General features: G+C 38.0%; 1 protein-coding gene and 1 pseudogene across 3 annotated transcripts; both read right to left on the bottom strand.

The window, feature by feature from the left end:
* Window positions 1-17,190: 17,190 nt before the first annotated feature.
* Window positions 17,191-71,735, bottom strand: IQCB1 (IQ motif containing B1; the record flags this gene model as incomplete). 2 transcript variants are annotated; one of them, XM_079704220.1, is made up of 13 exons in its annotated part: window positions 17,191-18,435; window positions 19,271-19,427; window positions 20,909-21,040; window positions 28,533-28,681; window positions 30,496-30,638; window positions 34,305-34,414; window positions 35,026-35,135; window positions 37,107-37,285; window positions 40,258-40,357; window positions 44,741-44,834; window positions 69,243-69,372; window positions 71,242-71,404; window positions 71,636-71,735. In XM_079704220.1, the coding sequence occupies 13 exons, from the start codon at window positions 71,733-71,735 to the stop codon at window positions 18,206-18,208; spliced, it is 1,797 nt and encodes a 598-aa protein (XP_079560346.1). In that variant the 3' UTR covers window positions 17,191-18,205. The 2 variants fall into 2 exon arrangements, with proteins under 2 accessions (XP_079560346.1, XP_079560347.1); XM_079704221.1 differs by lacking the exons at window positions 34,305-34,414; window positions 35,026-35,135; window positions 37,107-37,285.
* Window positions 24,414-26,348, bottom strand: LOC307053300 (pirin-like; annotated as a pseudogene). The gene is made up of 2 exons: window positions 25,594-26,348; window positions 24,414-24,526 (listed from the first exon to the last, which is right to left on the bottom strand). The product of its transcript is annotated as a pirin-like (transcript).
* Window positions 71,736-72,089: the final 354 nt, after the last annotated feature.

Below are 72,089 nucleotides of genomic sequence, written 5' to 3'. Positions count from 1 at the left end.
GGCTTGGGTCCTGGAATGGGAGTCAGTGAGGCGCTCCAATAATAGTCACAGAAAACATGCTTGCTCTCCTTAAGCCCCTAAGGAAAGGAAGAAGGTAGCCAGTTCCTGTGATTTAAGGCACTCTCTTAACGATGAGTATTATTTGAATTTATTGAGTCTTACTGTGTACCAGGCACTCAGCCCACTATATGCATCCTCACCCTAGTGCTTACATAACCCTTTGAGGTTCAAACATCTGTAAGGCCTTTGCTGGCTACCCATCTAAAATTGTAGTCCCCTGTAATCACTGTGTACTGTTCTTAAACCTGGAGCTATAGCTGAGATCAAGAAACAAAAGTTCCTGCCCTTTTGAAAATAATAATTTAGTGAGGAGAGAGAAAATAAACAGTTGGCCCTTGAACAACACAAGTGTGAATTGCACGGGTCCACTTATACACTGATTTTTTTTCAGTAATAAATACTACACTATCTGGCCTGGTTGAACCCATGAACAGAACCACCTGTAAGGAAGAAACATGTATAGGGAGAACCAACTCCCTAATTTATTCTGGGGTTTATGACTACAGAGGGTCAGTGCTCCTAATTCCCACATTGTTCAAGGGTCAACTGTAATATGGTAGATGGCAAAATGCTTAGGAAAAATGCAAGCAGAGATTGGGTATAGTGGGTGCAGGGGACTGCAGTTTTAGAAAAACTGAGACCAGGCATACTGGCTTTTGCTTCATTCTCTTGTTACTTCTTAAAACTTGGAATGTAAAGGGCAGCCCTTCCAGGACCCAACATGAGCCAGGGCTTGCAGGGCTTATTCTGCAGGCTCTCCAAGAGATTTTATTTGAGGTCAGTGAGCAAGGGAATGTTGCTGTATATCAACTGCAGCTGTTTAGGGTTGAGGCACCCAGCTGACTGCATCAACAGCTGAAATTGCTCCCTGATGATGTGCAGACCTTTCATGTAGCTGGTCTTTGTGAGTTATATTTAAATACAGTCATTAAATAAAATCCTCACTAATCAGAATTCCCTAGTGGTAAAGAAGTCTAAATTATGGGATCTGGATTTTGTATGAAAGTATCTGTGTCTACTTGCCCACAGAGGTCTGGGTCTTTATCTATATTCCCCTAGGTCAGCAAAAATCCCAGAAAGATCCAGAGTGTACCAAATACCCAATACTCAAAGCCTAAGAAAAGACTGTTCTGAAATCCCTAGCCCTCATAAGTAGTAAGTCATGGGTGTCTCCTCTGGAAGTGCAGAGATGCCTGTGCATACTTTGGTGCCCATTTCTTGACTAGGGCCTGCCTACAGAATGCAGCCACAGTAGATGGGAACTGGTGTCCCACCTACGTTGAGGACAGAGGGACTGCCGCTGTGTGAATTGTTTGGGCTTTGTTCTGGTGTCCCAAGGAGGCCAATATGACATGGGGTAGATTTCAGGCCATTTGTCTCCATGTCGCAGTCGGTAGTCATCCTTCATACCAATTAACTCCTAGAAACAGATGCCAGAGGAAGCTCTCTACAGGAATTGGGACTTTTGTTCTTCTGACTTTCCTCCTGGGAATGTCGGCACTCCTGATTAAGCACTAGACCCATGGGAGAGACTAAGCTGACTTTAGGAAAACTGAGACCAGGCCTGATGACTTCCAGCTTCCTGTACTCCTTAAAACTTGAAATTTACAGAAACCCTTGATGTGATTTTTTCCAGCCCAGCTCCAGTTTTTGCTCTCCATGGGTCCCTGTAGATAGTCTATCTTTGACGATGGAAGAGATTAGGATTTGGGGGCTCTTCTGTCTGTGGAGCTGCAGGTGTCTCCTTGCCTCCTGCTGGATGAACTTTGGGATGGGGACCAAGGATGGCAGGTTGTTTCTTGAGAAGGCTATAAGTGTGGAATGAGTAGATGTCCTGATTCAGGCTTCTCAGAGGCATCAGAGATGCCTGAGGGATACAGAAACTTGCTGATTTATGCTCTTATCTTGATATTAAGGCTCTGGTACCTGTCTTTCAGCTCTTGCTCAGCATCCTCAAGCAGCAACGGTTTTGCCCAAATGTGGGCAGGGCCAAGCAGGAACCCTGGCACATGGGAGAACAGGAGAGCTGAAGAGGCCAGGCATTGTTGCCTGGAAGATGGCAAGAGTTGTCTCCCAGCTCTTGCTAGGATCTGCTCCTCTGACAGCTGAAGAAGAAACCACTGTTAAAACTCCCCCTGTGTCTTCAGGGGCTAGAGATGCTATAACTGTTTGACTCAAAGGCCTGGAATAATCCAGGCTCCAGGAGAATTGATTGAGGCCTCTTCTAACTTCAAGAGTCTTCCCCCACGGAATCAGCAGGCTCTGGATACTTCATGGAACATGTGGAGCCAGGCAGAAATTCTTGGAAGCCCTGGTAGGCAAAGGGTGGGAATGGCTGAAACAAGTGGGATTATTCTCTATAGGGGATGAAGCCACGGTAGTTTGTAGAGGAGAAGCAACATTTATGCCACAAGAACTCAGTTACTATTTCTATATGAATTGTTACTGAGCATTTACAATATATGAGGAATTCATATGGGGAGCAGTGGTGACTTTCTCATCCTGAGGCACCTAGAGCCAAGGGCATGAGGAACCTGAAATCAAAGAGAAGAACATTCCTAGGAGCTGTAACCATACAGCTCTTATTCAGCTTGATTCAACAAATACTTACTAAGCACAGACCATGTGTCAGGCACTTTCTGTGGCTTATTTTTTATCTGGGATCTAAGAATAAATCTCGGGCCTTTAAGCAGGCTTTGTGATGTAGACTTCTCTAGCCCATCAATTTGAAGAATGTTCTTATCATGTATTTTAGGGGATATGGTAGGCCCCTTTTTTGGAGAACTCCCAAGTACTAAAAAAGTCCCTCAGGATACAACTATATTTAATGATTAATATACTAGCACAAAGAGGTCACTAGAACTCAAGTTACATATAAAATTGGCATCTCTGATATGCTTCATAGGTACTTTCAAGGACTGTGTCACTAAAGCCTACCTTCATCAATATTCCTAGTCTAGAATATCACCAAGATTAACAAAGTTACCCCACTACTGCTGATATAACTAATAAATTTGCATGTAGAGCAGATATTGTGAGAAAGTCTGTAGACCTCCTAAACATCTCTAAATTGTCCTAGGTGTGTCCTGCTCAATGAACTCTCCTTGATCTTTATTAGAAGATTTCTTTAACAATTAAGAGATTTTCTGCATTTATTACTTTAGAGTTCTACACATGCTGTTTAGGAAGGTGTATTCAACCTAGAGTCAAAACTAAGATATTAATAGGTTTTGTATAACCAGCAGTTAACAGTCTCTCTTCTGATCTCTGAAAGAAGTGCAGCTCTAGCCTTTCTCTCCTGCTTCATTCCTCTCAGCCCTCAAGATTACCGACCTTCTAATTTCCTTGCCTTACACACATTTTAATTAGGCTGACAGGCACAAGAAATACAGGCTGATTAATATGAGTGAAAGATTTGGCTGCATAATTTAGACCCAGTAATAAGACACCTTTTAGGACTCCTGCAGGGACACAGGTGTTGAGTCTCTGCTCCCTTGGAGACTCCTTTCCATTAAGATACATGACTTCTTTATGCCTGTGTAGTGCTGAGGGTTGCACATTCTAGAGACAGCCATCTAGGACCTTGCCTCAACTCGCTCTCTCTCTCTTTTTTAATATTTATTTATTTATTTATTTGGCTACACCAGGTCTTAGTTGCAGCACGCGGGATCTTCGTTGTGGTGTGCGAGATCTTTAGTTGCAGCATGCTGGATCTTTTAGTTGTGGAATGCGGGATCTAGTTCCCTGACCATGAATTGAGCCCGGGCCTCCTGCATTGGGAGGATGGTGTCTTAACCGCTGGATCACCAAGAAAGTCCCTCAACTCTCTTGTCTTCTCTATGTCATATGGGCATCCTATGAAGCCAGTTTATTCATTCCATATTTATTACTTTAACTAGATTTATTTTTTTAATCTTTCTATTCTGCCTGTTAGATATTTTTTTGAGTGTATTACATGAGAATTCAAAGCACTTAAAATTGCTTGGGTCTCTTAATGGGAGGGCAAGACCACTTTTCCATGTGTGCTGGCCAAATCTGCACTCAACAAATAGTTACCAAGTGCCTTCTTCATAATATATTGGTTGAATAGATATACTATTTTTCATTCCCTCTTCATGGAACACTCCCCTTCTACTCCTTGAGCTGCTCAATTCATTCTTTTTTTTTAAATCATAAAATTCTTTATTTTTTTCTATCCACTTTATATTTTATTTTCTATATTTAAAATTTTTTAAATTTTATATTGGAGTATAGCCAATTAACAATATTGTGATAGTTTCAGGTACACAGTGAAGCAACTCAGCCGTACATATACATGTATACATTCTCCCCCAAACTCCCCTCCCATCCAGGCTGCCACATAACATTGAGCAGAGTTCCCTGTGCTATACAGTAGGTCCTTGTTGGTTATCCATTTTAAATATAGCAGTGAGTACATGTTGATCCCAAACTCCCTAACTATCCCTTCCCCCCACCCTTCCCCCCAGTAACCGTAAGTTGTTCTGTAGGTCGGTGAGTCTGTTTCTATTTTCCAAATAAGTTCACTTGTATCATATCTTTTTAGGTTCCACATATAAGGGATATCATATGATACTTCTCTTTCTCTATCTGACTTACTTCACTCAGTATGACAATCTCTAGGCCCATCCATGTTGATGCAGATGGCGTTATTTCATTCTTTTTAATGGCTGAGTAATATTCCATTGTATATATGTACCACATCCTCTTCATGCATTCCTCTGTCAGTGGACATTTAGGTTGCTTCCATGTCTTGGCTATTGTAAACAGTGCTGCAATGAACATTGGGGTCCATGTATCCTTTCGGACCATGTTTTTCTCTGGATATATGCCCAGGAGTGGGATTGCAGGGTCATATGGTAGCTCTGTTTTTAGTTTTTAAATGAACTGTTCTCCATACTGTTCTCCAAAGTGGCTGTACCAATTTACGTTGCCACCAACAGTGTAGGAGGGGTCCCTTCTCTCCAAACCCTCTCCAGCATTTACTGTTTGTGGATTTTTTGATGATAGCCATTTTGACTGGTGTGAGGTGATATCTCATAGTTATTGCATTTCTCTAATAATTACTGATGTTGAACATCTTTTCATGTGCCTCTTGGCCAACTGTATGTCTTCTTTGGAGAAATGACTATTTAGGTCTTCTGCCCATTTTTTGATTGGGTTGTTTGTTTTGAGGATATTAAGCCTCATGAACTGTTTGTAAATTTTGGAGTCTAATCCCTTGGCAGTCACATCATTTGCAAGTATTTTCTCCCACTCTGTGGGTTGTCTGGTCATTTTGTTTATGGTTTCCTTTGCTGTGCAAAAGCTTTTGAGTTTAATTATGTCCCATTTGTTTATTTTTGTTTTTATTTCCATTATTCTGGGGGACAAATTGAAAAAAATATTGCTGCGATTTATATCAGAGAGTGTTCTGCCTATGTTTTCCTCTAGGAGTTTTATAGTGCCTGGTCTCACATTTAGGTCTTTAATCCATTTTGAGCTATTTTTGTGCATAGTGTTAAAGAATTATCTAATTTCATTTTTTTTAGTGTAGCTGTCCAGTTTTCCCAGCTCCATTTGTTGAAGAGACAGTCTTTCCACCATTGTGTAGTCTTGCCTCCATTGTCATAGATTAATTGACCATAGTGTGTGGGTTTATTTCTGGGCTTTCTATCCTGTTCCATTGATCGATATTTCTATTTTTGTGCCAGTACCATACTGTTTTGACGACTATAGCTTTGTAGTATAGTCTGAGGTCTGGTTCCTTCAGCTCCGTTTTTCTTTCTCAATGTTGCTTTGGCTATTCGGGGTCTTTTGTGTCTCCATACAATTCTTATGATTTTTTGTTCTACTTCTGTGAAAAATGCCATTGGTAATTTGACAGGAATTGCATTGAATCTGTAGATTGCCTTGGGTAGTATACTCATTTTGACAATATTGATTCTTCCAATCCAAGAACGTGGTATATTTTTCCATCTGTTTGTGTCTTCTTTTATTTCTTTCATCAGTGTCTTATAGTTTTCAGAGTACAGGTCTTTTGTCTCCTTAGGTAGGTTCATTCCTACGTATTTTACTCTTTTTGATGTGATGCTAAATGGGATTGTTTCTTGAATTTCTCTTTCTGATCTTTCATTGTTAGTGTATAGAAATGCAACAGATTTCTGTTTATTAATTTTGTAACCTGCAACTTTACCAAATTCATTGATGAGCTAGCTCTAGTAGTTTCCTGGTAGCATCTTTAGGATTTTCTATTTATAGTATCATGTCATCTGCAAACAGTGACAGTTTAATGTCTCCTTTTCCATTTTGGATTCCTTTTATTTCTTTTTCTTCTCTGATTGCCATAGCTAGGACTTCCAAAACTATGTTGAATAAAAGCGGCAAGAGTGGACATTCTGGTCTTCTTCCTGATCTTAGAGGAAATGCTTTCAGCTTTTCACCATTGAGTATGATGTTAGCTGTAGGTTTGTTGTATATGGCCTTTATTATGTTTAGGTATATTCCCTCTATGCCCACATTCTGGAGAGTTTTTATCATAAATCAGTGCTGTATTTTGTCAAAAGCTTTTCTGCATCTGTTCAGATGATCATATGGTTTTTATTCTTCAATTTGTTGATGTGGGGTACCACACTGATTGATTTGTGGATATTGAAAAATCCTTAGATTCTGGGATAAATCCCACTTGATCATGGTGTGTGATACTTTAAATGTATTGTTGGATTCGGTTTGCTAGTACTTTGTTGAGAATTTTTGCATCTGTGTTCATCAGTGATATTGGCCTGTAATTTTCTTTTTTTGTGGTATCTTTGTCTGATTTTGGTTTCAGGGTGATGGTGGCCTCATAGAATGAGTTTGGGAGTGTTCCTCCCTCTGCTATATTTTGGAGGAGTGTGAGAAGGATAGGTGTTATCTCTTCTCTAAATGTTTGATAGAATTTGCCTCTGAAGCCATCAGGTCCTGGACTTTTGTTTGTTGGGAGTTTTTTAATCACAGTTTCAATTTCAGTGCTTGTGATTAGTCTGTTCATATTTTCTGTTTCTTCCAGCTTCAGTCTTGGGAGACTGTACCTTTCTAAGAATTTGTCCATTTCTTCCAGGTTGTCATTTTATTGGCATATAGTTGCTTGTAGTAGTCTTTTATGATCCTTTGTATTTCTGTGGTGTCAGTTGTAACTTCTTTTTTATTTCTAATTTTATTGATTTGAGTCCTTGCCCTTTTTTTCTTGATGATTCTGGCTACATGTTTATCAATTTTGCTTGTCTTTTCAAAGAACCAGCTTTTAGTTCCGTTGATCTTTGCTATTGTTTTCTTTGTCTCTATTTCATTTATTTCTGCTCTGATCTTTATGATTTCTTTCCCTCTACTAACTTTGGGGTTTGTTCTTCTTTCCCTAGTTTCTTTAGGTGTAAGCTTAGGTTGTTTATTTGAGATTTTTCTTGTTTCCTGAGGTAAGATTTTATTGCTATTAACATCCCTCTTAGAACTGCTTTGGCTGCATCCCATAAGTTTTGGATCATTGTGCTTTCATTTTCATTTGTCTCTAGGTATTTTTAAATTTCTTCAGTGATCCATTGGTTGTTTAGTAACATATTGTTTAGCCTCCACGTGTTTGTGTTTTTTATAGTTTTTTTTTCTTGTAGTTTATTTCTAATCTCATAGTGTTGTGATCGGAAGAAATGCTTGATATGATTTCAGTTTTCTTAAATTTAAGGTTCATCTTGTGGCCCAGCATATGGTCAATCCTGGAGAATGTTCCATGTGCACTTAAGAAGAATATGTATTCTGCTGCTTTCGGATGGAATCTTCTATCAATTAAGTCCATCTGGTCTAATGTGTCACCTAAGGCTTGTGTTTTCTTATTGTTTTTCTGTCTGGATGATCTTTCCATTGATGAAAATGGCTTCTTAAAGTGCCCCACTATTATTGTGTTACTGTCTATTTCTCCCTTTATGGCTGTTAGTATCTGCCTTATATAGGTGCTCCTATGTTGAGTGCATATATATTTATAATTGTTATGTCTTCCTCTTGGATTGATCCCTTGATCATTATGTAGTGTCCTTCTTTGTTTTTTATAACAGTCTTTATTTTAAAGTCTATTTTGTCTTATATGAGTATTGCTACTCCAGCTTTCTTTTGATTTCTATTTGTGTGGAATACCTTCTTCCATCCCCTCACTTTCAGCCTGTATGTGTCCCTAGGTCTGAGGTGGGTCTGTTTTAGACAGCATATATACAGGTCTTGTTTTTGTATCCACTCAGCCAGTCTATGTTTTTTGGTTGGTGCATTTAATCCATTTACATTTAAGGTAATTATCAATATATATATTCCTATGGCCATTTTCTTAATTGTTTTGTGTTTGTTTTTGTAGGTCTTTTTTCTTCCCTTCCTCTTTTGTTCTCTTCTCTTGTAGTCTGATGAACATCTGTAGTGTTGTGTTTGGGTTGCTTTTTCTTTTTCATGTGTGTATCTATTGTAGTTTTTGGGTTTGCTGTTCCCACGAGGTTTTGCTATAACAGTGTATATATGTACAAGGGTTTTTTTTAGTTGCTAGTCTCTTTCCCACCTAGAGGAGTTCCTTTAGCATTTGTTGCAAAGCTGGTCTGGTGGTGCTGAATTCTCTTAGCTTTTGCTTGTCTGTAAAGCTTTTGATTTCTCCATCAAGTCTGAATGAGAGACTTGCTGGGTAGAGTATTCTTGGTTGTAGGTTCTTCCGTTTCATCACTTTAAATATTTCCTTGCCACTCCCTTCTGGCTTGCAGAGTTTCTGCTGAGAAATCAGCTGATAATCTTATGGGGATTCCCTTGTATGTTATTTGTCATATTTCCCTTGTTGCTTTTAATATTTTTTTCTTTGTCTTCAATTTTTGTCAATTTTTTTACTATGTGTCTCAGTGTGTTCCTCCTTGGGTTTATCCTGCCTGGGACTCTCTGCCATTCCTGAACTTGGTTGACTGTTTCCTTTCCCATGTTAGGGAAGTTTTCAGCTATTATCTCTTCAAATATTTTCTCAGGTCCTTTCTCTCTCTCTTCTCCTTCTGGGACCCCTATAATGTGAATGTTGGTTCATTTAATGTTGTCCCAGAGGTCTCTTAGGCTGTCTTCATTTCTTTTCATTCTTTTTTCTTTATTCTATTCCATGGCAGTGATTTCCACTATTCTGTCTTCCAGGTCACTTATCCATTCTTCTGCCTTATTTATTCTGCTATTGATTCCTTATAGTGTATTTTTTATTTCAGTTATTGTATTGTTAATCTCTGTTCTTTAGTTCTTCTAGATCTTTGTTAAACATTTCTTGCATCTTCTCAATCTTTGCCTCCATTCTTTTTCTGAGACCCTGGATCATCTTCACTATCATTATTCTGAATTCTTTTTCTGGACGGTTGCCTGTCTCCACTTCATTTAGTTGTTTTTCTGGGGTTTTATCTTGTTCCTTCATCTGGGACATAATCCTCTGCCATTTCATTTCATCTAACTTTCTGTAATTCACTCAGTTCATTTTTTAGTTCATTTCTTTGAGGGGCTTCTTCTGGTCATCTCCCAGACTAAGTTAGTGACTCTCATATACACATCATTTCCTGCAAATAATAGTCATCACAGTTTAAATCATTTACTTGTTTAATGTTTATCTCTTCTATTGGAACATAAGCTCCATTAGCAGAGACGGTATGTGCCTTCTGCATCTAGCACAGCATCTTTTACATCATAGATGCTTATAGGTATTCATTGAATGAATAGTATCTTAGAGTTTAAAATCTCTGACGTAATAGACACTTTGTCAAATACTGAGAACTCAGTCTTCAACAATTATTAATTGAACACCTCAAAGTGCATAAATAATAGTTGAGGGACTAAAAAATTATAGGGCACCATCCCAGCCCTCAAGAGATGTTCCATAAAGCAGATGGGCCATTTTCACGCAACCAATTAAATACCTACGTAAATCTCAAGTACAAAAAGAGTGAGTGAATGAATAGATGATTAATTGAAATGAATAAGTGGTTCATTTTAGAGTTGTATAGACCTGGATTTAAACTTGGGCAAGTTAGTCAATGTCTCACAGCTTCATTTTTCACATCTATAGAATGAAAATTATAAATGTTCCTATCTTGTAGGGTTCTTATAAGAAATAAATGAAATAATGATCATAAAATACTTAGCAGAGTCAGGCACATATCACACAATAAATGTCAACTATTTATTGCAATAGTTGCAATTAAATGCAACAGCTGCAGTTGTAGGAGAAGGAGTAGGAGTAGGATTAGGGGTAGGAGGGGTATAGTCAGGTTCCTGAAAAGAGGCAAGGTGGGATGATTTGATGAAGGGTCTATGAACAGCATATCCTTACATTCTCAGATAGACTAGGTAAGGGACAAACTGTTAAAGACTAATGCTGCAAGATTATCTTAGATCAGGAGTTCTTAAACTTTTGTGTTTCAGGACCACCTAATATACTTAAATTAATGATGACTCTATATTAGCATTCTCTGGAAAAAACAGAACGAATACATCTTTTTTATAGATATATAGTTATATATAAGAAGAGATTTAGTATAGAAATTAGCTCACTGGTTAAGGAGGATAAATCCCACAATCTGCCTTCTGCAAACTGGAGAGCCAGGAAAGCCAGTGGTATAGTTTAGTCCCAGTCCAAAGGCCTGAATACTAGGGAATTCAGTAGTGTAACTCCCAGGCTCAGGCCAAAGGCTTGAGAACTGGGGGACTGCTGGTGTAAGTCCCAGAGTCTGAAGGGCCTGAAAACCAGAAGCTACTATATCTGACATCCTAGCTCAGAAAGAGACAATAAGAATTCACTCTTCCTTCTTTCACCTCTTTTGTTCTATTTGGGCCCTCAACAGATTGGATGATGCATGCCCACATTGGTGAGGGCAGATTTTCTTTACTCAGTCTATTGATTCAAATGCTAATCTCTTCCAGAAACACAGACACACCCAGAAATAATGTTTTACCATCTGTCTTGGCATCCCTTAGCCTAGTCAAGTTGACACATAAAATTAACCATCACAGATCCCACTGAACTTTTGTTTAGGTAGATTATATCCAGTGATGTGCTGGTAAATGTTTAACAACTGGGGTAAATGTTTCTTCAGGGGTAAAATTTTAGACATGTACCATTTACTGATTTCTGTGGTATAGGCACACCCACCATGTCTGACTTCAATCTACTAATATATCATCACCGAATGTGCAGAAATGTTGGGACACACACACACACACACACGCGGTATTTCCCATATAGGGATACAGTAGATATAATACTTTCAAATATGATTTATTGAACTGTCAGTTTATGTAATTTTATTTTTAATAATATCTTTTAACTAAGTAATATTGGTATGTATTCGAATGTGAGTTCATATTAATATGTAAAGTTGAAATTTAATAAAATTAATTTTTACTCCTTTATCAAGAACATTCTTAAGTGAAGGTCATTTTTTGTTTTCAATACTGTGAATGCCTGGCTATGAAGAATGCAATGGTTACTGCTAACAGTTGGGTGCCTCTGCCTTGATTTGTGCCAGCAGTTTCACCACCATTGCTTTTGTACTATCATTGCAAATATTGACACAGTGTAAAGGGCAAATAACATCTTAGTATTATGATGAAAATAGTTTTGACTCTTCGGTAAGTGAAGGGGTCTCAGGACCACCCCCTACAGGGATCCATAAGCACACATTGAAAATCATTGTTTTATACTGTAGACTTCTTAAGGGAAAAGGTTGACTTTAATTTAAAAAAAATATATGTTGCTGGATAATTTGAAACTCATTAACCCAACTACAACATGCAGATGTACAACTCTCCAAACATTTTTTAGTCTTACAGACATTAGGTATGTATCAGGTAACATTTACCTACAGAACACAAGCTCTTCAGTTCTTCTATTTGCTGACCAAGAAACTGTAGAACATCTCTTCAAAAAAACCCATTGAAGAAGTAAAGTAGAATGTTTAAAATTTTATTAAGAAATAGGAAATATGTTTTTTGGAAGTATAACTTTTAAGCCCTTTAATTCGTATGGGTGTGTTAGTGGCTATGTAGATATAATTTTGTTACCATGAATGTTCTTGACACTTTGGCAAAGAAGAAGTAGGCCTTTGAGAACATCATGTTTTCCTCATTTCTTTGAGACATTTACAAACTCAAGTAAATACATTCAGAAGTCAGAAATACACATTTTGTTTGTTTGTTTTGTTTTTATTTTGTGGTACGTGGGCCTCTCACTGTTGTGGCCTCTCCCGTTGCGGAGCACAGGCTCCGGACGCACAGGCTCAGCAGCCATGGCTCACAGGCCCAGCCGCTCCGTGGCATGTGGGATCTTCCCAGACCGGGGCACGAACCCGTGTCCCCTGCATCGGCAGGCGGACTCTCAACCACTGCGCCACCAGGGAAGCCCCAGAAATACACATTTAAAAACAAACTGGCCTAATATTTCCATATGGCTGCTTTTATTTTAAATGTAAATGTGACCTATGAAAGTGAGTCCTATAAATGTTTTTTTCCCAGATCTTATTTTAAATGTATAGCTTTTCTGTCATCCTTTGAGACTTTACATATCCCCATTACATATATGAATTATTTCACAACCGTCCTAAATAGGAAATGATTAAGAGTCTATGGAAAAACCACAGCCATGAATCCATGGTATGTTCACTGAATCATCCAAATGGTAGGGTTTCTATTTTCTCAGATGCTGTTGTCTTCAATCAGATGCCTGCCATCACCCAGATTCCTTTATCGAGATATTTATTTCTTCATACCAGCTTTGACTGTCTAATGTCCTTTCATTGCACCCTGAAGGACTCTTAAACATTTCTTGCCAGGCAGGTGTAGTGATAATCAACTTCCTCAGCTTTTGTTAATCCGTGAATGTCTTAATTTCTCTCACACTCTTGAAGTACAGTTTTGTTGGATATGGGATTCTTGTTTGACAGGTTTTTTCTCTTAGCACATTGAATATATTGGCCCACTGCTTTCTGGCCTCCAACGTTTCTGATAACAAATCTGCTGATATTTTATTGAGGATCCCTTGTATGTGACAAGTCACTTCTTTTTTGCTGCTTTTGAGATTCTCTATCTTTGACAGTAAATTAACTTCTAAACTGATTAAAAATAAGAAAAAAATCTTTTATATTTACTTAATTTCTACAATTTCCCTCACTTTTTTTCTTTGTGTAGATCTAATTTCTATCTTGTATCCTGTTCCTTCTTCAAAAAATCTTTAGTTTTTCCTTTATGATCAGCTTTGTTTTTCTGGAAAAAATCTTTATTTTGCCTTAATTTCTTGAAAGATATTATTGCTGTATATGGAATTCTGGGTTGATAGTTTTTTCTATTAGCATTCTAAAGATGTCATTTCCATTGTCTTCAGGCTTGTATAGTTTCTGATGAGAAGTGTATTGAAACTCTTATATTTGTTCCTTGGTATAAAATTTTCCTTTTTCTCTGCTCTCATGATTTTCTATTTATCTTTGATTTGAAGCAATGTGACTATGATGTATTTAGGTGTGTTTTTACATTTGTAACAGTTATTTATCCTGCTTGAGGTTCTCTGGGATTCTTGAATCTGTGTTTCATTAATTTTTCAAAAATCCTTGGCCATTTTTACTTCATCTATTTCTACCTCATTTCTCTTTCTTCTACTTCTGGGACTTCAATTACTTGCATGTCATATTGTTTGATATTGTCTCCTAGCTCTTGGAGGCTCTATTCTCCGTACTTCCCCACCCCCCATTTTTTTCTTTTCTCTTGGTGTTTCTGTTTGGAAAATTTCTATTGATGTATTGGCAAATTTACCTATTCTTTATTCAATTCTAGCCTGCTAATGAACATTGTCAAAGAACTGCTAATGAACTTAACCTCTGATACTGTGACTTTGCTAGCATTTCCACTAATCTATTTTATTTTATTTATTTTTTTATTTTTTATTTTTTTTGTGGTACGCGGGCCCCTCACTGCTGTGGCCTCTCCCGCTGCGGAGCACAGGCTCCGGACGCGCAGGCTCAGCGGCTATGGCTCACTGGCCATGGCTCACCGGCCCAGCCACTCCGCGGCATGCGGGATCCTCCCGGACCGGGGCACGAACCCGCGTCCCCTGCATCGGCAGGCGGACTCTCAGCCACTGCGCCACCAGGGAAGCCCCCACTAATCTATTTTAAAAGCTTCCATCTCTATGAAATTCCCCATTTGTTTTTGCACGTTGTTTACTTTTACATTTTGTCTTTTATTAATCACAGTTATTAAGGTATTTTTTGTGAGTTCCAATATCTGAGTCATCTCTGAATCTGGGTTTGTTATCTCTCGACAAAAGTTTTTTTTCCCAGCTTTTTTGTGTGTCTCAAATTTTGACTAGATGTCATACATGTATAGAACAGAAAAGACTAAGGTAGATACTGCTTATGCCCAGATATGGGTACATCTCTTTTTATATCAGTTAATGTGGGGTTGTTGTATAGTAAATAATTTGTTCTTTGCCGTGAGTTCCTGGGATGGGGCTTCTAGACCCTTGGAATTTCCTGATAGGAGTGTCTTTATTCTTTGTGGTGGGCTCAAAGGGATTAGAGTTTTGAGGCTTCGAGCCACATGATATCAGCCTGACCTTCTGACCACTGGAGAGGTGTCAGGGGCTGGAGATTGATTTCTGTCACATGGTCAGTGGTACAATTAATCATGCCTATGTAATGAAACTCCAGTAAAAACTCTGAACATTAAAGGTCATCTGAACTTCCTGGTTGGTGAGCACATCAGTGTGCCAAGACGGTGATGCATCCTGATTCCATGGGGAGAAGGCATGGAAACTCTATGTTTGGGATCCTCCAAGACCTTGCCCTAAGTGTTCTTTACTTGGCTAAACCTTATTTGTATCATTACAGCAAAACTAGTCATAAGTATAATGTTTCCTGAGTTCTCTGGTTTATCCTAGAGAATTATCAAACCTGATAGGTTTGTGGGAACCCCCAAATTTGTGGTAAGTTGGTCAGAAGTGTGGGCAGTCTGGGTATATCTGAATTTATGAGGGAATTTTGTTGGGGACTATGACCTCAACTTTGGAGTTTGCATTAACTCCAGTGGATAATATTATATCACACATGGCCAAAAAGTACATGAAAAGGTGCTCAGCATCACTAATCATCAGGGAAATGCAAATCAAAACCACAATGAGATATCACCTCACACCTGTTAAGATGTCTTTTATTAAAAAAAAAAAAACAAGAGATAACAAGTGTTGGCAAGAATTGGAGAAAAGGAAACCCTTGTACACTGTTGGTTGGAGTGTAAATTGGTACAGCCATGATGGAAGTGTATAGAGGTTCCTAAAAAAAAAAACCCAAAATAGAACTACCATGTAATCCAGCAAGCCCCTTCAGGGTATATACCTGCAGGAAATGAAATCAGTATCTCAGATACATCATTGCAGCATTATTCACAGTCTTCAACATATGAAAACAATCTAAGTGTTAACAGATGGATAGATACAGAAGATGTCAGAAAATATAAACATATAATATTATTTGGTTATGAGAAGAAAGGAAATCCTGCATTTGTGACAAGGATGAGCCTGGAGGATATTGTGCTAAGTGAAATAAGCCAGACAGAGAAAAACTATATGATCTCACTTGTTATGTGGAATCTTAAAAAAAAAAAAAAAAAAGGTCAAACTCAGAAACATAAGGTAGAATGGTAGTTCCCAGGGGCTAGGTGGGAGAAATGGGGAGATGCTGGTTAAAGGGTACAAACTTTGTTATAAGATGAATAAAGTCTTCAATATTTAATCATTAAAGTTCAGGAGCAAGCATTAGCATTAGCAGACATCTGCTTTGTATTGGTGTAGGATTTCTGGGCCCAAAATCATTTCCTGCCTCCCTCCCAGGAGGGTTTTTATTTCTATCCCACCCACAGCAACACTGGATCTCTACTTGTATCTGGGGCTAGACTGTTCGCTACCCCACACGCCCCCCCCCCACACACACACACAGACAGCTAGGTTTTGTTTCTGTTCCTTCCTTAAGCACAATGGAATTTTCTCTGAGCCTTGGAGGTAAGAGGGCTTGCTGCCCCTGCTCTAGCAGCTTAAGACTTTTAAGAGAAGGGTTTGGGAAAGCAAGTGAGTCTTTGGGCATGTCACCCAATAGCAGCCTATCACTTCATGTTTGCCTGTGCCACTAAAGGCATCTCTTCAGGTCTCCTGCCCTGCTCCCAAACTTTCTTGTTTGTGTTTGGTAGAGGTCTAACTTCTCCTTCGGAAGTTCCTAGATATTCTAAACTGACATGCTACCCACACTTGGCCTTTAAGAATTTTTGTTTTGCTTTTAAAACATGTATTTATTTATTTGGTTGCAACAGGTCTTAGTTGCGGCAGGCGGGCTCCTTAGTTGTGGCTAGCCAGCTCCTTAGTTGCAGCACATGGGCTCCTTAGTTGTGGCACGCAAGCTCTTAGTTGCGGCATGCATGTGGGATAAAGTTCCCTGACCAGGGATCGAACCCGGGCCCCCTGCACTGGAAGCACAGCCTTATCCACTGCACTACCTAGGACTCCTAAGAACTTGTTAACATTTTAGTTGATCTTCCTATCCAGCCACCTTTGTCTCTTGTGCTCTACTAAAGATGAAATGGGGGACTTCCCTGGTGGTGCAGTGGTTAAGAATCCTCCTGCCAATGAAGGGGACATGGGTTCGAGCCCTGGTCCTGGAAGATCCCACATACGGTGGAGCAACAAAGCCTGTGCGCCACAGCTGCTGAGCCCGCATGCCACAACTACTGAAGCCTGCGCTCCTAGATCCCATGCTCCACAACAAGAGAAGCCACCGAAATGAGAAGCCCATGCACCGCAACGAACAGTAGCCCCCGCTCACCGCAACTAGAGAAAGCCCACATGAAGAAATGAAGACCCAATGCAGCCAAAAAAAAAAAAAAAAAAAGATGAAATGGTTTATTTCACAGATACTGAGTCCCATCAATTTACTTGGTTATCTTGAGGCCTCAACTATCTGATAGGCTCAAGAAAAATGATTTTTATAGATTACCTGGCATTTTTTTTTGTTAAGATGCAAGAAACACTCTCATGGAGCTTTTTACATTCTAAGTGAAATCAGAACTCTCATCTGCTTATTCTTACAAATGAATTTTATTCATTTTCAATTATGAATAAAAATTACATTAGAATCTTGAGTAGAATTTTACTAAACTAACTTTGGTGGGATGAACAACATTATAGTATTTGGTCTTCCCATCCAGAAATACTGGTTTTCCTACTCATTTATAGAAAAAGCACACTCCAGGTTCCTTATGATATGCAGTCAATGATTTAATTGATTTTAACTTAAATTCCATATTATCACAAACACAAATAGAGGTGGCTTCTGGTATTAAAACACAGTTAAAGATAAACAGGAAAATCAGAAATTATTAGATTGGAACCAAATAATCATGTAGGTATTGAGAATCATAACAGAAAGTAAGCATTGTTTTAGCTCTGAGATTCCTAAGAGACAAATCAAAATGCAAATACTGGGTTATATAGTTCTCTTAGTTTAATAGAAAGAATGCAATTTTATCAGGAGAAATTTTTCTTGCACTGAATCCTAGGAGGACTTTTTAATGTAGTTCCTTTTAGAAATAACAAGACAGAAATTGAGTTCAAACACTGTTTGGTAGAAAATAGTCAAATGTCTTTCAAATGACCACTTCTTTTCCTCACCGTAATAAATGCCAAGAGCACATTTCCTATATTAATAGAAAAATCAATAAATGTGAAAAGCTGAAGTAACCCTGACAAGTTTTTCAGAACAATTGTTGAAAATATTTATTTAGAAAACACCTTTAGTTGGAAAACAGCAGAAACAAAAATAGAAATATCACATTTCATATATGCAATAGAATACAATGCTGAGTTTAGTTCCATAATAAAAGCCATACCAATTTTTATGTGTGGCCAAGGATGGAAGTATGGATAAAGAAAAAGAACTGAAATCAAGGTAGAAGATAACTCTGCTTACTGCCTTCAAGTCTTGTTTGGAGAGGAACCTCTGGAAAACCATGAGTTAGGATAACGCTAGTCTACTAGCATGTCAGAGGCAGAACCAATAATCTCTAGAAATATAATTTGTCATTCCTCCAGGTAACTCCCTTAAGGGGGTTTGGTTCCACCAATGGATAAAGTTCCTAATTCTATACTAAGTTCATCCTTTGGGACATCAATCTCATCTCTTGCATCTTCCCCAAGCTTCTTCCACCAGGGTGCTTGTATATGCTTCAGGGTGGTAAGATGGGCCTGCTTGGCCTTGGCTGCCACAGGCCTGGATCTGCTTAGGAAGAGCTCAGGTTCCTTTCCTTCTGCCTCCTTCAGACTTGGTGCTTCTGTAGTAAACAGAAAATAAAAAAGTGAGTGGAAGAGTTCTGTACCAAACAAACAGGAACTTGAAAACTACAGAGCTGGAACTCTGCAATAGCAGGCAAAAACAAGGTTCCAACTCTGAGTCTATTATTATTGTCAGCTGTAGATGGCATGTGACTATTCACAAGTTGTAGCCCACGCTTCCGTGTTTAAAGGGAAAGAATAAAAGAAAGAGGTAGATTTTTTAGATGGTTTATTTAAAAGAGCAGGAACTTTTAATATAATAGCAGAATCCTTACAGATGAGAGGCTCAGTTCCAGCCACCTATCCATTCAAGAACACAAAATTTGCAAGTAATGGCACTAAAGAGAGGACCTTGGCCCTTTTTGCTCCACAAATACTAAAAGTGTTTCAGAGGCCATCTGAAACACTGGCTTCATGGATGGGATCTCTCATTAAATGCACCAGTGATTGTGAGAAGCAGAAGAATTAATTTTTGTGAAAACACATCATTAAAGTGCCACCATAACCACTCTCATCATCTACTTTTAAAATATGTTCAAAAAGCTTTTCATACTATATAACAGAATCTGGCTAGTAGGGCTCAGCATTTTATAATTAATAACTTTTCTGAGTTGACACATATCAATGATCACAAGGCTGAGGGAAGCAGTCAAGAAGGTTATGGGGTCTGCATCATTTGAAATCATTGTGTGGTGATATGATCTAGAAGAAGAAATTTCTGAGGATAGATGGGCCAACAGACCACTAAATGGTGTTTTCCTTCTGAAATCTAGATGTCACAAAATCTTACATAGGCTGTTCCTTTTAGGAAGCAAAAATGGAATGAGCACATACTCATCAACTGTTCAATGTTGGTGCTGATCCGAGCCATCAGTGCCTCCCTGTGCTGTTGGGCTCTCTCTTCTAGAGCCCTGCCCATGAAGTAGTGTTGCAGTCGTTCTTGTGCTTGGGAATGGAGCTCCCTGCTGATCACATCTGATACCTCAGAGCCCTGGGAACAAAGGACAAAAAAACTGTCACATGAAGGACACATTTATCAAAGTATGTTTCACTTAACCACTTAGTAGAGGTTCTAGAATGCTTAGCTGTCTGTCATCAATTGAATGTTATGGTTGATATCTACCTTGTACTCTTGAGCAAGCATTAAATAGCCTCTTAAAAGCAGCTTTAAATGAAAATGCAGGTAGGCCAGATTATTTTTGGTATGCTCCTATACCTCACTTCCTCACATAGTATGGTATTCTGGGAGAAGAGATAAGATTGAGAAATCATAGTGAAAATTACAAATAGTTTGGTAAAGATACTGGCCTGGAAGAGGAGTAACAAGACCAATCCTTTTGTTCTAGCCCCACCTGGTAAGACTACCTAACTTCTTGTCCTATCCCCACTCCCAAACTTATCTAAGCCATAATGTTATAACAGCTTCTAATTTCACAGAACAAGGGACAAAATCATTCAAAGGACCATATTCTTTTGGCTAGTCAGCTACTTTAAAAGGAACTTACCTAATTAGTTTGGACAAGGATGAAATAATCTCAACATTGAAGCTGATAGAGCTTCTGATACCCCAGCTTTCTCAAATATTCCAGTTCATGGATCTTGGATACAGCCCTGTTCCAGCTAACACCTTACTTTTCAGCCACAGAGTAACAGCTGTACTAGAGTATGGCTACAGCAGCACTTCTTTTTTAAACAGGAAAATGCATCACAATCACACACAGTGCATTAAAAAAAAAGAGATCAAAGACCTAAACATAAGGACTAAAACTATAAAACCCTTGGAAGAAAAGATAGAGGAAAAGCTTCATGATATTAGATTTGGCAATGATTTCTTATATATGACACTGAAGGCACAGACAACAAAAGAAAAACCAGACAAACTGTACTTCATCAAAATGAAAAAGTTTTGTGTATCAAAGGACACTATCAACAGTAAAAAGGTAGCCCACAGAATGGAAGAAAATGTTTGTAAATCATACATCTGATAAGGGATTAATATCCAGAATATACAGAGAACTCCTAAAACTCAACAACACAAAAACAAACGACCTGATTAAAAAATGGGCAAAGGACTTGAATTGAAATTTCTCCAAAAAAGATATACAAATAGCCAATAAACATATGAAAAGATGTTCAAAATCACTAATTATTAGAGAATGCAAATCCAAATCACAATACCACTTCACATTCATTAGGATGTGAAAATAATAAATGTTGGTGAGGATGTGAAGAAGTCTTGCTGATGCAGTATGGAAAACCACTAATTTGAAGTGAAGTCTCCTTTACTATTGACTTTACCTCTATGGTCCACATAATTATAAGAAGACGCCAAATCCATTGACTACGGTAAAGCAACTGCATTACCTTATGCCAACAATAAATGTACATATACAGCTGAGACACTTATTTGTTGGTGAATATCACCCACTGCAATAATGTAACACTGGTACCATGGCACAAAAGCCTACATACTGGATGTCTTCTGATATAGTCATCCACTTGTTGCTTCAGTTCAACTCTGCGTGCATCAGTGAGTACTCTGAGTCCTTGCCAAGGAGCAAATAGTTTCTTTTTCTTACGGCACTTTGCTAGGAATTTAAGAGTCTGGGACAAAAAAAAAAAGATTTGTGATTTTTCCTTCCCTAACAGAACTATTTCCTTCCTACAAAAACATATGATAGTGACAACAGTTGTTAACTCTTTTGTGTATGGGGAGAAAGATAGGATTGTGACTGGGGTGACAGAGGACAATAACTTAATCGTTATATTCTTCTGTAGTGTTTTAATATTTTACAAGGATATATTCATATATTATTTGTACAGAAGGCAATAAAGAGAAAAAAATAGGAAATCAGCTTTGGGTTCTAGTCTTAATTCTAGTCCCTTATAAAACTGTTTGATTTTGGGCAAGTCATTCAATCTCTATAGGATAGGTTCTATGTCTACAGAAAACAGGGATCCCAATTGTACTTAGCCAAAGGATTGTAAAGATCAAGGAGAGAAGGTATACAAGAAAAAGCTTGGTAAATGAATGTGCTTTCTCCCGTCCTTCAGAATGAATTCCTGATAAGAAATTTTGTAACAGGCAAGATGTGGAGACACATTTGAAATTATTCTGCCCAATTTTTTTTCACTCTTCTCCCTTCTTTGTAGTTTTTATTTTCATCAAAGTTGTATGTTTACATTGCTTAAGGCAAGGGTTGGCAAATTATGGCCCACAGGTCAATGCAGCCTGCTGCCTGTTTTTGAACAGCTGAAAAATTGTTTACATTTTATATGATTACAAAGTTCAAAAGGAAAAGAATTCATGACATGTGAAAATTATGTGAAATTCAAAATTCAGTGTCTACAAAGGTTTATTGAAACAAGAGTCATGCTCATTAGTTTACATACTGTCCACAGCTTCCTTTGGGCTACAACTGTAGAGTCCAATAGTTACAAGAAACTGTATGACCTGCAAAACCTAAAATATTTTACTATTTGGTGCTTTCCAAAAAGTTTGTTGATATAACTATTGTTTAAAGTGTCAGTTTTAGAAGAATTGTTAAAAACCTCTCCCCCAAAGACAGCAACTTTAGTTCTTTCAGGTTTTTCTTCTGATGTTTATCTCCATCTACATTTTTGTGATTTTTTTCAGTGATAGGTATTATCTATTGACTTTCTCGTATGAAAGATAAGGACTTAGCTCTCTTTCACACATACTTTCCATATCTCCAAATATCCAATATTATTAAATCATAATTTTAGTTAATGTTAATGTTCAGTGTTTACATTATTATGACTACATAAAGGCTATTCATTTTTCAACCATGTAGTGATGATTACTTTTTCTTCCTTGCATACTTTTATTTTCACTGGAATTAATAACTCTATTATTTTCCTGTGCTTATTTTTCTATATATTTATCACTGATTATCACAATTTCTGCCCTAACTGTTCATACATTAAAACACATCAGGCAATCTATCAAATTAATTTTCTTAGATACACATATTCTGGAGCTTTCTGACTTGTTCCAATCTGGATAGATTATTCCCTATGCTTGGTGCATAGCTGTCATCCAGAGATCTCCCATTCCCCATCATCTTGGTGACTCCTTTCATCTTCCCTTTGTGTTTCCTGGATTCCATGTTGTCCTTTCTTGGGTTATTCCTTTGTTTCAGAGACTTTGTGATGCATAAAAATGTCTTTAGTGTATCTTTACCTTTAATTGATGGTTTGGTTGGATGTAGAATTCTAGTTGGAAATCATTTTCCATCAAACATTTGACAGCCTTACTCCAATATCTTTTAGCTTCCAATGATGCTGTTGAGGAGTACTTTTCGCCCCAGTGTATTTCACAATAATGTGAAATAGATGTGAGTGTATTTTTGTCATTGTATTGGACATTCAGTCTTTTTAATCTAAACCACATGATATTCAATTCTGAGAAATCTTAAATTACTTGATTTCTTCTCCTCCAGTTTTTTTTTGTTTGTTTGTTTCAAATGTTTGACCTCCTAGACTGGTTCTGTTTTCTTTTTGCCCTGCTCTCTAGATTTCCCAAACCTTTTTTTCTAGCCCTTTTATTATGTCTTTTTTTTTTCTGCCAAATTTTATTCCATTTGTTCCCTGTTATCCAGTATCTTGGTTTTTGTTTCATGTATTATTTTCTTTTAGATCTCGGAGAAAATAATACATTTTAAAAGTTTTCTTATCCCTGCAATATCTCTATTTCCACCAAGTAGTTTTTTTTTTTTTTTTTTTTTGCGGTACGCAGGCCTCTCACTGTTGTGGCCTCTCCCGTTGCGGAGCACAGGCTCCAGACACGCAGGCTCAGCGGCCATGGCTCACGGGCCTAGCCGCTCTGTGGCATGTGGGATCTTTCCGGACTGGGGCACGAACCCGTATCCCCTGCGTCGGCAGGCGGACTCTCAACCACTGTGCCACCAGGGAAGCCCCACCAAATAGTTTTATTCTATTTGTTTCGGCCTTAGCTTCCCGCAGACGTCCAGTGATACTTTCAACTGATATTTAAGAGTGGGCACTAAAAAGCTGTTTAGAAATGCTGAGCAGATGGGTAGGGTTTATCTATTCTGTACTTCTTTATAGGGCTACTGAACTGGGCTGTTTCATTGGAGTACCTCATTGTGAGTATACGTATAACTATTCCCTTGGGCTGTTCAGGTTTCCTAAAGAAAATGTTTTCAACCTACTGTTTACAGGATACAAGCCTGGCTGACAGCACTGAGAGCTGAGAAGAAAAAAGGCCTTGGAGGTTTTTACATTCAGTATAAAGATTTCCTTAATACCCCTGTTTTTACTGTAGTACTTGAGCCTTCAACTGCGCTTACATTCTCGTATCGAGAGATTTTTCTTCTTTTCTTCTATTCTTCCCTTTTCTTGATTTTTCTTCCTTGCTTCTCCTTCTATCTTTCCTCTACTTCCTGCTTTTAGTATGAAGCCAGGCTTATGATGCTACTCTGGGAACTCAGAGTAAAGTTTCCAGAACAGATGAATTTTTGCCCTTAGATCAGAAAAGTCCACCTTGACATCTGTGTCTCTTTTCCTCATTCTTTTTCATTTTAGGACTCTCTGAAATTGTATTTATCTCCCAATGTTTATTTTTTGAACTGGTTTGTTTCAGTAAGTGCTTTTGTGGTTGGTCTTTAATAGATATGTATATTTGATACTGTTCTGCTATAATCAAGTAGCAAGAATTAGCTATCATTCTGGCTCTAGAGAGCAGATGCCAGCAAACATCACCTTCCTTCTGAGCTGCTGCTTTTTATTTTTTTAAAGAAGGAACAATTAGGTTTATTTGCTTGTGCCAGGAAATATCTCACATACATTGCTATAAAAACCATGTTTATCACTTTAGTGTGGAATCCTTTAGAAGCATTGGCAAAGTCAGCTTTGGAAACTGGATGCACTGAACTGGTGGATGCCACAGATGGAAAATTCTAGAAGGCAGCTAGACCTGCCCTTGTGCTTGTCACTAGTTTCCAGTCTTTGATTTCCAGGTTTTGGCTCTTTCAAAGCCATTTTTCACATTTCTGAAATCAAGAATGGCCTGAGAAATCTCGTCATTTGTGTGCATCAAAAATGAACCTAGAGTAAAAGGAGACATTCAGAAAGTTCTGGGTGATGAGAATATTTTCTTCTACCACTAAAATGGTGCATATTTCTGTAGTTCTTAATTTGAAACAAACTCAGGCATATCTGAATAGCAAACGGTTATTTTCCCAGCATCAGATCCTCGAGGACTTTAAAACAGGTTTTTAGGATTGTATGATTATAAAGACCAAACTTCAGATAAACATATGCAATTAGATCTCACTCATCCATTGCAGGCTGTCATCAGCAATGGCAATCTCTTTATTAAAAACATGCTTAGGTTTGGTTCTATCATGACCAGTTTTGTAGTTTTAGTTCTTTTTACCTTCTTTATTTTTTTTAATTGAGGTATAATTGACATACAATATATTAGTTTCAGGTGTCCAACATAATGATTTGATATTTGTATATGTGGGGAAATGATTGTCACAAAAAGTCTAGTTAACATCTGTCACCATACATAGTTAGAGAATTTTTTTTTCTTGTGATGAGAACTTTAAAGATTTACTGTAGTTGTCCGTTAAATAGCATTGGCTGATGTCAAGAACTGATCTGATAAAAAAAAATTGGCAAATCTTGTCATAGTTTTGGTGTCTCTGCAGTATATGAGGCTGTGTCCTTACATGAGGGGTCTAAGTCATTTTTGAAAACTAGTAGCACCTCGTTGACAATAACAGAAGATTACAAAAATTTCAAGTCAAGAAAGAATCACATTTTGGATTCTTTAGGGGTCAGCACTTTCCCATGTTGAACAACTGTTTCTCTCTCTCTTTTAAAATTTATTTATTTAATTAATTTATTTTTGGCTGCGCTGGGTCTTCTTCATTGCTGTGCACAGGCTCTCTCTAGTTGCGATGCACAGGCTTCTCACTGCGGTGGCTTCTCTTGTTGCAAAGCACAGGTTCTAGACACGCAGGCTTCAGTAGTTGTGGCTCACGGGCTCTACAGCGCAGGCTCAGTAGTTGTGGCGCAAGGGCTTTGTTGCTGCACGGCATGTGGGATCTTCCCGGACCAGGGATCGAACCCATGTGCCCTGCCTTGGCAGGCGGATTCTTAACCACTCGCTACCAGGGGAGTCCCAACAACTGGTTCTCTTAATGGCTCCCCAGGAATTAGGACAAAGTGGCTTCTCTCAGGATCCTTGTTCTCCACCTGGACACTGTCACCTTCCCCCAGCACAGCTGTGTGATGAGGTTCTATCTTTTGTTGTGTGTTATCAGGTCCAATATGCATGTTTCCAGATATGGTACAAATGAAGCTTGGTCACCCTTTAGGAATAGGCTGGGAATGCTTTGCTCCTTGGTCCAATCTGAAGTCCAAATATAGAGTTGGTGTATAAGTGTAAATCTTAGACTTGATTCCCAGGGCTTCTCCAGAAATGACAGTAACAGTAACACCATCCTTACGGGTTTAGGGATTTTGCTGCTTTTCACTTCCTGGTACCAAGGCTCCACCATCTTCCATGAGCTCCTCAAATTAATCCACAGCTGTAGGCCATGGACTGACTCCTCCGAGCAAGGCATCTCCACACAATGCCCCAGCCCATGGTCATCCACTGCAGGTCTCCTGTGTTCAACTGACCAGCATGTCCACAGAAGTCTTCGCTGGCCGTGCTAACCCCCTTCCAGGAGGTAATACACTGTTTCAAAACCTCAGTGTGGGTGTTCAGGAAATCCACCTGGTCTACCGCCTTTAAATTCATCAAACAGTAAAAATGGATCCAGATTTTTAAACTAAGGTCAGCCAATGCTTCTGCTCCAACCCCTTCTGACTGCTCCCAGCTAAGCACTAAGAGGGTAACCTTGCAGGATGCCATATAAAGGCTAAAATGAGAGCGTGCTGAGGCTTAGCAGATTGCAGTGCTCTGTAGAAAGAAAAGTCATTTGCCACTTGCACCAAATTGCAGAGGACCATTTAAGCATCTCTGGCCATCTCCCTCAGAGACTCCCCTGGGAGTCTAAAGCTGGCCGGGGAGGGTGGGGTCCTGCTAGCTGATTGATGGCACCAGCCCCGCCTGGCCCCATGGGTACCCAGTACTCCAGCGTGCTTGGGGGCCCCTTCTGAGCTTAAGAGATGAAAAAGCAAGAAAAGAAAATCCTGGAACATTAAAAAGGAAAAGACAGCTAATTCTTCAAATTTAATTCTAATACTATACCACTACAGAGAACTCCAACTTGTTTACATAAGGATGTGTAATTTTATTTTTTATATATATATATATATATATATATATATATTTTTTTTTTTTTTTTTTTTTTTTTTTTTGCGGTACGCGGGCCTCTCACTGTCGTGCCCTCTCCCGTCGCGGAGCACAGGCTCCGGACGCATAGGCTCAGCGGCCATGGCTCACAGGCCCAGCCGCTCCACAGCATGTGGGATCTTCCCGGACCGGGGCACGAACCCATGTCCCCTGCATCGGCAGGCGGACTCTCAACCACTGCGCCACCAGGGAAGCCCCAGGATGTGTAATTTTAAATTAGCAGGTTTACATAAGGTTTTCTTGATTTTTATCTATCTGAGAAACAATGCCTCTCTTTTACCAAAGTGAGGGACAGAAGGTAAACAACAGTTCTGGCCTTTGTCTGCCAAGGGCACTAATAACCAGTTCCTCCTGAGGGATAAGTTCAATGAAATGTTATTCCAACTTCCTTCTGTGAAATTGATAATTATTTCCTTTTCTTTGTTACCAAGGTCACCTGCAGTGCTAATAGAAATATAAAGTGAGTCAAATATGTAATTTTAAATTTTCTGGGAGGCAGAATAAAAAGGTAAAAACAGGTGAAATTAATATTTTGCATGTACTGAGTTACATAAGCATAACTCAATATATGTAAAATATTAGCATTTCCACATGTAATTAAGACTCCGTGCTTCCACTGCACCACTGCAGGGGACACAGATTCCATTCCTGGTGGGGGAACTAAGATCCTGCATGCTGCCGCGGAGCCCAGCCAAAAAAAAAAAAAAAAAAAAAGGTGGTAGCCATGAGGTAAAGGTATTAGAAAGGACCCAAGGCACTGATATCCACGGGTCCATGGGTTAATCCTTAGATGGCATTGCTTAGCAGAGGGTAAACAGCAGATGTGGGTGTGATTCAGTGATGGTGCAGGACTGTTTGTTGCATACATGGCCTAAAGCCTAAGAAAGATGGAGGCGGCAGACATCTCTTCCTATTTCCCTAGTATTTACTGTTTTTAAGCAGTTTAAAGAAATCTTTGTAAAAGCTTAATCAGAGAAATCAATAAGGAGACTGTTCAAAATCTATCACTGTGAAAAACTGAAATTGACCTAAAGTTTAACAATAAGGGATTATAAAACTAAATGCTACATGATCTGAAATCCTAATATGAACACTAACTATGTATAATCACTAGGTATTAGGAAAACTGGTCATTAAGTGAAACAGACAGCCTTGTACTATGCTTTTCCAAGGCAATAAAATATTACTATGCTCCAGATAAATCCCAGGAAGATCATCATTTAAGAACACCCTTCTATAATTCAAGAATTATAATGATCTAATTATACCTAATGTATTATCTGCACATTAAAAAAACATCTAATATGATAAGCTGCTCCTACGTAGGACTTTACAATTGACAAAATACTTTCCCATAAATTAGGTCATCTGATCCACATAACAACTGAGTGAAAAAGATAGGGCAGACATTCATTCATATGTCAAGCACATGCAGGAAGCTGACAATAAATAAGACTTAGTTCCTTACCCTTGAGATTCTCATTGATCAAGTAAGAAAGAAAAAAATTAACAAATAACACTGCATTTTGGTAAATGATGTACAAGGGTCTATGGAAATACTAAGGACTAAATGTCTAAATCATTTTGGCCAGTGCTAAGGATGTTCTCATTTTAAGAAACTAAGGCTCAGAAAAGCTAAGTGACTTGACCAAGACTTTACAGCAGGTGAACAGGAAAGTCAGGTTTGAACCCATGTCTTTGCCTCCTAATCCAGTACTCTTTTTACTAAATCAGACTCACTGCTCTCTGAAGTGTGACAGCTGCTTTATACTCCACAAGAGATGGCCTCTGTTGGCGAAAATTCTTCCTTTCCCTGTACCCTCTCCAATGTTTCTGGATAATCAATGCTGATTTCTCTTCTATTTCCCGATTATGTTTTTCCACCTGACCTAAAAAGATAACAACTATTACAACATACTCACTTCTATGCTTTCTCAAGTTCTAGAATCAGGACAATGAAAGTACCAACAATCTTGCAGTCCTTTTATTTTTTTCAATATTGATTTTCCCAATTCTATTATTTTACAATGGTTGTAAGATTTTAGAAACAAGGCGCTCCAAAAGCTTTCTCAGATTATGCATCTTCTTTAGAAAAGACTCATATCATTTTTTTTGTCTCAGAGGAATGAGAAAAGGGCTAAAAATCCAATAGCAAGAACATTTAGAAAAAAGAATCACAAGTAAATAGAAAGTCATTCAGTACTACCAAAAGGGAAAGGCACATTGTGTATATATGTTACCTACTCTGCGTGGTTCTAAATTTCTCTTTAGTCACTCAGTTAGTTCTACAGATGACTTTCTTTTTACTTTCTGGGAGTTGGTCAGCATATAGTCTAGGGTTCACAGTAGCTAAGTGACAGAATAAGGCGGAAGGTAAAAATAAAAAGGGATATATTTGAGAGAGTATCAAAAATTGATAGGTTTTAGTGGTGAACTAGATGTGGAGGGAGGGAAAAAATTCTAGGATGTCTCATAGATGGGACACTGAGTAGACTGTTGGTGCAATTACCTGAGAGATGAGGAATACAGGAAGAGGAAATCAGTGAGGAAAGATAATGACTAGCTTTGATGATGCTTGTAGATATCTAAGTAAAGCTAACGAATAGGCAGCTGGCTACAAGGCTGTATTGTCCAATGTAGTAGGCACTAGCCACAAATGGTTACATAAATTTAAAGAAAGTAAAATAAAATTTTAGATCCTCAAGTGCACTAGCCACATTTCAAGTCAACAGCTAACTCTAGCCATTGGTACTGTGAAGATATAGAACATTTCATTTTGTAGAAAGTTCTACTGGGCAGGGCTGGTCTAGAGCTTAGGAGAGAGGGTGAGGATGCAGACAAGATTCCAGAGTGCTAAGCACTCAGTTGGTAGTTGAAGCTGCAGTTATGCATGGGATACCTCAGGAAGAGCAACATGAGAATAATGGGGTAAGGATGGAACCCTGGGAAACATCTGTATTTAAGGGAAAGAAAGAGAAATATGAGGCTAGTGAAGGATATGGGGAATGAGTAGTAGAAGGGGGAAGGAGTAGAACAAAAAAGGAATCTTGAAATGACTCATATCTCCCAGACTACACTTTAATATTCAGCTTAGTGTATCAAAAGTGGCAAGAGGTGTCACAAGGTTTGTACTGAGTTCTGAGGGCAGAATGTAGCAATATTCTAACACTTTACTTAAGTTCAAGGGGGTCCTTTCTTTATGTCAAAGACAGATATCTTTAAGCGTAAAATTTTGTTTCACTAGTTTATCTGAAAGAAAAGAAAAATTACTGGAGAGATTGCTCATCATCAACTAATAGGCCTTAATAAAAAAAATACTTTTTTTGACTCAAGAGATTTAATAAGATTTACCTGAAAAAGGAGAAACAGGGAAAAGGTCCACATTTAAAAACATAAATCATCAGGTAGCTAGGAAATTTGGTTTATTAAAAGATACCCTAGGCTTCCCTGGTGGCGCAGTGGTTGAGAGTCCGCCTGCCGATGCAGGGGACACGGGTTTGTGCCCCGGTCCGGGACGATCCCACATGCCGTGGAGCGGCTGGGCCCATGAGCCATGGCCGCTGAGCTGCGTGTCTGGAGCCTGTGCTCCGCAATGGGAGAGGCCACAACAGTGGGAGGCCTGCGTACCGCAAAAAAAAAAAAAAAAAAAAAAGGTACCCTAATCAGTCTTAATTACACTTATAAAATTGATGCTGCCACACACCTGGATGAACTATTTCAAGCATACTCAGCCGTAATTCTCGGGAAAGTCTCATGGCTCTCTGCCTTTGAAGTTGCAGTTGTAATCTGCGGTCCTCCTCTTCCTTCTGTCTACTTAGCTTCAGCAACATCTTTGTTCGTTTAGATCTGTGATGGAAACATTAAGTACACACAATTTTCATAATTATATGTCCACTCAAGAAGTATTTATGAAAAATGGCTTAATCTCACTAGTAATCATATAAATACAGACAGCAAAAAAAATTTCAAAGATAATTCCTAGTGTAGTTATAGTATGATGAAATAAGTTTTCATGTGCTGCTCTACAAACTTTCTGAAGAAATATTTTGGATAAATGCATCAAAATATTTCTGAAGAAATACTTAAAATATGTATCAAAAGCCTTAAAAATGTTAACCAATTAATTCCATTTCTAATAATTTTCTTAAGGAAAAGTCCAATACGTATGTAAAGACTTATGTTAAAGGATGTTCTCCATAGCATAACAACAGTAACAAGTTGAAAACAAACCATATGTCCTACAATAGTGAGTAATATAAATAAATACTGGTTCATTCACTGGATGGAATTCTATAAACTATGAAAAAATAAAAATTTCAAAGAAGCAATCACTGTCCCTAAGGCAAACAAAGAAGAGATAGAGTTATGCCCTTAAGCTTGGTTTCAAGGGGGAAGTTGAAGGGTAGTGGAATATGCCACTCTGGCATAAAGATCGTTTTGAGCTGGAGGCAAATGAGAATCAGGAAACACAGAAAGAAGCCTTCCCAAAGGATCCCTTAACTGAGTAAAAGCAGAAAACAGCTGAGAAATGAGGACTGCCATAAATTTCCCCTCCCAAGGAAGTTTTATGGCCATAGAGATGGAAAGCTGATGCTAAGATAGACCTGCACAAATAACCCATATCTTCCATAAGTTCCCCAATATATTTACCTTCCCACAGTTTGCTGCCCTCAGAAGCCTAAAATCCTTTTCTTTTCACCTGTCACTTCGCTATAAATTATTCTTTGTTAACATCTATATAGGCCCAAATTCTTTTTTTTTTTTTAAGGTAAGAAGTGGATGTATTTAGAGAAATACATGTTCCATAGACAAAATGTGATCTGTCTCAAAAGGCGAGAACAGCCCTGGGAGAAACACACTCCACAGAGTGTGGGCCTTCTCAGAAGGCGAGAGCTATATAAGCCCAAATTCTAACCACCCCTTTGAGCTATGCATCATGTCAGGTTTCTTCCATGTGACGTGTGCTACACATGTTAAGAAACTGTTTTTCTCTTGTTAATCTGTTTTTGTTTTTGTCAGTATAATTTTCAGGGCCCCAACCAACGAACCTAAAATGTATAGAGGTAAAAACTGTTTTCTTCCCCTACAAAGTCAAACAAATAAAATTAAAATACCTAAGTATCAGCACCATGATAGAGGAAGGTAAATTGTGAGCTTTCCTGCTTGTGAGGCAGCTGTTAGCTGCTTCAGTAAACCTTGCTGAGGAAAAGGGTACTTAACAGAAAACAAAGTTTCTGACCATGAAAAGTGATTAAATAAAGAAGAAACCCCCAAGAAAGTGCTTTAGCAAGGGTGTGACTATAAAAGAGTACCTCTTGTTGAATCTGAAGCTCTGATGAATCTAGGTCCATAACTGTGAGTGGTGGGCAGTCCCTCCCCCAAAAAAACATGGGAGAGGGAAATTACTCTGAGATAATAACCTGACCACAAAGAGACAGAAATAACCTTGGCAGAAAGCCCAGCTACAAAGGAAGTAAAAGAAATTTGCATAAACTGTTGCAACTAATAGAAGAGGAAAGGTGCTGAAGCCTGGAGCAAACTGGAGATTAAAAAACTAAAAACTCATTATAATGTGAGATTTAAATAATTTTGGCTTCATGGCTAATGTCTTATAATGGATATATTTAAAACTGGTCTGGTGTTGTTACATAAAGCAATGGAATTTCTATTTTAAAATAGTGGAATCTTAATTAGATCCCACAGATACCCCTCTAAGTGGACAAAATCTTTAAACCTAGGATGCTTTTAAGTAAAGATTTTAATATTGCAAAGAAAAGTAAACTGGCAAATTTGGCAAATACTGTAAGACTAAACATTAAAGGTCTGAATCCATGGCATAGGGGCACCTTTAAATGTAAGAGGATACATAGCTGAGAACGGTAGCAGGAAGAATCCATAAGGGATAACTACTCTGAGTTCACTACAAAGGTAAGGCTATACCAAGAACATCTCACTCTTCAATAGAAGAATGTATTCTGTGACTCTCAAAATATTCATCATTTCCCAAATTTATTTAACCAAAGAAATAACTTTTTAAATATTTTTAAAGAAATAGCTAGTAGGATAGACAAATTTTGAGCAATGCTGGAATGGATTATACTTGCCTCTCATGAGTACGATTTACTTAACATATCTGCCTGCCTAACTAGATCTGTAAATCTTCAAGGGCAAAAAATGTGCCATATGCATTTTCCTCCCTACCACATTCTAAGTGCCCAGTAACATGCTAAAAAAAACTTTCTATTGTTTTAATTTTGTGAGGTACATAGACAATTATCCCCATCTTATAGATGGGAAATTTGAGGCGAGAGAGGTGGGGCAACTTGTCCAAGATCATTCAGCCCATAAGTTGCTGAGGAGGGGCACAAACTCAAGTCTGTTTAACTCTCCCAATACCTAGCACAGCCTCTGGCATATATTAAGCACTTGAAGCATGCTTAAAAAATTAATGTTTTTTTGGCTACCAACAAAACTCATGCCCAATGATATTAATAACTTATCTTTTAAGTCTTCTCTGAAGGAAACGTTTATCAATGAAAAGCATGTCCACTAAGGGACACAGCCAGAGTGGCTTCAATACCTTCCACTAACCCATCCAGATTCTTAGAGGCAATGGAAAGAAAACACACAGACACAAATGACTTAGCTCCTAAGGTCATTTATGATAAAGTAGAGCCATCTCGGAGGTGATTTCTCATGCAGCCTAACTTAAAGCTAAATTTTAGTTCACTATTTTAAAACACATTTGTAACTGAGAAACACAGCTGCAGTTATTAAAAGAATAGTTTCAGTTTTCTTAAAAAAAACACTAACTTCTGGAATATGCAAGTTACACTTTAGTGAACTAAAATTTAGCTTTAAATTAGGTTACATGAAATCACCTCTGAGATGGCTCTAATTTATCAACAATGACCTAAGAGCTAACTCATTTGTGTGTGGTGTGTGTGTGTGTTCTTTTTGTCACCTCTAAGAATCTGGATGGATTAGTCATGTAAAAACTGGGCCATGTCTTCAGTATTTCATTTTTAGTCTACTTGAAATAGCAACAAATGACAAACTATGTCATATCTCAATGACCATATGTATCCATGCCATATTTACTGAGGAAAATCAGGTTAACATATTTAAACCTTTTTGTACTCATACACATTTTTACCATAATTACATATGAACAATTATGGCAACTTTTAGTTTTAAGGGTTTAATGAGATAATTGACCATTACTGGCTCCCTCTGCAGGCCTGGCCCACAAAAAAGTCTTATTAAGTGAACAGGATTGTGTATTTGTTACATCAGATTCCTGTCTTATATTACGTCTTTTGCTTTTGAAAGTACATCTGGTTAATGAAGTGCTGGTACTCAGAAATGTACGACGCAAGAATGAAAGAATCAGATTAGAATATTGAAAAAGAAAAAAAAAACACTCCAAACTCTAAGTTTTCACTCAGCTATACTCTAATAAGATATATCTAGCCCTCTCAGATCATAATTCCTCTCACACCAATTTTTTACCTGAAACTCCTCTGCAAAGTAATCACAGCAGATGGAAGCTTCTTTAATCTCTTTCTAGTCTGGAAACCCTTCCAATAAGCTTGAATCAAGCAAGCTGCTTGATGCAGTTTCTGAAATTAAAGGCCAGAATTAATTTAGAGACATCTCTAGGAAAGTCTTTTTTAGAAGTTTACTTCTTAAAATATCAGGCCTGGGCAAGTATTAATCTCTATCTTCAATAAGCTGAGCAGGAGGCAACATCTGCATAGGCCCAGGACAGGGAAGGCCTAAGAATATTAAACCCGATCTCACAAAGGAAGCTCAGTTAGGCATTATCTAGAATGTATTCAAGATATAGTCTAGTTAGCTTCAAATTCTCCCTGATTAATCTCACTTCCATTCCCATTACAAGGATTTCATAGTTTTGCTCATTTAATGCTTTAACATCTTTGCTTCACTTCCTATGCCTGGCTTCATTTATTCAAAGATTCAAGGGTATGAGGGACTCTTTGTATAGGTTTAAAAAAAAAAAAAGGCTCTGGGGTTAAAAATTTAGACCATAAACAACTCCTTCTCCCATCAAACTATGGCTGCTCTGGATGTTAGGGGAAAATAAGTAAAGGAATGGGGGAAAGAGAGCAAATAAAAGATTCAAGAGACTACCACTATCCAATATTTTGAAACTAAAATGTCTACTGAAATGTTAGTAAATATCATGCAAATTATTTTTATAATTTAATACCTGCTCTTCTACTTCCTGATAGACCTTAGGGCTTAAAAGACCAATGAGCTGTCTAAGTTCTTGACTAAACTCTGTCCCAGGCTCTTGTTTATTTAGTAGACTTCTGAGTCCTGAAATGCAAAGCAAAGGCACAACTATTAATAATAAAATATGATTTTGTTATCTAATCAGAATTCATTTGAGGTTAAAAAGTCTAGTTTAGAAACAAATGAAAACAATAACAAGATTAATCACACGATTTTTCTTTTTCCTTTTCTCAAAAACTTCTAGATTGAGGTCTTTAGGATTTTCCACTGTCCTGGAGTTCTTATGTGCTTACTTGTGAGATCTGATGCAAAATCTGTCTAGTCAACCTCTTTAATTGAAAAAAAAGGGAAAGTGGGATCACTGCGATAAGTCAAACGGTAGAGACATACAGTTTTTTTTTTGAACATAAATACCTTAAACAAAAACATTTAAAAAAGGATAATGAATACATACTGAGTAAATGCCTATCCTGTGGAAGCACTTAAGCAGGTTATTAGTTACTACTAATTAAATGGAGTTATTATTACATAAAAATATACAGTAATTTGGGGTAAATCAATAGGTTCCTGAGCATTTATTATAGGAGAAATGCTATAATATTAAAATACTGCACTTTCATCCCAAATTAAAATTGAGTAGTAATATAAGTTACAGAGTAAGTACTATTTCCAGGGCATGGAGGAATGATGTATTATAATGTATGTACGCAATATCAATATACATCAGCAAGGGAAAATGGCCTTGGAGTGTACAACTGGGGAAGACACTAGATGGGTCCTTCCATGTCTTATATTTTCTTCAAGACTCATGTTCTCAGCAGTATTAATAATTGTAAAATATCTTGAGGAAACTGAATAAGTTCTACTGTTGAGAAAAGAAAGGGATACAGCTTAAGATAAAATTCCTTTAGAATGAACTCTGTTGGACATTCACATTTCTATAGAAGAAATCTAATTACAGAAATAAAAAATGTGTATCTGGCACAATATCATCTAGACAGTTTTATTACTGGCACTTCTCTCCCTATTTCTATAATACATAAAATAATTACAATGTTCACAGTAATGACTCATGCAAGATAAGTCACTAAAGTGCCTTCCAAATCATCAAGAATGATTAAAGGCCATTGTAATACTTTTGGTATTAAATGCATCACATTATATTCTAATTCTTGAAATTTTATATATAATATAACCCTGTATTAGTAAGTATATGTAATCAATTAGAAACCTACTTCTTGACCATACTGAATAAGAAAATATATTGTAATGAATTCATTGCTCTGGCTAGCAAAGAAATAAAACAAAGCTAACATATAACTTTGATTAACAGTTGAAAAAAAAAAAAACTACCTGAGTAATTCTGGGTAAACACCTACATTTTTTCCATGCCTCTGTTTCCACTGCTATATAACGAGGATAAGAGTAAACATCTCACAGGATTGTTATGAAGATTAAATATTTTAATACACATAAAGTATGAGGAATAGTTATCTGACACATAGTAAATGCTCAATTAAATGAAAGATTATTATATGGTAATGGTAAAACACTGAGTCCTTTCCTTCTCAAGTTTTCTGACTTTTTATTCACATATATGTTTGATTTTGGAAGTGAGGAAAATTTTTTGTTTGTCTTTGAGGAAAGGCAGTATAGGAGTTGAAGAGTAATTATTAATTGATGTAAAGATCAAAAGGGCTGTCAATCTCTGAAGCACAGCTCTATTTTCTCAGTAAAGTTAGGTAAGATCACTGATCTTTTTGGTCATTATTTTACTACACTATATGGTATATTCAATACACAGCCTTTTTGTCAGAGAGGGAGTAAATATTCATTGTAACCTTGTCAATAAGGTATCATATGCCATCTGTTGAGACATGAAGATGGCTGGATTACATAAAGGTTTTTTCCCTGAACTGTTATCTGCTGTGACAGAGTTTATCTGCACATTTCAATTATTGACTTTTTAAAAACACAGGTATTTTGTTTTCCATAAACCATCAATAAAAATGTTCTTTTTGAGACTTTGAAGAAAAGAAAGAATATATGTACTACCTTTGTAGCAGGCACTTAGTCTCAGTAAAATCAAAATTTCCTGATGGGATTCAGCCATCAACAGTAGGAGCCTTGTAGCAGTACTTCTTATGACTGGACTAGGAGTTGATAAAAGTTTGAAAACAACTTCATCTAAAATTGAATGCAGGATTTTCCCTTCTATTCTGAGTAAATCACCACTAATAGAACAAAATAAAAAAATAAAAAATGTACCATTACTAAACGACACATAAGTATCACAAAAAATTAAACATTAAAGGTGCAGCAACTTAATGCCTATGGCCTGATCCATGAAGATAACCAATAGTTTAAGCAGATAGCTTAGTTCCAAGAATACATCACATTAAATCAATTAATTGAATTCTTACTGTAAGGCACCATGCTAGGTAAAGTAAGGAATACAAAGTTGCCAAAGAAACTTGCAGTCAAATACTGGAGGAAAGATAAATGTGAAAAATAGTAAATAGATGGTTCAAAAGCTTCAAGGCAATAATAAGAGGAAGATCACAGGACATTAAGTACATGGTTCACTGCTTAATGATGTACAAAGACAAACATGTTATAGGAATTCAATTATCATGTACTTAATATAGAAGGAACTTTTTCTTTTAGTATTTCTTTATTACACTAACAACCTCATGTTGCATTACTGATGTCATGAAAAATTACCTGAAACGTCAAAATAGTCAGAAGGGATTACTGGGTGTTCTTTTACTCACCCCAACAAGGAGTATGTGATTTTCTAGGGGTGTGTACCTTTGATTATCCATTTACTACTGATTAGGATATTTTGCAATTCTGTAAAAGTAGATGTTGGCTTGTAGAGAGCAAATAATGGCAATGATTATTATCTGAGAACAATGCAAAGAGATTCTTACTCAACAACAATATAAATAACTTTTATACAGTAGAAAAAGTAACCGTAAAGGTTATGCCTGATATTCTCTACCATTCAGCTTCTGTGATAAAATATTCTTCTGATCCTCTTCCATCCTCTACTTACAGATTTTGACCATTCTTTCTCAGTCTTCTTTGTGGGCTCCCCCTCCCCGATATACCCCTTAAAGGTTACTCCCCAGGATTCCATTTTCAGCCCATTTCTTTTCTCAATCTATTCATATTTTCCACTGAGCTCATCTTCTCTCATGTTTTTAACTATTGTTTTTAGGCTAACTCATAAGTCCATAGTTCTAGTCCAGATCTCTTCCAGAAGTCACATTCACTTGTCAGTGGACATTTAAGTTGTCTTGTCTTTGGGTGTTACAGATAAAGCTGCTATAAACATTTGTGTACAAGTTTTTGCATGGACTCTTATTTCTCTGCCTGCTGAAAATATCTACCTATATTGGACATAACCAATATTGAATTTGTTTTGGCTACACCACTGTCTATTATCCATTATAGAAAACTTGGTGTCATAACTGAATGCATCCTTTATCTTACTCCGTATCAAAATGCTCATGGAGACCTAATGATTTTTTATTTTGACCAGCTTCATTAAAGTATAATTGATATACAACAAACTGCACACATTTAAATGTACAATTTGGTAAGTTTTGACGTTTGCCCATCACAATCAAGATAATGAACATACCCATCACCCCCAAAGCTTCCTTTTGTTTCACTGTAGTCCCTCCCTTCTTACCTTCCCTGGCACCTTATACCCAGGCAACCACTGATCTGCTTTCTGTCACTATAAGTTAATTTACATTTTCTAGAATTTTATACATAGTTATGATTGTAGATCCTATCTGAACATCATCAGTTTGCAGAAATGATTACTTTGTATTACTAAAGGAAGAGGGGGGAAAAAAAGAGCAAAGCAGAGATTCTATGATGGCACAAGTTTGATTTTCTCATCCTTTTAAAGCCAAATCAAAGTATGACCATTTCTGCTAAACGTCCTGCCTTTGTATACTTTACAAATAAAGAAAAATTTAAGATGTAGGCAGTTTCAATAACCAGATGTGGTTAAGTTGCTTGGAAACAATTTGATCCTTTCAGATCTTGCTTTTATTTTGTTTGGATGATCCAGAATGGTGCTCAGTCTAGTGCTATTATCCCCCACTACTAAGATGAAACCATCCTGAGTACTCTCAGTGCTCCATTTTTCATGTAGTTTTCCAGTTTGGCTGCTGGAATCAGTCAGTATTCTTGGCTCTGTTTCTGGTACTGGTCCTTTTAATCCTTTTAGATTACTGTTTTCCACGACACTGGATAGTTTCCTCAAACGCATGTGCTGATCAGTATTCTACTGAAAACTTGAAGGGGACTCTGCAGATCTCTGGGGTTCTCTCTTTGTGTAGCTCTCTCTTCTATGGTATCCTGTCTCATAAACTATAGCCTACTTTTCACCCTCTGCATGTTGTTTCTTACCTGTGTGCACTTGCTTATATTGTTACCTCTGCCTAGAAATACTGTTTTCTCTTCTTCCTCCCTGGCTAATTTCTCATCCATAAAGTTTCATCTCAGGTGTTAACCTTCTCCAGGAAGTAGCCCCCCCTCAGTTTGGTTTAGGAGCTCCTCTAATACTTGTGTACCCTTAAACATGGCAACTTATTACACTGTAATATAATTGTCCTTATGTGTTAGTCTCTTCCACTATACTGTGAGCTATTTGAAGACAAGGTTCATATCTTAATCAATTTTGTAAACCCAATGCAGACAAATACTTGGCACGTATAGTAGATGCTTAACAAATCCAAACTGAACTGAAAGAATCAATGATTTCAACAGTGTTTACTCTGCCTTTCTATTTTAACCTGGGAAAATTGCCTATTACTTCTTTTATGCCCTTCTATAGCACCTGGCAAATACTAAGCTTGCAGTTTGCTAAATAAATATATGATTAAACATTTTTTATTGTGATCCCAATATTTTCCTTCAGATATCACAGTAATTTTTCTTCTCTAAGCCTGAGATTTGGGCTAAAATCTTCTTAAGCTCTGAGATAAGATAACAAATTTGATAACAAATTTCCAGTCTTTTACAGTATTTTACATCCATTTTTTTCTGAAATAAAATGGTAATAATAGAGCTTTTTAAATGCCATGTACAAGTCATATGCAATCAATGATTTTAATTGGAATAAAATTGGTAATGCTTCTGATCACAAATAAAAAATTCTACATATTTTGTAAGGCCAAGTTACCTGTTGATCTGTAGTATGTTCTGTAGCATGGTCATGACCGTAGATCCTACCTGAACATTGTCAGTCTGTAGTAAGTGCAAGAAATGATCACTTCGCAGTACTAAAGGAAGAGAAAATAAGAAAGATTAAGATTCTATGATGACACAGTTAGTATTTACTTGCCCTTTCAAAACCAAGCCAAAGCATAATCATTTCTGTTAAACTTCCTGCCTTTATATACTTTGCAGTAAAGATTTTTTAGAATAGTTTCAATAACTATAATAGATAGCTATCCCATTTTTATGGACAGTTACAAATAAAGAAATACTAAGCTAAAATGGGACTTCCCTGGTGGCACAGTGGTTAAGAATGTGCCTGCCAATGTAGGGGACACAGGTTCGATCACTGGTCTGGGAAGATCCCACATGCCACAGAGCAACTAAGCCCACGAGCCACAACTACTGAGGCTGCACTCTAGAGCCCACGAGCCACAACTACTGAGCCCACGTGCCACAACTACTGAGCCCACGTGCCACAACTACTGAAGCCTATGCACCTAGAGCCCGTGCTCCGCAACAAGAAAGCCACCACAATGAGAAGCCCGCGCACTGCAACGAAGAGTAGTAGCCCCCGCTAGCTGCAATTAGAGAAAGCACAAAGACCCAATGCAGCCAAAAATAAATTAAAAAGAAAAATAAAGAAATACTAAGCTAAGAATCTACTGTTATCTCCCCTTAAATTAAAAGTAAAATATAAAATCCTAAAACTGAATCTCCTTTTCTAGCAGTGATTTCAGTGAAGAAAACCAAATTTTCTGTGAAAAAAAGAGAATGTGAAGGAATAGCAATGGTACAGATGACCGTAATCAGCGGCTCATGTCCTTAAAAATTTAATTGTTATATAATGTATCATGTTTATCATGTTTGCTAATATCTTATCTTAAATAATAATAAAATCATTAACTACCCAGAAGAGTATTTGTTTTTATTGGTTTATAACTTTTAGGCTCTGAGCAGCCAGTTATGAAGACTTGGTTGGCACTGGATGCTTACGCAAGTTGCTTAACCTCTCAGAACATCTATTTCTGCCTCTGTAAAACTAAAAATAACAGCTCTTTCACAGACTACTGTAAAATGTCCTAGAACAGCATAGGTTCCCAGTAAATGTCAGTTTATAGTCCTTTCTTCACTAACTGATAAGAATTTTTTTAAAAAATAAATTTATTTATTTATTTTTGGCTGTGTTGGGTCTTTGTTGCTGTGCACAGGGTTTCTCTAGTTGCAGCGAGCGGGGGCTACTCTTCATTGTGGTGTTCGGGCTTCTCATTGCGGTGGCTTCTCTTGTTGCGGAGCATGGGCTCTAGGTGCGCAGGCTTCAGTAGTTGTGACGCACAGGCTTAGTTGCTCCGTGGCACGTGGGATATTCCTGGACCAGGGCTCGAACCCATGTCCCCTGCATTGGCAGGCGGATTCTTAACCACTGTGCCACCAGGGAAGCCCCTCAGAATTTTAATTAAAGTGGGATCAGGTATGTTGGCAAGGCAGCTCTGTGAACACTACCCTAGCTTCTACAAAACAACTTTCCTCTTTCAGTTTCCTGAGGGAACGTATTTGATTTCTTTCACATACTAACTACTGTTCTTCATTTCTATTTATATAATCCAGTATTTCAATATCTCACCACATATGATTCTTTTTTTAATGTTTAACAACTTCAAAACACAATACCACTACTATTAAATATTTTTATGGCTTCTAATTTTCTATTCTTTAATAGCAAAAAATTCTCCTCTGTAGCTGGGATAAGTGTATTTTTCCATTTTTGTCTACTTAAAGATGTTTCATTAACAACTCTTTAATTAACTTTGAATTCACTGAAATCCTGTAGTATCTAGTGTGTATATACCTTTTTTCTATATTGGAAAAATTATGATAATTTATTAAAGTTATTCTACTTTATTTTTTATACTATTTGTCTTATATTATTATATAACTTATTTTTGGAGCCTGTATTATGTTTTTCAAGTGCAGTCAGATAACTATTTGGTCCCCCAAACTAAAACTGATACTTCTGCCCATTTATTTATTTAATTAAACTTTTTACAATTAAAGTTTCAAACATATGTAAGAGTAAAGAGAACAGTATAATGACCCTGCATGTACCAGTCACTCAACTTTAACAGTGATCAACTCACCAATAATCTTGTTTCACCTATCCCATCTACTTCCTGCCTCCCATTTTATTTGAAAGCAAATCTAAGACATCAAATCATTTTATCCACAAGTATTTCAATACATATTCCCAAAACATATGAATTATTAAAAAATAAAACATAGCCATTATCTAACCTAAATAATCATGATTCCCTGATTTTATCAAATATCCAGTCAGTCCTCCCATTTCCATTTTTTGTGTGAATTTTTAAAAATTTATTTGAATCAAGATCCAATTAAGAGTCACACACTGGAACTGGTTATCTTTCAAATATCTTTTAACCTATGGGTTTCTACTTTACCTTTTTTCCCCCTTGCAATTTATTTGTTGATGAAACTATGTCAATGGTCCTATGAGTTTCCCACAGTCTAGCTTTGCTAACTGCATTCCTTGGGTATAATTTAATGTTTCTCTGACCTTCTACAAATTGGTAGTTGGAGCTCCAGGATCAAAATGATTCATGTTTGAATTTTTGGCATATCCATGTCATATGTGAGGTTATGATGAGGCACTTATTATCTGGTTGTCTCTCCTTTTGAGGTGTTGACAGTGATGGATAATTCACTAAAGGTTGCAAAATGGCACTATTCTATCATATCCTTTTCACTTATCAGTTGGGATATGTTTATAAAGAAAAGTTTCTCCTCATCAATATGTAAGAAAAGGCAGTATAAATGCTGGACTCTCCATTTACCAGTTTTCAAAATGAACTGGTCTCCTAGCAGACTCTAATGGTATGGGAATATATAAAAGAAGATTAGCAAAATGTTGATAACTGTTGAAGCTCAGTGATGAGTACATAGGGGCTCATTATACTATTCTATTTTCCATAATAAAAAGTTAAAGTTAATAATCTCACTATATTTGACTGTAGTTATTACCCTTATTACTGTTATTACCCTTATTACTGTTCAAATTTCCCATTTTTAGCTAGTAGAAGCCTCCTTATGTTGGCTCCTGAGTCCTTTTCACAGAATCCTAACAGACTTTGATTGCTTCCTTCCTATCTAGTATTCAAGATACTTCTGGCTTAACTTGCATATTTTCTACCTCATACCTATATATAGTCAGCCACTTCTCCAAGGAGGTGGTTCTTTTGAGAGAAAAGGTTACTGGACATCCTGATTTTGTATCCAATTGTTTAACTTAGTTTTAATACCTACTTTATTGGTGTTTTAAATCTACAGATTGATCTGAGGAGTACTGTCACTTTTGTTATAATTTTTGAAAAGGAATATGGCATATTTAAAAAATTTTCAAATATTCTCTCACTGTCTCTCTTTAACTAGGTCTTTAATATCTCACTATAGTGTGGCTAAGTACTTTATATTTTTGGTAAAATAGTTCTTTAAGTTGGGAAGTTTATAATAATATTTGCTCTATAATGGGAAATGAATAGATCATGTTTTTTTTAAGAAGTATTCAAGCATGTTACTTAGCTCTATGTGAATATAACTACCAAAAGTATTAGTTATACTAATCAAAAGTAGTTGCCTTTAGAAAACGGGAACTGGAGTGAGGTGTGAGGGCCAGGGATTGTGTGTATTTTTTAAACAATTCTTATGGAAATATCTGACTTTTTAAATTATGCACATGCATAATTCTGAGAGTAAAAAATAAAATATTAATATTCAGTTCAATTTTTATGTTCTAAAAATATAAATGTTCTTATATTATTCCTATATAATTACATTTTTCTTAGATTAAATCTTTCAAGAAGGTAAGAATGTTGTCATGATTATTTTACTTTCTCAGTCTTAAGGAAACATAATATAAAACTAACATGTATTTGTATTGCTCAATGTAAGTACAGAAATCCTATATAGTAACTTTCACGTTTAGCAAAATATCACTATATAAAAGCTTACTCTTACATCAATAGTAAGGCTGTGAGTTAAATTATATCTATACTCTCTACATAGGGATTTCTATCATACTAAGTCTAAAATATAACTGTAATCTTTGGAGGGAAAAAAAAAGATTTTCCCTAGACTAAACTGTTAAGATCATTAATCCTTATCTTAGATTTGCTAGATAGAAAAAAACTAAGGAGAAAGTTATATTTTGGCAATTTTCCGCTTAATGTAATATCCACATTGTTGATGTTGTCTATTTAAAGCTGGAACATCCAAATGTGCTTTTATTTTTTGTGTGTGGGGTTATTTCAGTGTGGTTTCATTTAACTGTGGTTACCTGTAGTTAATGAGGTATTTATTTTTAGAAAAAAAAAATCAAACTGTTAAGAGGGTGACTCTACAATGACTATCAATTAAAAAATCTTTTTTCTTACCATTCTGGATGAGTTGAACATGTCCTCCCAATAGCCAGAAGAGAGAATCAGTCACAATTTCAAAAAAGTGTAGTAATGCATCTTTTTCTTCACCCTTAACATACACCAAAAAAACCAATTGACTTTTCTGTAATTGTTTTAATAAAAAAATAGACTTCTCTCTGAGGAGTCACAGGACCTGGTTTCTGGATCTATCTCAGCTATTTATGAGGTACATGATCTTGTAGCTTTTAGTTTCTTAATTTATAAAACTGTAGTAACAGGCTAGTAATACCTACTCTACTTAACAGAAATGGTTGCTATCCAGAGGTCAAATGGGACAATATACGTAGTATAAGAACTACAAGTTGATACACTAGGATTTTTCAATACCAGCTATACATAAGAATCATCTGTGGACTTTTAAAAAATATCCCTATGCACAGGCTTTAGTCCAAACATACTGAAATCTGAATCTCCAAAGTTAAAAGTCTGGACATCTGACTCTTTACAAAGTTAGGTGTGTGATTTGGTTATGTAGCCAGGGTTGAAAATCACTGCAATATGCAAATGTAGGTGTCAGCATAAAAAGCATTATTATTAGTGCATTTCAGTTGCAGCTTCTACTCTATGACTCCATGAAGGCAGAGACCATGTTATTTAGCTCTCCACTATACACCCAGTGTCTAAAACAGTTCTGACACACAGTGAAAGTTCAATCAATATTTATCCAATAAATAAATGACAAATTTTTCTACTTCTTTCCTTCTGGAAAGTAGGGTGAGAAATTATTCTACATTAGAGTATATGTCACAATGGGAAATAAGAAACAGATTACATCCACAATTCTGTCTTACTGGCCACATAATTTTAGTGGGAAGTTGTATAAAGGCCATTCATCTTATCCATGTCCTGAATGTACTGTGGCATAAGGGTAATGACAACAGCAAAGACATGGTGGCTATGGTTACTCTTCATAAAAATGAAAGTATTTTCTTCCTATTATTCTACCTCAGGGTTAGATAGGTGCTTAAATAGACGTATACTAACAAATATACCAACAATCAAAAAAGAAAGAAGTGTCACATTAGATCAAGAATCCCTTTAGTCCAATAAACTGCTTTAGCCAGTTTCACTGAAATAAAGGGCATGGTAATCTTCATTGCTGCCAACCTCGAGGTATAGTGCTGGGCTCCTATACTTACTACTTTCCTTAAAAAACCCATTAGAGGAAGAGCCGGAGGAAGATGGCGGAAGAGTAAGACGCGGAGATCACCTTCCTCCCCACAGATACATCAGAAATTCATCTACACGTGGAACAACTCCAACAGAACACCTACTGAACGCTGACAGAAGACCTCAGACCCCCCAAAAGGCAAGAAACTCCCCACATACCTGGGTAGGTCAAAAGAAAAAAAGAATAAACAGAGACAATAGGATATGGACGGGACCTGCACCAGTGGGAGGGAGCCGTGAAGGAGGGAAGGTTTCTACACACTACAAGCCCCTTCGAGGGCGGAGACTGCAGGTGGCGGAGGGGGAAAGCTTCGGAGTAGCGGAGGAGAGCACAGCAACAGGGGTGTGGAGGGCAAAGCAGAGAGATTTTGGCACAGAGGATCGGTGCCCTCAGGCACACACCAGCCCGAGAGACTTGTCTGCTCGGCCGCCAGGGCGGGCGGGGCTGGGAGCTGAGGCTCGGGTATCGGCTTTCAGTCGGAGCGCAGGGAGAGGTCTGGGGCTGGCGGCAGGAAGAGACCCTGAAGGGGTTAGTGCTAGCCCGGAGGGAGTCCGGGGAAAGGGTCTGGAGCTACCGGAGAGGCAAGAGACTTTTTTCCCTTTTGTTGCCTGGTGCGCGAGGAGAGGGCATTCCCCTCCCTCCCCTCTGCCTGAGTGAGCCAGAGCCCCCGAATCAGCGGCTCCTTTAAACCCGTCCTGTCTGAGCGAAGAACGGACGCCCTCCGGCGACCTACGCGCAGAGGCGGGGCCAGGTCCAAGGCTGAGACCCGGGAGCTGTGAGAGCAAAGACAGGGAAATCTCTCTGTGCAGCCTCCGAGGCAGCGGATTAAAGCTCCACGGTCCATTTGATGTGCCCTGCGTCTGTGGAGTGCATGAATGGACAGCGAATCATCCCAAATTGAGGAAGTGGACCTTGAGGACAAGATTTAAGACTTCCCCCCCCTTTTTTTCCCTCTTTTTACAACGAATTCTCTCAAATTAAGGAGGTGGACTTAGCAAGATTTCAGACTTTTCGCCCTTTTCCTCTTTTTACAACGAATTATCCCAAATCGAGGAGGTGGACTTGGAGAGCAAGATTTTTGATTTTTCCCCCTGCTCTCTTTTTGTGAATGTGTATGTGTAATCTTCTGTGTAAGATTCTCTCTGTATAGCTTTGCTTCCACCATATGTCCCAGGGTTCTTTCGGTCCGTGTTTTTTTTCAATAATTACTTTTTAATTTTAATAACGCTACTATATTTCATACTTTATTCTATTTTACTTTACCTGCTCTTTCTTTTTTTCCTCCCTTCCCTTCCTCCCTCCCTCCCTCCGCTCCTCCTTTCCTTCTTTCTTTTTCTTTCCTCCATCCCTCCCTCCCTCCCACCCTTCTTCTTTCCACTTTCTTTTTCTTTCCTTCCTCCCTCCCTCCCTCCCTCCTTTCTTTCTTTCTTTCTTTCCTTCCTCCCCCCCTCCCTCTCTTCTTCCATTCACTCTTCCTTTTGCTTTCATTCCTCCCTCCCTCCCTCCTTTCTTTCCTTTCTTTCCATCCTTCCTCCCTCCCTCCTTTCTTTCTTTCTTCCTTCCTTCCTTCCTTACTTCCCTTCTTCCTTTCTTTCAATCTCTCTTTCTTTCTTCTACTAATTATTTCTTTCTACTTTTTCTCACTGTTATTCTGAGCCGGGTGGATGAAAGGCTCTTGGTGCTGCAGCCAGGAGTTAGTGCTGTGCCTCTGAAGTGGGAGAGCCAACTTCAGGACACGGGTCCACAAGAGACCTCCCAGCTCCACATAATATCAAGCAGCGAAAATCTCCCAGGGATCTCCATCTCAACACCAGCACCCAGCTTCAGTCAACGACCAGCAAGCTACAGTGCTGGTCACCCTATGCCAAGCAACTAGCAAGGCAGGAACACAACCCCACCCATTAGCAGAGAGGATACCTAAAAACATAATAAGGCCACAGGCACCCCAAAACACACCACCAGACGTGGACCTGTCCACCAGAAAGACAAGATCGAGCTTCAACCACCAGAACACAGGCATTAGTCCCCCCCACCAGGAAGCCTACACAACCTACTGTAACAACCTTAGCCACGGGGGACAGACACCAAAAACAACGGGAACTACGAATCTGCAGCCTGCAAAAAGGAGACCCCAAACACAATAACATAAGCAAAATGAGAAAGCAGAAAAACACACAGCAGGTGAAGGAGCAAGATAAAAACCTACCAGACCTAACAAATGAAGAGGTAATAGGCAGTCTACCTGAAAAAGAATTCAGAATAATGATAGTAAAGCTGATCCAAGATTCTATTTCCCAGATCCAAAATCTTGGAAATAGAATAGACAATATGCAAGAAACAGTTAACAAGGACCTAGAAGAACTAAAGATGAATCAAGCATCGATTAAAAACACAATAAATGAAATGAAAAATACTCTAGATGGGATCAATAGCAGAATAACTGAGGCAGAAGAACGGATAAGTGAGGTGGAAGATAAAATAGTGGAAATAACTGATGCAGAGAAAAATAAAGAAAAAAGAATGAAAAGAACAGAGGACAGTCTCAGAGACCTCTGGGACAACATTAAACGCACCAACATTCGAATTATAGGGGTTCCAGAAGAAGAAGAGAAAAAGAAAGGGACTGAGAAAATATTTGAAGAGATTATAGTTGAAAACTTCCCTAATATGGGAAAGGAAATAGTTAATCAAGTCCAGGAGGCACAGAGAGTCCCATACAGAATAAATCCAAGAAGAAATACGCCAAGACACATATTAATCAAACTGTCAAAAATTAAACACAAAGAAATCAGATTAAAAGCAGCAAGGGAAAAACAACAAATAACACACAAGGGAATCCCCATCAGGTTAACAGCTGATCTCTCAGCAGAAACTCTACAAGCCAGAAGGGAGTGGCAGGACATAATTAAAGTGATGAAGGAGAGAAACCTGCAACCAAGATTACTCTACCCAGCAAGGATCTCATTCAGATTTGATGGAGAAATTAAAACCTTTACAGACAAGCAAAAGCTGAGAGAGTTCAGCACCACCAAACCAGCTTTACAACAAATGCTAAAGGAACTTCTTTAGGCAAGAAACACAACAGGACTATACCTACAATAACGAACCCAAAGCCATTAAGGAAATGGGAATAGGAACATACATATCAATAATTACCTTAAATGTAAATGGACTAAATGCTCCCACCAAAAGACACAGAGTGGCTGAATGGATACAAAAACAAGACCCATATATATGCTGTCTACAAGAGACCCACTTCAGACCTAGAGACACATACAGATTGAAAGTAAGGGGATGGAAAAAGATATTCCATGCAAATGGAAATCAAAAGAAAGCTGGAGTAGCAATTCTTATATCAGACAAAATAGACTTTAAAATAAAGACTATTAGAAGAGACAAAGAAGGACACTACATAACGATAAAGGGATCGATCCAAGAAGAAGATATAACAATTGTAAATATTTATGCACCCAACATAGGAGCACCTCAATACATAAGGCAAATACTAACAGCCATAAAAGGGGAAATCGACAGTAACACAATCATAGTAGGGGACTTTAACACCCCACTTTCACCAATGGACAGATCATCCAAAATGAAAATAAATAAGGAAACACAAGCTTTAAATGATACATTAAACAAGATGGACTTAATTGATATTTATAGGACATTCCACCCAAAAACGACAGAATACACATTTTTCTCAAGTGCTCATGGAACATTCTCCAGGATAGATCATATCTTGGGTCACAAATCAAGCCTTGGTAAATTTAAGAAAATTGAAATTGTATCAAGTATCTTTTCCGACCACAATGCTATGAGACTAGACATCAATTACAGGAAAAGATCTGTAAAAAATACAAACACATGGAGGCTAAACAATACACTACTCAATAATGAAGTGATCACTGAAGAAATCAAAGAGGAAATTAAGAAATACTTAGAAACAAATGACAATGGAGACACGATGACCCAAAACCTATGGGACGCAGCAAAAGCAGTTCTAAGGGGGAAGTTTATAGCAATACAATCCCACCTTAAGAAACAGGAAACATTTCGAGTAAACAACCTGACCCTGCACCTAAAGCAATTAGAGAAAGAAGAACAAAAAACCCCCAAAGTTAGCAGAAGGAAAGAAATCATAAAGATCAGATCAGAAATAAATGAAAAAGAAATGAAGGAAACAATAGCAAAGATCAACCAAACTAAAAGCTGGTTCTTTGAGAAGATAAACAAAATTGACAAACCATTAGCCAGACTCATCAAGAAAAGAAGGGAGAAGACTCAAATCAGTAGAATTAGAAATGAAAAAGGAGAAGTAACAACTGACACTGCAGAAATACAAAAGATCATGAGAGATTACTATAAGCAACTCTATGCCAATAAAATGGACAACCTGGAAGAAATGGACAAATTCTTAGAAATGCACAACCTACCAAGACTGACTCAGGAAGAAATAGAAAATATGAATAGACCAATCACAAGCACTGAAATTGAAACTGTGATTAAAAATCTTCCATCAAACAAAAACCCAGGACCAGATGGCTTCACAGGCGAATTCTATCAAACATTTAGAGAAGAGCTAACACCCATCCTTCTCAAACTCTTCCAAACAATATCAGAGGAAGGAACACTCCCAAACTCATTCTACGAGGCCACCATCACCTTGATACCAAAACCAGGCAAGGATGTCACAAAGAAAGAAAACTACAGGCCAATATCACTGATGAACATAGATGCAAAAATCCTCAACAAAATACTAGCAAACAGAATCCAACAGCACATTAAAAGGATCATACACCATGATCAAGTGGGGTTTATTCCAGGAATGCAAGGATTCTTCAATATACGCAAATCAATCAATGTGATACACCATATTAACAAGTTGAAGGAGAAAAACCATATGATCATCTCAATAGATGCAGAGAAAGCTTTCGACAAAATTCAACACCCATTTATGATAAAAACCCTGCAGAAAGTAGGCATAGAGGGAACTTTCCTCAACATAATAAAGGCCATATATGACAAACCCACAGCCAACATTGTCCTCAATGGTGAAAAACTGAAACCATTTCCACTAAGATCAGGAACAAGACAAGGCTGCCCACTCTCACCACTCTTATTCAACATAGTTTTGGAAGTTTTAGCCACAGCAATCAGAGAAGAAAAGGAAATAAAAGGAATCCAAATTGGAAAAGAAGAAGTAAAGCTGTCACTGTTTGCAGATGACATGATACTATACATAGAGAATCCTAAAGATGCTACCGAAAAACTACTAGAGCTAATCAATGAATTTGGTAAAGTAGCAGGATACAAAATTAATGCACAGAAATCTCTGGCATTCCTGTACACTAATGATGAAAAATCTGAAAATGAAATCAAGAAAACACTCCCATTTACCATTGCAACAAAAAGAATAAAATATCTAGGAATAAACCTACCTAAGGAGACAAAAGACCTGTATGCAGAAAATTATAAGACACTGATGAAAGAAATTAAAGATGATATAAATAGATGGAGAGATATACCATGCTCCTGGATTGGAAGAATCAATATTGTGAAAATGACTCTACTACCCAAAGCAATCTACAGATTCAATGCAATCCCTATCAAACTACCACTGGCATTTTTCACAGAAGTAGAACAAAAAATTTCAAAATTTGTTTGGAAAAACAAAAGACCCCGAATAGCCAAAGCAATCTTGAGAACGAAAAACGGAGCTGGAGGAATCAGGCTCCCTGACTTCAGACTATACTACAAAGCTACAGTAATTAAGACAGTGTGGTACTGGCATAAAAACAGAAAGATAGATCAGTGGATCAGGACAGAAAGCCCAGAGATAAACCCACGCACATATGGCCAACTTATCTTTGATAAAGGAGGCAGGAATGTACAGTGGAGAAAGGACAGCCTCTTCAATAAGTGGTGCTGGGAAAACTGGACAGGGACATGTAAAAGTATGAGATTAGATCATTCCCTAACACCATACACAAAAATAAGCTCAAAATGGATTAAAGACCTAAATGTAAGGCCAGAAACTATCAAACTCTTAGAGGAAAACATAGGTAGAACACTCTATGACATAAATCACAGCAAGATCCTTTTGGACCCACCTCCTAGAGAAATGGAAATAAAAACAATGATAAACAAATGGGACCTAATGAAACTTCAAAGCTTTTGCACAGCAAAGGAAACCATAAACAAGACCAAAAGACAACCCTCAGAATGGGAGAAAATATTTGCAAATGAAGCAACTGACAAAGGATTAATCTCCAAAATTTATAAACAGCTCATGCAGCTCAATAGCAAAAAAACAAACAACCCAATCCAAAAATGGGCAGAAGACTTAAATAGGCATTTCTCCAAAGAAGATATACAGACTGCCAACAAACACATGAAAGAATGCTCAACATCATTAATCATTAGAGAAATGCAAATCAAAACTACAATGAGATATCATCTCACACCAGTCAGAATGGCCATCATCAAGAAATCTAGAAACAATAAATGCTGGAGAGGGTGTGGAGAAAAGGGAACACTCTTGCACTGCTGGTGGGAATGTGAATTGGTACAGCCACTATGGAGAACAGTATGGAGGTTCCTTAAAAAACTAAAAATAGAACTACCATATGACCCAGCAATCCCACTACTAGGCATATACCCTGAGAAAACCATAATTCAAAAAGAGACATGTACCAAAATGTTCATTGCAGCTCTATTCACAATAGCCCGGAGCTGGAAACAACCTAAGTGTCCATCATCGGATGAATGGATAAAGAAGATGTGGCACATATATACAATGGAATATTACTCAGCCATAAAAAGAAACGAAACTGAGCTATTTGTAATGAGGTGGATAGACCTAGAGTCTGTCATACAGAGTGAAGTAAGTCAGAAAGAGAAAGACAAATACCGTATGCTAACACATATATATGGAATTTAAAAAAAAAAAAAAATGTCATGAAGAACCTAGGGGTAAAACGGGAATAAAGACACAGACCTACTTGAGAATGGACTTGAGGATATGGGGAAGGGGAAGGGTAAGCTGTGACAAAGGGAAAGAGAGGCATGGACATATATACACTACCAAACGTAAGGTAGATAGATAGTGGGAAGCAGCCGCAGAGCACAGGGAGATCAGCTCGGTGCTTTGTGACCGCCTGGAGGGGTGGGATGGGGAGGGTGGGAGGGAGGGAGATGCATGAGGGAGGGGATGTGGGAACAGATGTATACGTATGACTGATTCACTTTGTTATAAAGCAGAAACTAATAAAAAAAAAAAAAAAAAAAAAAAAAAACTAAAAAAAAAAAAAAAAAACCCATTAGATAATGTCACCCACAAATTCATGGCCTCTGAGACTGGTTAACAAAATTTACCCTTAAGTCATTACAAAATTCTGGCAGTTATTTTTCTATTCTTACATATAAAATACATATATTGGGTTGGCCAAAAAGTTCGTTCGGGTTTTTCTGTAACATGTTATGAAAAACCCAAACAAACTTTCTGGCCAACCTAATATATATGTATGTATGTATGTATGTATGTATGTACGTATGTATGTACGTATGTGTGTGTGTGTATATATATATACGTATGTATGCACGTATATATGTATATGTGTATGCATATTTTAACGAGTTTGCAGTTTAGGCCATAATACCCTGTGTATGTCCCACCATGTGCTCTACTACCTACCTGCTAGCTAATTAAAATATATATATATAATTGGGAAACAAGTAGGTAGATACAACTAATAGATAAATGGACATATATACACTACCAAACGTAAAATAGATAGCTAGTGGGAAGCAGCCGCATAGCACAGGGAGATCAGATAGGTGGTTTGTGACCACCTAGAGCGGTGGGATAGGGAGGGTGGGAGGGAGGGAGATGCAAGAGGGAAGAGATATGGGAACATATGTATATGTATAACTGATTCACTTTGTTATAAAGCAGAAACTAACACACCATTGTAAAGCAATTATACTCCAATAAAGATGTTAAAAATAATAATTCTGAAAAAAAATTCAGTTTTCTTTTTCTTTTTTTAACACTAGAAACAGAATTTTAATTAATTTTAAACCAAAGTCCAAATTGTTCCATTTTAGTCCGTGCTGATAATTAACTTTTTCTGTGCTTCCCATTGCCATGATAACCCATCAACAAACAAGTGTGGGGACCTTCAAGATGGTGGAGGAGTAAGACGTGGAGATCACCTTCCTCCCCACAAATACATCAAAAATACATCTACATGTGGAACAATGACTACAGAACACCTACTGAATGCTGGCAGAAGACCTCAGACTTCCCAAAAGGCAAAAAAATCCCCACATACCTGGGTAGGGCAAAAGAAAAAAGAAAAAACAGAGACAAAAGAATAGGGATGGGACCTGCACCTCTGGGAGGGAGATGTGAAGGAGGAAAAGTTTCCACACACTAGGAAGCCCCTTCACTGTCGGGGACAGGGGGTGATCAGGGGGGAAGCTTCGGAGCCACTTAGGAGAGTGCAGCAACAGGGGTACAGAGGGCAAAGCGGAGAGATTCCCGCACAGAGGATCGGTGCCAACCAGCACTCACCAGCCTGAGACGCTTGGCTGCTCACCTGCCAAGGCGGGTGGGGGCTGCGAGCTAAGGCTCAGGCTTCGGAGGTCAGACGCCAGGGAGAGGACTGGGGTTGGCTGCGTGAAGTCAGCCTGAAGGGGGCTAATGCCCCACAGCTAGCCGGGAGGGAGTCCGGGAAAGAGTCTGAACCTGCCGAAGAGGCAAGAGACCATTGTTTCGGGGTGCACAAGGAGAGGGGATTCCTACTCCATGTGCCCAGGGACAGCAGAGCACTGCCTAAGCGAGCTCCAGGGATGGGCATGAGCCACGACTGTCAGCTTGGACCCCAGAGATGGGCATGTACTGCTAACGCTGCCGCCGCTGCCACCAAGAATCCTACGTGCAAGCGCAGGTCACTACCCACACCCTCCCAGGGAGGCTGTGTAGCATGCCACTGTCAGGGTCCCATGATCCAGGGAAAACTTCCCTGGGAGAACACACAGCACACCTCAGGCTGTTGCAATGTCACACTGGCCTCTCCCGCCACAGGCTTGCCCTGCATTCCAATTATGACTACTGTACCCCTCCCTCTCCCTGGCCTGAGTGAGCAAGAAAGCCCTAATCAGCTGCTGCTTTAACCCCCTCCTGTCTGGGCAGGGAACAGATGCTTGAGGGGGGCCTACACACAGAGTAGGGGCCAAAACCAAAGCTGAACCCCAGGAGCTGTACGAACAAAGAAGAGAAGGGGAAATTTCTCTGTGCAGCCTCAGAAGCAGTGGATTAAATCCCCACAATCAACATGATAAACACTGCATGTCTGGAATATAGGAATAGACAATGAATGTTCCCAAAATTGAGGCGGTGGACTTTGGAGCAACTGTAGACATGGGGTTTGCTTTCTGTGTCTGATTTGTTTTGGGGTTTAGGTTTATCTTAGTTTAGTTTTTAGTGCTTGTTATCATGGGTGGATTTGTTTATTAGTTTGGTTACTCTCTTCCTTTTTATTTTTATTAAAAAAATTTTTTTCCCTTTTTTCTCTTTTTGTGAGTGTGTGTGTATATGTTTATTTCTGTGATTACTGTCGGTTTAGGTTTGCTTTTACCATTTGTCCAAGGGTTCTGTCTGTTCATTTTTGTTGTTTTCTTTTTATCAGTGTGTGTGTGTGTGTGTGTGTGTTTCTTTGTGTGATTTTGTCTGTATAGTTTTGCTTTTACCATTAGGTTTGGGGTTCTATCTGTTCATTTTTTTCTGTTGTTTTTTTCCCTTCCTTTTCTTCTGAGCCATGCGGTTGGCAGGGTCTTGGTGCTCTGGCCAGGTGTTAGGCCTGAGCCTCCGAGGTAGGAGAGCCAAGTCCAGGACACTGGACCACCAGAGACCTCCGGGCTCCATGTAATATCAATCAGTAAGAGCTCTCCCAGAGATGTCCATCTCAACACTAAGACCCAGCTCCAGCCAACAGCCAGCAAGCTCCAGTGCTGGACGCCCCATGCCAAACAACTAGCAAGACAGAAACACAACCCCACTCATTAGCAGAGAGGCTGCCTAAAGTCATAATAAGTTCACAGACACCCCAAAAAACACCACCAGACACGGCCCTGCCCACCAGAAGGACAAGATCCAGCCTCACCCAGCAGAACACAGGCACCAGTCCCCTCCACCAGGAAGCCTACACCAGCCACTGAACCAACCTCACCCACTGGGGGCTGACACCAAAAATAACGGGAACTACGAACCTGCAGCCTGTGAAAAGGAGACCCCAAACACCATAAGGTAAACAAAATGAGAAGACAGAGAAATATGCAGCAGATGAAGGAGCAAGGTAAAAACCCACCAGACCTAACAAATGAAGAGGAAATAGGCAGTCTACCTGAAAAAGAATTCAGAGTAATGATAGTAAAGATAATCCAAAATCTCAGAAATAAAATGGAGAAAATGTAAGAAACATTCAACAAGGACCTAGAAAAACTAAAGAGCAAACAAGCAATGATGAACAACACAATAAATGAAATTAAAAATACTCTAGAAGGAATCAATAACAGAATAACTGAGGCAGAAGAACGGATAAGTGACCTGGAAGATAGAATAGTGGAAATAACTGCCGCAGAGCACAATAAAGAAAAAAGAATGAAAAGAACTCAGGACAGTCTCAGAGAACTCTGGGACAACATTAAACACACCAACATTTGAATTATAGGGGTCCCAGAAGAAGAAGAGAAAAAGAAAGGGTCTGAGAAAATATTTGGAGAGATTATAGTTGAAAACTTCCATAACATGGGAAAGGAAATAGTCAATCAAGTCCAGGAAGCACAGAGTCCCATACAGGATAAATCAAAGGAGAAATATGCCAAGACACATATTAATCAAACAACCAAAAATTAAATACAAAGAAAAAAATATTAAAAGCAACAAGGGAAAAGCAACAAACAACATACAAGGGAATCCCCATAAGGTTAACAGCAGATCTTTCACCAGAAACTCTGCAAGCCAGAAGGGAAAGGCAAGACATATTTAAAGTGATGATAAGGAAAAACCTACAACCAAGATTACTCTACCCAGCAAGGATCTCATTCAGATTTGATGGAGAAATTAAAAATTTTGCAGACAAGCAAAAGTTAAGAGAATTCAGCACCACCAAACCAGCTTTACAACAAATGCTAAAGGAATTTCTCTAGGCAGGAAACACAAGAGAAGGAAAAGACTTACAAAAAACACATGCAAAACAATTAAGAAAATGGTAATAGGAACATACATGTTGATAATTACCTTAAAAGTAAATGGATTAAATGCTCCAACCAAAAGACACAGACTGGCTCAATGGATACAAAAACAAAACCCGTATACATTCTGCCTACAAGAGACCCACTTCAGACCTAGGGACACATACAGACTGAAAGTGAGGGGATGGAAAAAGATGTTCCATGCAAATGGAAACCAAAAGAAAGCTGGAATAGCAATACTCATATCAGACAAAATAGACTTTAAAATAAAGACTATTACAAGAGACAAAGAAGGACACTACACAATGATCAAGGGATCGATCCAAGAAAAAGATATAACAATCGTAAATATTTATGCACCCAACATAGGAACACCTCAATACGTAAGGCAAATGCTAACAGCCATAAAAGGGGAAATCGACAGTAACACAATCATAGTAGGGGACTTTAACACCCCACTTTCACCAATGGACAGATCATCCAAAATGAAAATAAATAAGGAAACACAAGCTTTAAATGACATATTAGACCAGATGGACTTAATTGATATTTATAGGACATTCCATCCAGAAACAACAGAATACACTTTCTTCTCAAGTGCACATGGAACATTCTCCAGGACAGATCATACCTCGGGTCACAAATCAAGACTCGGTAAATTTAAGAAAATTGAAATCATATCAAGTTATCTTTTCCGACCACAATGCTATGAGACTAGATATCAATTACAGTAAAAAAAAAAAATGTAAAAAATACAAACACATGGAGGCTGAACAATATGCTACTAAATAACCAAGAGATCACTGAAGAAATCAAAGAGGAAATCAAAAAATACCTAGAAACCAATGACAATGAAAACACGATGACCCAAAACCTATGGGATGCAGCAAAAGCAGTTCTAAAAAGGAAGTTTATAGCAATACAATCATACCTCAACAAACAAGAAAAATCTCAAACAACCTAACCTTACACCTAAAGCAATCAGAAAAAGAAGAACAAAAAACCCCCCAAAGTTGGCAGAAGGAAAGAAATCATAAAGTTGAGAGCAGAAATAAATGAAAAACAAATGAAGGAAACAATAGCAAAGATCAATAAAACAAAAGCTGGTTCTTTGAGAAGATAAACAAAATTGATAAACCATTAGCCAGACTCATCAAGAAAAAAACAGAGAAAACTCAAAAGAATTAGAAACAAAAAACTAACAACTGACACTGCAGAAATACAAAGGATCATGAGAGACTACTACAAGCTACTATATGCCAATAAAATGGACAACATGGAAGAAATGGACAAATTCTTAGAAAAGTACAACCTTCCAAGACTGAACCAGGAAGAAACAGAAAATATGAACAGACCAATCACAAGTAATGAAATTGAAACTGTGATTAAAAACCTTCCAACAAACAAAACCCAAGGACCAGATGGCTTCACAGGTGAATTCTATCAAACCTATCCTTCTCACACTCTTCCAAAATGTAGCAGAGGGAGGAACATACCCAAACTCATTCCACGAGGCCCCCATCACCCCAATACCAAAGCCAGACAAAGATGTCACAAAAAAAGAAAACTACAAACCCATATCACTGATGAACATAGATGCAAAAATCCTCAACAAAATACGAGCAGAATCCAACAGCACATTAAAAAGATCATACACACACACACACACACACACACACACACACACACACAAAAGATCATACACCATGATCAAGTGCGGTTTATCCCAGGAATGCAAGGATTCTGCAATATATGCAATCAATCAATGTGATAAACCATTTTAACAAACTGAAGGAGAAAAACCATATGATAATCTCAATAGATGCAGGAAAAAGCTTTCGACAAAATTCAACACCCTTTTATGATAAAAACTCTCCAGAAAGTGGGCACAGAGGGAACCTACCTCAACGTAATAAAGGCCATATATGACAAATCCACAGCCTACATCATTCTCAATGGTGAAAAACTGAAACCATTTCCTCTAAGATCAGGAACAAGACAAGGTTGCCCACCCTCACTACGATTATTCAACATAGTTTCAGAAGTTTTAGCCACAGCAATCAGAGAAGAAAAAGAAATAAAAGGAATCCAAATCGGAAAAGAAGAAGTAAAGCTGTCACTGTTTGCACATGACATGATACTACACAAAGAGAATCCTAAAGATGCTACCAGAAAACTACTAGAGCTCATCAATGAATTTGGTAAAGTAGCAGGATACTAAATTAATAAATGCACAGAAATCTCTTGCATTCCTATACACTAATGATGAAAAATCTGAAAGAGAAATTAAGGAAACACTCCCATTTACCACTGCAACAAAAAGAATAAAATACCTAGGAATAAACCTACCTAAGTAGACAAAAGAACTGTATGCAGAAAACTATAAGACACTGATGAAAGAAATTAAAAATGATACAAACAGATGGAGAGATATACCATGCTCCTGGATTGGAAGAATCAATATTGTGAAAATGACTCTACTACCCAAAGCAATCTACAGATTCAATGCAATCCCTATCAAACTACCACTGGCATTTTTCACAGAACTAGAACAAAAAATTTCAAAATTTGTTTGGAAAAACAAAAGACCCCGAATAGCCAAAGCAATCTTGAGAACGAAAAATGGAGCTGGAGGAATCAGGCTCCCTGACTTCAGACTATACTACAGAGCTACAGTAATTAAGACAGTGTGGTACTGGCATAAAAACAGAAAGATAGATCAGTGGATCAGGATAGAAAGCCCAGAGATAAACCCACGCACATATGGTCACCTTATCTTTGATAAAGGAGGCAGGAATGTACAGTGGAGAAAGGACAGCCTCTTCAATAAGTGGTGCTGGGAAAACTGGACAGGGACATGTAAAAGTATGAGATTAGATCATTCCCTAACACCATACACAAAAATAAGCTCAAAATGGATTAAAGACCTAAATGTAAGGCCAGAAACTATCAAACTCTTAGAGGAAAACATAGGCAGAACACTCTATGACATAAATCACAGCAAGATCCTTTTGGACCCACCTCCTAGAGAAATGGAACTAAAAACAAAGATAAACAAATGGGACCTAATGAAACTTCAAAGCTTTTGCACAGCAAAGGAAACCATAAACAAGGCCAAAAGACAACCCTCAGAATGGGAGAAAATATTTGCAAATGAAGCAACTGACAAAGGATTAATCTCCAAAATTTATAAACAGCTCATGCAGCTCAATAGCAAAAAAACAAACAACCCAATCCAAAAATGGGCAGAAGACTTAAATAGGCATTTCTCCAAAGAAGATATACAGACTGCCAACAAACACATGAAAGAATGCTCAACATCATTAATCATTAGAGAAATGCAAATCAAAACTACAATGAGATATCATCTCACACCAGTCAGAATGGCCATCATCAAGAAATCTAGAAACAATAAATGCTGGAGAGGGTGTGGAGAAAAGGGAACACTCTTGCACTGCTGGTGGGAATGTGAATTGGTACAGCCACTATGGAGAACAGTATGGAGGTTCCTTAAAAAACTAAAAATAGAACTACCATATGACCCAGCAATCCCACTACTAGGCATATACCCTGAGAAAACCATAATTCAAAAAGAGACATGTACCAAAATGTTCATTGCAGCTCTATTCACAATAGCCCGGAGCTGGAAACAACCTAAGTGTCCATCATCGGATGAATGGATAAAGAAGATGTGGCACATATATACAATGGAATATTACTCAGCCATAAAAAGGAACGAAACTGAGCTATTTGTAATGAGGTGGATAGACCTAGAGTCTGTCATACAGAGTGAAGTAAGTCAGAAAGAGAAAGACAAATACCGTATGCTAACACATATATATGGAATTAAAAAAAAAATGTCATGAAGAACCTAGGGGTAAAACGGGAATAAAGACACAGACCTACTTGAGAACGGACTTGAGGATATGGGGAGGGTGAAGGGTAAGCTGTGACAAAGCGAAAGAGAGGCATGGACATATATACACTACCAAACGTAAGGTAGATAGATAGTGGGAAGCAGCCGCAGAGCACAGGGAGATCAGCTCGGTGCTTTGTGACCGCCTGGAGGGGTGGGATAGGGAGGGTGGGAGGGAGGGAGACGCAATAGGGAAGGGATGTGGGAACAGATGTGTATGTATGACTGATTCACTTTGTTATAAAGCAGAAACTAAGAAAAAAATAAATAAATAAATAAATAAATTAAAAAAAAAAAAAAAAAAAAAAAGGACCTGGTACATGACACCAGCAGTACATAAAGTTTTTTTTTTTTTTTTTTTTTTTTTTGCTGTACACGGGCCTCTCACTGTTGTGGCCTCTCCTGTTGTGGAGCGCGGGCTCCTGACGTGCAGGCTCGGCGGCCATGGCTCGCGGGCCCAGCCGCTCTGCAGCATGTGGGATCCTCCCGGACCGGGGCATGAACCCGCGTCCCCTGCATCGGCAGGCGGACTCTCAACCACTGCACCACCAGGGAAACCCAGATTTCTTTTTTTTTAAATCAATGCTAAATATTATCCCTTTTTAGAAAATTAATTTTTATTGGAGTATAGTTGATTTACAATGGTTTGTTAGTTTTGAAGATTTCTGTAACTCCACATCCTTGCCAAAACCGGGACTGATCCAGCTACTAATTTTTACTAGTCTAATAGGTTCTATCAAAATCAAGATTTTGTTTCTGAGACAGAAACACTCCGCCCAGGTTCAACCAGAGAAACAGACCCAGTAGGAGACATATATTAAGAGATTTAATGCACAGAATCTACATGGACAACTGTGGAAGATGGCAAGTCTGAAATCCACAGGGCGGATCTTCAGGAAGGGCAGGCTGATACTCCAGTCAATAAGCAGAACTTCTTCCTCAGGGACACCCCGGCTCTCTTCTTAAGGACTTTCAACTGACTCAGGCTCACCCAGATTATCTAGAATTAATCTCCTTTACGTATCAATAAAATCAACTGATTATAGAGGTTAATCACAGCTACAAAATACCTTCACAGCAACACTTAGATTAGTGTTTGAATAACTGAATACAGATTGACACATAAAACTGACCATCACATAGTCCAACTTGTATTTTAAGAAAATCATTCTGGGGATGGGAGGAAGGCTGAGTTGAAGGAGAGAGAACCTGGAAGCAGAGAGATGAATAGAGAAACCAGAGCATTACCTTAAGGGAAGGGTGATGAGGACCTGAATTAAGTAGTGGCAGCTGAGGTAGAAAGTCAGAAGCAACTTAAAAGGCCACGCTCAGCTTGTTGGGACTAAGTGACCTGGTATGAACAGGGTTGAGAAGAGAAGGAGAAGAATGGGCAGGCTCAGGGGTGGTACCGAGTTTTCTGCTTGGTAGACTGGGTAGATGTGTTGCCATTAACCGAGACATACACGGAGAGGAAAGAGTAGGCTTTAGGGAAAGTGATGGATTTATTTTTTAACATAACATAACAAAGTGTGAGATGCCTGTGGAACACCCAAATAGAACGACCTGGTAGGGGATTGGCATGAAGACTTTTAGCTCTTTAGAGAGGTCAGAGAGATTTTGTAAAGAGAGGTGAGTGAAGCAGATCTACTTAAGTAGTTTTTTCTTCATGTATATATGGATAATGTTTCTGCTAAGTGGCTTTGGTATAGGGTGTGCTGTTGTGATGCCTTTGAAAATGTTACATCAATGTAACCACTCTGTGATTATTCCTGCTGCTGCAGTAAGTTAGCCCAGAGCAGAGACTGCTTTCCTGGTCGACTTTTGCAGGGACCTACCCATCTTACAAGACTTTCTCCCTAGAGGTCAAGACGCCATTGTGAGGGTTAGGTCCTCAGGAGGAGCCCATACCTATGAAAGCTCTGTCTCCTGAGGAAAATCCAGGATGGAGTCACTAATTTCTGGGGAGTGATCTGAAAGCACATATACAAAGCATGATTAATGACTACGTGCCAGCTCACAGCCCCCTAAAATAAGGCCAGCCCAGGCACACTGCCTGGGAGGAAGTACCCTCTGCTTTCCCAATTTCCAGTCCTAGACCTCCTCTGAACAGGTCTGCAGATAATGGATGGGAGTTTTGTGCACTGGGAGGCATGGGAACATGGGGAAGAAGAAGGAATGAACATTCACTGAGCACCTTCTATGTGCCATGCAGTATGCTGGGCACCTTCGATTAAAATGGTGACAACTAACGCTCACCAAGATTTGCCTTGGTGCAAATGGCTTGTATGGTGCAAATGGCATGTATGGTTTATTTTCTTCTATTTAATTGTCACAACAACCATATAAGATGGGTACCATTATGAACCACATTTTAGAAATGAGGAAATCAAGGCAGAGAGATGAAGTGACTTGCCCAGGGTCGTACAATTGGTAGATATCTAAGGTGGGATTTGAAAAAATGTTCTGATTCTGTGCTGCCTCTCTCTGATACTGACACAGCCACTCTCCCCTCCCTGGTCCTGTCATTCAGGGGAGCAAGACTACAGGGTTCTTTCTCTAACAGTTCTTACAGATTTCCATCTTCACAACTTTAAGGAGCAGGTGGGTTGGAGGAAGCACTGGGTGGGGATTAGGACACACTTAGGTTCCTGTCCCAGCCTCTGTCTGACTTTGGACCTTAGACCTTAACCTTTTGTTAAGATTCATCATCTATAAAATAGACATACTAACATCTGAGGATCAGATGAAGAAATTGCTAGGAAAGTGTTTTTGTAAACTTTGGGGGTTATTCTGTTGCATCTGTACCTACTGCCTTGCTTTTCAGAATATCCTCTTGCCCGTTATCTTCCCTAACCCTGACTCCTCTTATCCTTTATTATGATTTATGACATTTTTATCACTTAAAAGTCTCTGATAATCATGCCTTGAGGCAGGAGGCCACTAAAATTCTTATATAAATAATTTCACCTCCCTGGGCCAGCTGGAGGGGGCGGGGAGGTATAGCATATTTAGCAGCTGTTCAAGCTATAACCAAGAGAAGTCTTCTTGTCAGTCACAGGAGTGAATCATTCAAATGGCTGCTTTGCTGAGTCCTTCCCAGAGCCATAAGGCAAACTGGATAGCAGTGGTGCTTTCATCACTCACTAAGCCTAAAATGAAGCTCAGCTTCTTACTTTGAAACGTAGCAGGCATATGTATTTGAAAGGGCATGGGTTCTGGAGCCAGCATTGCCACCTACTAGCTAAGTGACCTTGGGCAAGTCATACTGCCCAACTGGGCCTCAATTTCCACATCTGTAAAATGGGATTGATAATACCTGCCTCACGGGGTCATTGTACGGCTCAGATGAGACCATGGGTGTAAAGGGCCCAGTGTGTACCAAGTGCTTATTAGACTCTCAGTAATTCTTCCTGCCCTGAGTCTCTGAGCTGTGGGAATGAGCACCTTGGGGAGGTCGATTTAATGAGGGGTGAAACAATCTGGTTTCCAGAATGCAAAGGCAGAGGACTCAGTAATAGACTTGAATCACAGTTCTATTTTTAGTTCCATCCAGCCTAAGGTTTAAAAATGTGGTGTCTTCACCAAGGGGGGAAGGTGGTGGGGAGGTGGTGGGATGAATTGGGAGAATGGGATTGACACATATACACTAATATGTATAAAATAGATAACTAATAAAAAAAAATTAAAAAAAAAACCATATGATGATCTCAATAGATGCAGGAAAAAGCTTTCGACAAAATTCAACACCCTTTTATGATAAAAACTCTCCAGAAAGTGGGCACAGAGGGAACCTACCTCAACGTAATAAAGGCCATATATGACAAATCCACAGCCAACATCATTCTCAATGGTGAAAAACTGAAACCATTTCCTCTAAGATCAGGAACAAGACAAGGTTGCCCACCCTCACTACGATTATTCAACATAGTTTCAGAAGTTTTAGCCACAGCAATCAGAGAAGAAAAAGAAATAAAAGGAATCCAAATCGGAAAAGAAGAAGTAAAGCTGTCACTGTTTGCACATGACATGATACTACACAAAGAGAATCCTAAAGATGCTACCAGAAAACTACTAGAGCTCATCAATGAATTTGGTAAAGTAGCAGGATACAAAATTAATAAATGCACAGAAATTTCTTGCATTCCTATACACTAATGATGAAAAATCTGAAAGAGAAATTAAGGAAACACTCCCATTTACCACTGCAACAAAAAGAATAAAATACCTAGGAATAAACCTACCTAAGTAGACAAAAGAACTGTATGCAGAAAACTATAAGACACTGATGAAAGAAATTAAAAATGATACAAACAGATGGAGAGATATACCATGTTCTTGGATTGGAAGAATCAATATTGTGAAAATGACTATACTACCAAAGCAATCTACAGATTCAATGCAGTCCCTATCAAACTACCAATGCCATTTTTCACAGAACTAGAACAAAAAATTTTACAATTTGTGTGGAAACACAAAAGACCCTGAAGAACCAAAGAAATCTTGAGAAAGGAAAAAGGAGCTGGAGGAATCAGGTTCCCTGACTTCAGACTATAGCACAAAGCTATAGTAATCAAGACAGTATGGTATTGGCACAAAAACAGAAATATAGATCAATGGAACAGGAATAGAAAGCCCAGAGATAAATCCACACACATATGGCCACCTTATCTTTGAAAAAGGAGGCAAGAATATACAATGGAGAAAAGACAGCCTCTTCAATAAGTGGTGCTGGGAAAACTGGACAGCTACATGTAAAAGAATGAAATAGGAACACTTCCTAACACCATACACAGAAATAAACTCTAAATGGATTAAAAACTTCAATGTAAGGCCAGACACTATAAAACTCTTAGAAGAAAACACAGGCAGAACATTCTATGACATAAACCACAGCAAGATCCTTTTTGACCCACCTCCTAGAGAAATGTGAATAAAAACAAAAACAAACAAATGGGACCTAATGAAACATAAAAGCTTTTGCACAGCAAAGGAAACCATAACAAGTCAAAAGACAACCCTCAGAATGGGAGAAAATATTTGCAAATGAAGCAACTGAAAAAGGATTAATCTCCAAAATTTATAAGCAGCTCATGTAGCTCAATATCAAAAAAAGAAACAACCCAATCCAAAAATCGGTAGAAGACCTAAATAGACATTTCTCCAAAGAAGATATAGATTGCCAACAAACACATGAAAGGATGCTCAACATCACTAATCATTAGAGAAATGCAAATCAAAACCACAATGAGGTATCACCTGACATCGGTCAGAATGGCCATCATCAAAAAATCTACAAACAGTAAATGCTGGAGAGGGTGTGGAGAAAAGGGAGCCCTCTTGAAGTGTTGGTGGGATTGTAAACTGATACAGCCACTATGGAGAACAATATGGAGGTTCCTTAAAAAACTAAAAATAGAACTACCATATGACCCAGCAATCCCACTACTGGGCATATACCCTGAGAAAACCGTAATTCAAAAAGAGACATGTATCACAATGTTCACTGCAGCTCTATTTACAAGAGCCAGGACATGGAAGCAACCTAAGTGCCCACTGACAGATGAATGGATAAAGAAGATGTGGCACATATATACAATGGAATGTTACTCAGCCATAAAAAGAAATGAAACTGAATTATTTGTACTGAGGTGGATGGACCTAGAGTCTGTCATACAGAGTGAAATCAGAAAGAGAAAAATAAATACCGTATGCTAACATATATATGGAATGTAAAAAAAAAAAATGGTTTTGATGAACCTAGGGGTAGGACAGGAATAAAGACACAGATGTAGAGAATGGACTTGAGGACACAGGGAGGGGGAAGGGTAAGCTGGAACGAAGTGAGAGAGTAGCACTGACATATATACACTACCAAATGTAAAATAGATAGCTAGTGGGAAGCAGCTGCACGGCACAGGGAGATCAGCTTGGTAGTTTGTAACCACCTAGAGAGGTGGGATAGGGAGGGTGGGAGGGAATATATGTATACATATAGCTGATTCAGGTTTTTATACAGCAGAAACTAACACAACGTTGTAGAGCAATTATACTCCAATAAAGACGTTAAAAAAAAACAAAAAACAAGTGTGACAGGAAGAACTGGATGGGCTCAGTGGCAGAGGCTGGGCTTTCAGGCCAAGGAGAGCTGGTCTTCCTGCCCTACCAGCCTGTCCATCACACCAGTACCTGCTCCACTGGAACCTGAGTCATGGACTCAGATAGCAACTTCCTGCCTGGATTCTGGACACTTCTGTGTCCTCCTGGTCCTGTGCACTGAATCCTGTCTCTCGTCATTTTCTTTTTATTCACAATTTTAATTTGTTCTGTGGTCAAGTGGCCCTCTTTTTTTGTAGCTGATTTACTCCCTTTGATGTATATACTAAAGAATTTTTTATCTCTATACAAATACCATGATTAAGAATAAGAAAGTATTATGAAAAGTAATGAAGGACTGTATAAATGAAAAGAATATAATTATTATTGCTTTTAAGTGGGGAATATTAAATAAAAGTGCTTTGAAGAAAACATAAAGCTTTCATAATGGTCTGAGCTATTCATGAGTTGGAAATTCATTTTACAAAGGAGAAAGTTGAGGTAGAGTGAAATCAAGTGATTTGCCCAAGAACCCAGAGTTAGTTTGTGGCACAGCCAGAAAACAAATCAAGTTCAACACAATTTCTATAGTTCATGCTGCTTTAACTGAACTGAATTATATTTAGCAAATATGCAAGTATTTATTTACTGCTAGCATCCCTCAAAATGTCAATGGAGATGGTAGAAGTGGCATCTGTGACCCATATACTCTACCACTAAGTTAAATTCTCTGCCAACAATATTTCTCATACTCAAACCACATTTTTGTCCATACTATGTATATCTTGCTCAATTTCACTCTTAAACTTATTTTTTTGAATTAAAAATATATGTCTTAGGTTTTCTATAAGAAATACCTAGAGATTTTATCTACTTTATTAGCCTGAGAGTTGTTTAAATGCAAAACTATGTCTATTCCTTATATACCCAAAGCATCTCAAATCGAACTTAACATCTTATAGTGACTTACATTATTTCCCTTCATAATTCACAAAAGTTTTGAATCTGCTCTATCTCTGATGTGGCAGTAGGCCCAAATGTACATATAGCCAAGAACTCTTCCAAGGTAGAATTTCAGCCTTGTGGACTTATCACTCCTTATATATTCTATATCCAAACTGATCTAATTGACATTTACAGAACATTACACACTACAACTGAGGAGTTCACATTCAGGTATATGGGGAGTCTTTGCTTTTGCATGGTACCATGTTAAATGAAATCTGTGTATATCAAAAGCTTTACATGTCCCTGATATCCATGAGTTTCAGTTAAGACAGCACTGTGCAAAGCAAGGACTGCTTGTAATGGAACATTCACCACTATAAAACATATGGAGTACCATAAAACAAGTCTGAAAATACTTCAAAGTACTGAAATGACACAGAGTATGTTATCTGACATGACAGAATTAAATTAGAAACTGATAACAATAAAACAGCAAGAAAACCCTCAAATATTCTGAAACTAAGCAACATACTTCTAAATGATCCATAGGTCAAAAAAAAAAAAAGTACATATAGCATCCAGCATAATTCACCCAAGAAATACTTGTTGGACTGAAATGAACCCAAATGTTGAGGTTGAAACATTTTGACTAGAGAGGATCTGAAGGAGCATATAGAAAGTGCACCTATATTCTTCTTCACCATTGGAGCTACTGAGAAAAGCCTTGGGCCTAAAGAACAATACTTTCTTCCACTACTGATTTAAGTAGAAAGTATGTTTTAGGAAAATGCTATCAAAATAAATGTCTATGGGTGACGCTCAAAACTGAGTAGTAAAACAGATCCTTCAAAAAGCATATTGTCATACAATATGCTTCAGTCAGCACTTTAAAATTTTCAAATGTAGAGATTTTCTTTTTTTTGGTCGTAGCTTTCAAAATGTTTGAATCCATTACTCTAATTGTACTTTCAGCCAAATATTGCACACTTGAAAAAAACAATGTGGAACATCATCCCAAGAATTAACCTGTTTTGGCTACAAAATAAAAAACCCTAAATAAATACATATACCTTAGCTGCATTGATGAAACATGTTTGCAATTGCCTCCCCAAAACCAGAAAATTTTCTGCAGCTGATGGAAGTAATTCATTGTAAAATTCCTCTGCATCTTCTCCTGGTTCCAAGCCCACACAGCAATGGCTGAAATAAAGCACAAGTTTGTGATTCAGTTTGTGCTAATTATAAATTTTAGATGAATGCTAAAGTTTCTATAGACACTGGTGCCGTAATGAGAATTTTTAGTATTTTTCTTTTGTTGCCAAGCCAATAAAGAACTTTTACAGGAAAATTAGTGTAACAACTTTCTTAACAAGTAACAAGTAAACAGTAGTGTGGATTTTGCCTGTACTTAGAGCTAGGACTTACATGTCCTAAAAACTTACTTGTCAATCCTTCAGGAAACAAAATACACTTGGCTCACAATAAAGAGAAAGAGGCAAGTTTTCAGTGAAGGGGCTACACACACTCTAAAAGTAATAGAATACCATTCAGGAGTAACATATGTGTTAACTGACACATTTTACACATCAGATAGCTGAAAAATAGCTAGGGTAGCATTAGTCTACAAGGGACAGATTATCAGTTTCTTCCAATAGATCTACTTTCCTAAAATCTGCAAAATATCTGACTGCACATCCCCTACATCAGAAGAGGAGACAGCAAAAACTCTAGTAGGTACAGTTTACAATATACATTGAAAGAGAGAAGGTCATTTAGAGAAATGGGTCCTCTTGAAACCACACATAAAGTCACCCCCTGGATACGAAACGAGTATATTCAAAAGCCTCAATGGTAAGAATTATTTATGCAGACTAACACCAAAAAAAGTCCCCAATCCAAGAATGGTCTCTATGTGTGTACTCTAATGAGTAAGTACAGATGTTAGAGGCTTGTGCAGACACTGATAAACAACAGTGACTACATACTGAGTACACTAAAAACTGACTAATGCTCAGTGTCTTTTTTTTTTTGCATATCAGTTCCTAAGGTCAACAGACTTACACTCACATGTACCAGTTTCTCTTTTCCCTTTGGTTTCTAAAGTTAATTAAGAGTACTATTTTCATTGAAAATGTTAATAAATGAAATACGATTTTTGTACGTTCACAAACATGGGGATTTCTTAAGACTTGGAGTCTACTTCTGAGAGCCTAGCTCCATCAATATTTCCATGAGCTAACATATCTACAGCACAAAGACATAAGGCTTTATTTACTTAAGGAAATAATTAATCTTGAAAATTAAGGTATAAAAAATATTACATGTGTTAACTGTTTTTCCTAACTGTACACCTTGAATCTGGCCTTTATCTATCTATGTTTAATTATAAGCAGTTTCAAAAGCTAAGATCCAACTAGTACTGCACATTTTCAGTTACTTAATTAGGAAGTGGCTTAGACACTGAGAACACCTGATTTATTTTATTGCCTCCTATATGAAAAAAGATTTTGATCTTTTTCTCATAATTTCTAGCATGGCAGTAGATCAGTAAATGCTGCTTCTAAATTTATTAACATGATTTGGGTTACTTAATGAAATATACAGTTGAGACAGCTAAACCAATGTACTGTGAAATGAAGTTTCTGTATCTCTTCTCCTGCAGTCTTTTGCTTATGCCTTTCATTTCAGCACCTATTTCATTCTGCCTTGTATGATAAATCCACATGACTGTCATCCCATGTCTACTGTAAGTTTTTCCAGTATAGAGCCAGTGCCTTAATCTCTTCATTTCTTCAATATTCTTTAGTCTTTAGTCTATTAGGCCCTTGGGATTCAGTGGTGAGCACAAGATCACCATCTTCGTAGAGCTTATGGAGTGAAATTGACAGTGAAATATTCACAAATACAGTTAGGAATAATAATATATAGTATGAAGGAAAAGCACATCCATAACATACCATGGGAGGTTGCCAATGCTTGTTAGCCAGATGAAGAAAAGAAAGCAAATGTTGAAATTAAGAATCTACTACTATATGCCTCAACAACAAGCTGATTTATTGTTCATTTTACCTTAATATCTGTGTAAGCTGGGAAATTGTAGTCCAACCACCCTGGATTCGAGAACAATCTTGACTGAGGACCAAGAGGCAATACTGAATGAGATCATAACAATATATATCTTGTTTGACTTTCTTCAACTCTGAGCTTCCAAAAGGTGTGTTGTTTATTATTTCTAAGGCAAAAGGAAATAAGATATACTTATTTTTGCTCAATAAATCTAAGAGCTATCCGTATTTTTATAGGTTGAATAATGACTAAAAATACATTAAAAAGGAAAAAGAAATCACTGCTTTATCACAGTGTTAAGATTTCACTGAACAAATTAAAAACAAATGCTAAAATTGTACCCATGATGGAATTTGTTTTGTTAACGTGTCAGCCGATCACAAAAAGATTTTCTTACCTTTTAACTTCAACAGTATAACAGGGACATTCTGCTCAGGACTTATTGCAACTTCAGCAGCTAGAGATAAGATCCTTGGGTCTGTACCCATTGGCTTCATTTCTCATACCACCTATATTTGACAGAATCAGAAAAATAAAGGTCAACAGCCTAAAACATTCACCCCCTAAATAATGTTTGAAATGTAAGTGACAACAGCTTTGCTTGGTTCAAGAAGTGAAGGGTAGATTTTTCTCATTTCTTCCTTATAGGGAGAAACTGTTTTTTCCAACTAGTGTACCTCTAAAAGAGCTAAAGACCCTTACACCTATTGTAACAGCTACACTAGGTACTGTTTATTGTGCACTCTCTAAGAGTCAGAAACTGTGCTTGGTGCTTCACATTCACTCTCTCTAATCTGCACAACAATCCTAGGTTAGGAGTTAATTTTCTTTCATCATAAAAGAGAAACTGA

The sequence above is a fragment of the Hyperoodon ampullatus genome, assembly GCF_949752795.1.
Source record: "Hyperoodon ampullatus genome assembly, chromosome: 5".
NCBI classification, from domain to species: Eukaryota; Metazoa; Chordata; class Mammalia; order Artiodactyla; family Ziphiidae; genus Hyperoodon; species Hyperoodon ampullatus.
The sequence above is the reverse complement of the archived record's forward strand: the minus strand, read 5'-3'. Positions and strand labels throughout refer to the sequence as shown.